This window comes from Lissotriton helveticus, chromosome 2_1, assembly GCF_964261635.1.
Source record: "Lissotriton helveticus chromosome 2_1, aLisHel1.1, whole genome shotgun sequence".
NCBI classification, from domain to species: domain Eukaryota; kingdom Metazoa; phylum Chordata; class Amphibia; order Caudata; family Salamandridae; genus Lissotriton; species Lissotriton helveticus.
The window spans coordinates 1991592470-1991664558 of NC_136059.1; positions in this window are offsets into that span (position 1 = coordinate 1991592470).

Here is a 72089-nt window from a genome sequence, read left to right on the forward strand (position 1 = left end):
CAATGGTAAATGACTGGAAGTAGCTATTGTATCACGTGTCATGCAGAAGTGTATATTTAACCTCTTCGCTCGTAGGCACCCCCATGCTAAGTCTTTTTGGGCTATTTTGGGTAGTTTGAGCTTAGGCCCCTGTAACATTTTGTCCACATAAGGTATCCACGCCAAATCGGTGTCCTTTTATTCCAAAATCTTGATTCTCCTAGAGGGGAACAAGAAATTGGCCAAAATGCATAATTTGTTTTTTTTAGGAATGATTTGAAAAAAGTGCTGCCGAAGAAAGTGTCTGCAAAAGGTATCAACACGAGCTAGTGGTTCTAAAATCACCATCTTCCCAGCTTTCAGAAACAGGCAGACTTTTGTCAGAAAACCCAAATGTTTTACACAGTTTTGAAATTTTACCGGAGCCTAGACGATTTTTCCTATTTTGTGTGCTATCAACCTCCTTCCAGTTAGTGGTAGAATCGGGTGTAAAATCAATAATGGATCCCGGAGAACTATATATTTCTAAAAAGTAGAGAAAATTCTGAATTCTGAATTCAACAAGAGGTCATTTGTGTAGATTCTTTCAAGGTTTTTCTATAGAAAATAGCAATTGAAATAAAAAATTCTAAGTATGGCAGATTTTTAAAGGCAATATACTGTTACGTCTGCTTGACCCTTCTGGTTGCAGTGATATATAGGACTGGTAGGTTCAGCAAGAACCCGAGGTACCCAGAGTCAATAACTGAGCTGCGTCTTGAAATGTTTTTTCATTGTGTACCGGGTATATAGCAATTCATTTGGTAAAATATAAAAAGTGAAAAATATGTATCAAGGAAACCTATATATTTCTGAAATGGGAATAAAATATACAGTTTATAAGCAGTGGTTATTTGCACATTTCCAAAGTTGGGGGTACCCATACAAGCATGTGAAGCATTTGAATCAGAGTACATTTTTCAAAATGACAGATTTTTTACACATTGTCTTACATTTGGAAGGTACAAATGCACAGAAAGTCAATTGTTAATAATACTTATTCTACTATTCTGTGTTTTCGTAAGTCTCCCAATACAAATGGTACCTCACTTGTGTGGTTAGGCCTAGTGTCTGTGACAGGAAACTGCTAAACTGCCCAACATGCAACGTGGGCACCACTTTTTCCAGTGCAAACTGACCCTTTTTGCAATGTGCATAGCTGTACATTTTGCACCCTAGGTCAGCTGGCACCAAGGGAGACTATAAATTCTGAAAAACTAGACACCCAGGGAAATCCAGGATGGGGTCACTTGTCTGGCTCTCACTAGGTTATGTTACCCAGAATGCCTAGTAAACCTCAAACTTTGTAAAAAAAATACCCTAATTTTCCTAAACTTTCTGTGATGGAAATTTCTGGAATCTGCATGGAGCCACAAACTTATAGCCACCCAGCATTTCCCAAAGTCTACCGATAAAAATGGTACCTCACTTGTGAGGGTAGGCCTAGTACCTGCGACAGGAAATTTTCTACCCAGAATCCCCAGCAAACCTCAAATTTAGCTAAACAAAATCACATTTTCCTCACATTTCTTTGTAGGAACACCGTGCCAGCACACACTGCGTTCTGCCTGGTCTCCCAATAAAAATTATACCTCACTTGTGTGAGTGTCCAATGCCGAATCGCCTAAAAATGAATTTGGAAAAAATGTAGTGTTTAGAGCTAGATGTGTTGCGAGGTATCATTTCATTCAGAAGACTGTGGAAAATGCTGAGTGGTAGGACATTTGTGCCGGTGCGGTGATACAGACAGAAATGTAAGGAAAACGTGATTTTTTTAAGCTAAATTTGAGGTTTGCAGGTTATTCTGGGTAGGAAAACATTGGAGGATCCACACAAGTCACACCTCCCTAGACTCCCCTGGGTTTGGTAGGTTTCCCTAGATGGCCACCGAGCCTGGGACCAAAAATGCAAGTGCCCCCATGCAAAACCAGGTCATTTTGTGATAGATAATTTGATGTCTCCAAAATACATTTTGGGTACTTCCCTGCCAAGGGTACTTACCCCACCCACACAAGTGAGGTCCCATTTTTATCAGGAGACCTGGGGAAATGCTTGGCAGTAGGACATTTTTGTCAGCCCGGTGATACCACATCTATCCCACACAGAAATGAGATTTTTTTCAGCTAAATTTGAGATTTGCAGGGGATTCTGAGTAGGAAAACTTTGGGGAATACATGCAAGTCATACCTCCCTGGACTCCCCCGGATGTCTTGTTTTCAGAAATATGTGGGTTTGGTGGGTTTCCCTAGATGACCGCCGAGCCCGGGACCAAAAACTCAGGTGCCCCCTTGCAAAACCCGGTTGTTTTGTGATAGATAATTTTTATGTCTGCACAGTACGTTTTGGGCCCTTTACTGCTGTGGGTACTTGACCCACCCTCACAATTGAGGTACCATTTTTAGCCCGGTGATCCCATAACTTTCCCACACAGAAATGTGAGAAAAATCTGATTTATTTCAGCTAAATTTGTAGGGAAACTTTGGGGGATCCTCGCAATTCACACCTCACTGAACTCGTCTGGGTGCCTAGCTTTCAAAAAAGTGTGGGTTTGGAAGGTATCCCTATATGGCCGCCAAGCCTGGGACCAAAAACGCAAGGGCCCCCTGGCAAAATAAAGTCTTTTCGTGATAGATTAATTTTGATGTCTCCAAAATACATTTTGGGCACTTCCCTGCCACGGGTACTTAGCCCACCCACACAATTGAGGTCCCATTTTTATCAGGAGACCTGGGGAAACGCTTGGCAATAGGACATTTTTGTCAGCCCGGTGATCCCACATCTATCCCACACAGAAATGTGATTTTTTCCAGCTAAATTTGAGATTTGCAGGGGATTCTGGGTAGGAAAACTTTGGGGAATCCATGCAAGTCACACCTCTCTGGACTCCCCCGGATGTCTTGTTTTCAGAAATATGTGGGTTTGGTGGGTTTCCCTAGATGACCGCCGAGCCCGGGACCAAAAACTCAGGTGCCCCCTTGCAAAACCCGGTCGTTTTGTGATAGATAATTTTTATTTCTGCACAGTACATTTTGGGCCCTTTACTGCTGTGGATACTTGACCCACCCTCACAAGTGAGGTACCATTTTTATCAGGTGACCTGGAGAAACCTTGGGTGGTAGGAAATTTGTGTCAACCCGGTGATCCCATAACTTTCCCACACAGAAATGTGAGAAAAATTTGATTTGTTTCAGCTAAATTTGTAGGGAAACTTTGGGGGATCCTCGCAATTCACACCTCACTTGACTCGTCTGGATGCCTAGCTTTCAAAAAAGTCTGGGTTTGGAAGGTATCCCTAACTGGCCGCCAAGCCTGGGACCAAAAACGCAAGGGCCCCATGCAAAACAAAGTCTTTTTGTGATAGATTAATTATGATGTCTCCAAAATAAGTTTTGGGCCCTTCCCTTCCACGGGTACTTGGCCCACCAACTCAAATGAGGTATAATTTTTATCGTGGCACCTGGGGGAACGCTGGGTGGTTGGAAATTTGTGTCAGCCCAGTGATTCCACAACTTTCCAACACAGAAATGTGAGAAAAAAGTGACTTTTCAGATAAATTTGAGGATTGCAGGGAATCTGGGTAGGAAAACTTTGGGGGATCCATGCAAATCACACCTCCCTGGACTCCCCTATGTGTATAGTTTTCAGAAATGTGTGGGTTTAATAGGTTTCTCTAGATGGCTGCTGAGCCCGTGAACAAAAACACCAGTGCATCCTTGGCAAAATCAGGGTGTTTTTTGATAGATAACTTTGATGTCTCCACAGGATGTTTTGGGCCCTTCCCTGCTGCGGGTACTTTTCCCATCCACACAACTGAGGTGCCATCTCTATCAGGAGACATAGGGGAATGCTGAGTGGTAGGACATTTGTGCCAGACAGGTGATCCCACAACTTTCCCACACAGAAATGTGTGAAAAATTTGATTTTTTTATGCTAAGTTAGAAGTTTACAGGAGATTCTGTGTATGAAAACGTTGAGGGACAAACGCAAGTCACGCCTCGCTGGACTTCCCAGGTGTCTTGTTTTCAGTAATGTGTGGATTTGGTAGGTTTCCGTCAATGGCTCCCGATCCCGGTACCAAAAACTCAGGTGCCCCCCTTGGAAAACCAGGTTGTTTTGAGATAGATAATTTTGATGCCTTCAAAATATGTTTTGGACCCTTTCCTGCCACGGGTACTTGGCCCACCCGCACAAGTGAGGTGCCATTTTTATTGAAAGACCTGGGGAAATGCTGGGCAGGAGGAAATTTGTGTCAGCCCAGTGTTCCCACAACTTTCACACACAGAAATGTGAGAAAAAAGTGACTTTTCAGATAAATTTGAGGTTTGCAGGGAATCTGGGTAGGAATACTTTGGGGGATCCATGCAAATCCCACCTCCCTGGACTCCCCTATGTGTATAGTTTTCAGAAATTTGTGGGATTGATAGGTTTCCCTAGATGGTTGCCGAGCCTGAGACCAAAAACACCAGTGCCTCCCTTGCAAAATCAGGGTGTTTTGTGACAGATCACTTTAATGTCTCCACAGTACGTTTTGGGCCCTTCCCTGCTGCGGGTTATTTTCCCACCCACACAACTGAGGTGCCATCTCTATCAGGAGACATGAGGAAATGCTGAGTGGTAGGAGGTAGGAATATTGTGTCAGAGAGGTGATCCCACAACTTTCCCACCCAGAAATGTGAGAAAAATTAGATTTTTTTTCAGATAAATTTGAAGTTTTCAGGAGATTTTGGGTAGGAAAACGTTGGGGGACAAACGCAAGTTACGCCTCCCTGGACTTCCCAGGTGTCTAGTTTTCAGTTGTTTGTGGATTTGGTAGGTTTCCCTCAATGGCTCCCGATCCCGGTACCAAAAACTCAGGTGCCCCCCTTGCAAAATCAGATCCTTTTGTGATAGATAATTTTGATGCCTCCAGAATATGTTTTGGACCCTTTCCTGCCACGGGTACTTGGCCCACCAACACAAGTGAGGTTGCCATTTTTATCGAAAGACCTGTGGAGGAAATTTGTGTCAGCCCAGTGATCCCACAACTTTCACACACAGAAAGATGAGAAACATTTGATTTTGTCAGCTAAGTTTGAGGTTTGCAGAGGATTCAGGGTAGGAAAACTTTGGGGAATCCATGCAAGTCACACCTCTCTGGACTCCCCCGGATGTCTTGTTTTCAGAAATATGTGGGTTTGGTGGGTTTCCCTAGATGACCGCCGAGCCCGGGACCAAAAACTCAGGTGCCCCCTTGCAAAACCCGGTCGTTTTGTGATAGATAATTTTTATTTCTGCACAGTACATTTTGGGCCCTTTACTGCTGTGGATACTTGACCCACCCTCACAAGTGAGGTACCATTTTTATCAGGTGACCTGGAGAAACCTTGGGTGGTAGGAAATTTGTGTCAACCCGGTGATCCCATAACTTTCCCACACAGAAATGTGAGAAAAATTTGATTTGTTTCAGCTAAATTTGTAGGGAAACTTTGGGGGATCCTCGCAATTCACACCTCACTTGACTCGTCTGGATGCCTAGCTTTCAAAAAAGTCTGGGTTTGGAAGGTATCCCTAACTGGCCGCCAAGCCTGGGACCAAAAACGCAAGGGCCCCATGCAAAACAAAGTCTTTTTGTGATAGATTAATTATGATGTCTCCAAAATAAGTTTTGGGCCCTTCCCTTCCACGGGTACTTGGCCCACCAACTCAAATGAGGTATAATTTTTATCGTGGCACCTGGGGGAACGCTGGGTGGTTGGAAATTTGTGTCAGCCCAGTGATTCCACAACTTTCCAACACAGAAATGTGAGAAAAAAGTGACTTTTCAGATAAATTTGAGGATTGCAGGGAATCTGGGTAGGAAAACTTTGGGGGATCCATGCAAATCACACCTCCCTGGACTCCCCTATGTGTATAGTTTTCAGAAATGTGTGGGTTTAATAGGTTTCTCTAGATGGCTGCTGAGCCCGTGAACAAAAACACCAGTGCATCCTTGGCAAAATCAGGGTGTTTTTTGATAGATAACTTTGATGTCTCCACAGGATGTTTTGGGCCCTTCCCTGCTGCGGGTACTTTTCCCATCCACACAACTGAGGTGCCATCTCTATCAGGAGACATAGGGGAATGCTGAGTGGTAGGACATTTGTGCCAGACAGGTGATCCCACAACTTTCCCACACAGAAATGTGTGAAAAATTTGATTTTTTTATGCTAAGTTAGAAGTTTACAGGAGATTCTGTGTATGAAAACGTTGAGGGACAAACGCAAGTCACGCCTCGCTGGACTTCCCAGGTGTCTTGTTTTCAGTAATGTGTGGATTTGGTAGGTTTCCGTCAATGGCTCCCGATCCCGGTACCAAAAACTCAGGTGCCCCCCTTGGAAAACCAGGTTGTTTTGAGATAGATAATTTTGATGCCTTCAAAATATGTTTTGGACCCTTTCCTGCCACGGGTACTTGGCCCACCCGCACAAGTGAGGTGCCATTTTTATTGAAAGACCTGGGGAAATGCTGGGCAGGAGGAAATTTGTGTCAGCCCAGTGTTCCCACAACTTTCACACACAGAAATGTGAGAAAAAAGTGACTTTTCAGATAAATTTGAGGTTTGCAGGGAATCTGGGTAGGAATACTTTGGGGGATCCATGCAAATCCCACCTCCCTGGACTCCCCTATGTGTATAGTTTTCAGAAATTTGTGGGATTGATAGGTTTCCCTAGATGGTTGCCGAGCCTGAGACCAAAAACACCAGTGCCTCCCTTGCAAAATCAGGGTGTTTTGTGACAGATCACTTTGATGTCTCCACAGTACGTTTTGGGCCCTTCCCTGCTGCGGGTTATTTTCCCACCCACACAACTGAGGTGCCATCTCTATCAGGAGACATGAGGAAATGCTGAGTGGTAGGAGGTAGGAATATTGTGTCAGAGAGGTGATCCCACAACTTTCCCACCCAGAAATGTGAGAAAAATTAGATTTTTTTTCAGATAAATTTGAAGTTTTCAGGAGATTTTGGGTAGGAAAACGTTGGGGGACAAACGCAAGTTACGCCTCCCTGGACTTCCCAGGTGTCTAGTTTTCAGTTGTTTGTGGATTTGGTAGGTTTCCCTCAATGGCTCCCGATCCCGGTACCAAAAACTCAGGTGCCCCCCTTGCAAAATCAGATCCTTTTGTGATAGATAATTTTGATGCCTCCAGAATATGTTTTGGACCCTTTCCTGCCACGGGTACTTGGCCCACCAACACAAGTGAGGTTGCCATTTTTATCGAAAGACCTGTGGAGGAAATTTGTGTCAGCCCAGTGATCCCACAACTTTCACACACAGAAAGATGAGAAACATTTGATTTTGTCAGCTAAGTTTGAGGTTTGCAGAGGATTCAGAGTAGGAAAACTTTCGGGGATCCATGCAAGTCACACCTCCCTGGACTCCCCCAGGTATCTAGTTCTAGAAATATGTGGGTTTGGTAGGTTTCCCTAGATGGCCGGACAACCTGAGACCAAAACCACAGGTGCCCCCTTGCAAAAACAAATTGTTTTGTGACATAATTTGGATGTCTCAGTGATACATTTTGGGCCCTTCCCTGCTGCGGGTACTTGGCCCACCGACACAAGTGAGTGTTGTGAGACATGGAGGAATGCTGGGTGGTAGGAAACTTGTGTCACACCGGTGATCCCTCACATTTCTGTCTGGGATTACTGTGCCAGCACAAAATACCTAACACCCAGTGTTCCCCTCGGTCTCCGGAGTAAAATGATACCTTACTTGTGCGGGTGGGCCAAAGGCCAGCAACTGGGAAGGGCCAAAAACATAGGGATTGAGGGGATAGCACAATGGGCTCTAAGTGCTATATTTATTTATATGCATTTTTAGGCTGATTCAGTATTAGAAACCCACACAAGTGAGGTATTATTTTTATCGGGAGACCAAGGGGAACGCTGGGTGGTAGGACATTTGTGCCGGTGCGGTGATCCATGGCAGAAATGGAAGGAAAATGTGATGTTTTTCAGCTCATTTTGAGGTTTGAAGGGGATTCTGGGTAGGAAATCTTTGGGGAATCCACGCAAGCCACACCTCTCTGGACTCTTCAGGGTGTCTTGTAATTTTGAAGTCACCATAGTATGTTTTGGGCCATTTCCTGTCGCGGGCAACAGACCTAACCACACAAGTGAGGTACAATTGTTATCGGAAGACCTGGGGGAATTCTGGGTGTTTAGAAGTTTGTGGCTCCCCACAGATTCTAAAACTTTCCATCACAGAAATGTTAGGAAAATATGTTTCTTCTTACAAAGTTTGAGGTTTGCAAGGGATTCTGGGTAACAGAACCTGGTAAGAGCCACACACGTCACCTCATCCTGGCTTCCCCAGGGTGTCTAGTTTGCAAAAATGTACAGGTTTACTAAGTTTCCCTCAGTGCTGGGTGAGCTATGTCAGAAATCCACAGCTAGGCACATTGTGAAAAAAGGGCCAGTTGTCAGTGGAAAAATGTGATGCATCCATGTTGCGTTTTGGGATGTTTCCTGTCCCGGGCACCAGGCCTACCCAAAAAAGTGAGGTATCATTTTTATCGGGAGACTTGGGGACACACTGGGTGGTAGGAAGTTTGTGGCTCCCCAAAGAAAAATGTGTTTTTTTGGACAATGTTTGAGGTTTGAAAGGGATTCTGGGTAAGAGGCACACAAGTCACCCCATCCTGGATTTCCCTGGGTATCTAGTTTTTATAAATGTACAGGTTTGCTAGGTTTCCCTAGGTGCTGGCTGTTCTAGGGCCCAAATTCCACAGCTAGACACATTGCAAAAAAAGGTCAGTACCTAGTGGGCATTCTGCCATCCTGGGGAGGGCAGATCGGGGGCTGTTGCTGCATCTGCCACCCAGGGGAGGTGGAAAGGCTGTGGCAAAATTTCTTTGGGGCGGGGGCATTGGCATGCCTATTCTGGGCAACCCCCACCCCTATGTATAAGAAAAAATAGCATAATCCTTGGCGCCTAGTGGGCTCTCTGCCCCCCGGGCGGGCAAATCATGGGCTATTGCTACCATCTGCCACCCGGGGGAGGCAAAAAGACTGATTAAATATGTTAAGGGGTGGGGACATTGGCATGCCCATTCTGGGCAGTCCCCACCCCAGAACTATAAAAAATAATCTCTGGTGTCTAGGATGCTATCTGCGTATTCAGTCTTTCTGCCCCCATCTGCCACCCAGGGGGCAGAAAGACTGAATATGCCTATTAGAAATAGGGGGAGCAAAGACCCTTGGCCAAGAGGCAGCCCCCTTCCCTGGTGCATAGTGGGTGGATCCCTGCTTGTTGATCGCCCTCCTCGGGCAATCACCAACAGAGATCCAATAGTGAGGGGTACCATTGGATTTTCATTACATTGGAAAAAAAGTGCCTCAGGAAGGTTGGGAAGCCCCGCCTCCTGAGGCCCAAAAAATATATAAACAGCAGGAGGATTCAGTGCACTTATGCACATGCCGAAATGGTTCTGTCATGAGCATACAAGCACGGGTGCTCATGACTGATCCATTCCATCATGAGCACCAAAAGTGTTAACACTTGTGCAGTCAAAATATACACACATGCATCAACAAATGTGAAAAACAATTCCCCACTGTCCAGTGGTGACATCATAATATGTCAGATGGGAGAATGCTGCTCAGCGATCTTCTTGAGCCTGCCGCTGCTGTGGTCTTTTTGGGGCTGCCGCCACTTCGGTATGGCGGTTGGATCACCAAACTTATAATCAGGCCTTTAGTCATTAAGGTATCTACACACATTTACTCTCCATTATAAGCACGCATACAGTTAGTTATTCACCCACACAGCTTCTCACACTGCCAGGCACAGCGTTATACAGTCTATTAAACATCCATTTAGTCAGATATACCGCTATTTACAGAACCAGTAACTGACTTATACATACACTTACCTATCTACCCACTCATCCCTACAGCCACTAACCCACCAAGTCACTCACTTATACACACACTCACCCAACCAATCACTGACTCATACAAGCACTAACACACACAGTGTCAGTCACACAACAACTCTCTCAAACATTCAGGCGCTCATACTCATTCGCTCATTGATACAGCCACTCACACAGTGTGTCACTCCTCCCACAGGTGCTAATATATACACTATATAACTCTTACAGTGAGTTTCACCCCCCATGTTGACTAGAACAGCAACTGATACAGGTAGTTACTTACTCATGCAGCCACTCTCACATGCAGATACTCATTCAAAGAGCCACTCGCAGCCAGTCAGCTACCTGTAGAACTATAAACATACCCAGTTACTTACATATACAGGCACTCACCCATCTAATCACTCACTCATGCAAGCGCACAGGTACATGCCTAATCCCCTATGCAGCCACTTATACAATCACTCTCTTACCTTACCTATGCGGCCAGTCACTCACTCACTCATTCATAGAGGCACTCATGCATTCATTCACTTACTCATACATCCTCTCACTCACTCATACAAACACTCACTCACAGACTCACTCACTCACTCATACTGCCACTCACATGCCCAATATCTCATTCACGCAACAGGTCCTATATAGACTTGTTTCACTCATAAACCCACTGACATGCTCACTCACTCATTCTTAAATCACTCTCACACTAATACAGGCACTCACCTGCAGAGTCACTTGCTCACACAGTCACTTATTGATGCAGGAGTTTATACAGCCTCTCACATAACCAGTCACTCCTTCATACAGCCCCTTATATACCCAGTATTTAACCCATAGAGTGGGTCACACTCCCCCTTGTTGACTCAAACAGGAACTGAGAGAAACACATGCTCACTCATGCAACTACTTACGCAAACAGACACTCACCCAAAGAGCCACTCACACTCACCCCTAGAGGAGCACACATACCCAGTCACTAACTTATCCGAACACTCACCCACCTAATTGCCCACTCATGCAACCACTCAGACAGATATTCACTCTCCTAGACAGCCTCTTACAGCACCACTCACTCATGCATGCAGGCACTCACACAGTCACTCACTCACCCATAGAGGTAGTCATGCATTAATATACTCACTCACCAATAAAACCTACCACATACCCTGCACTCACTCATACAATAACTCACAAACTCACTCATACTGCTACTCACACACTCAGTATCTCACTCATACAAGAACTCATACTGTCACTCATTAACTCATAAACCCACTTATACACTCATTCACTCATACAGTCACTCACACACTAATACAGGCACTCATAAACCCACTCGCTCACTCATAGTACAAGTTACACACTTGTGTACCCAATCACTCATCCATGCAGCCACTAACACACTCAGTCACACACTTATAAAACAACTCCTCTTTATATATTCACACTCAGACATACAGTTTATCTTTTGTTAACCATGAACGGTGGTTCTGACAAGAACCTTATTTTTTTCTTTATTTCTGGAACTGTGTTTTTTTCCGTAACATGTTGTATTTTTTGGGATTTAAAACAAATTCCAACTGGTTGAAAAAGATTCTAATCAAAAACACAAAACAGTAGGAAAACTGGAGTAAATGATATAAAAAAAATTAACAGGTATGTTGCCTTGCTGTTTAAAAAATGACACTGACAGACTGCTCACCAGCTGTGAGGGGAGTGTTGTAGTGAAGGCAAACGTTTGGAATGCACCTTAATGCAGGAGAAACTTCTGGTCATCATCTCTCCACTTCTGCTGCAAAGTCTAGAGAAATTAGTCAGCAAAACCTTGTCTGGATATTTAGAGGATAATCTCCTATTAGACAAGGATCAATATGGCTTCCGCCCGGGCCACAGTACTGAGACTGCCTTGGTTACCATTATGGATAATCTACGGATGCGAGCCGATAAGGGAGAATCCTATGTCCTTTTATTACTAGATATGTTAGCCGCATTTGACATAATGAACCATACAGTACCGACTGAGAGATTAAAAACTACGGGGATAAAAGGACGAGCCCTGCAGTGGATACAATCCTATCTAACTGGGAGGCAACAGGTAGAGTCTTTGCTACCATTTGAGTCGAGTCAGTCCTTAGTACCTTATGGGGTTCCGCAGGGATCTGCGATAAGCCCCATTCTCTTTAATATCTACTTGAGCCCCTACTCTCTTTGATCAAGTCTTACGATATTGACCTGGTTAACTACGCGGATGACACCCAACTGGTGCTTTCCCTGAAAGGGAAACAGGCGGTGTCGATGAACACGTTTCAAAAGTATATGCACCAGGCAGTAGGCTGGCTCAGGCAAAATTATTTGCAATTTAATGGGGGGAAAACAACATTTTTGGCCCATCCTCCAGCTTGCATCAACATTTAATGCCAGAGTTTAAGCTCACTCCAGAGGATGACCCCCTGTTTCCTGCCAAAACTCTGCGCAACTTGGGAGTACTAATGGATGGCAGTCTCCAAATGGAATCCTAGGCAAATAAAACGGCTAATGTATGCTTCTTGCTGTTGCGGATGTTACGACAGATCCTCCCGCTTCTGCCTAAGGACACTCGCTCACTTTTGGTACAGAGTAGCAGACTGGACTACTGTAATACTCTATATTTGGGGGCACCGCAGTACATCGTAGAGAGATTACAAAGAGTCCAGTCTATGGCAGCAAAGTTGGCGCTGAATAAGCAACGTAAGGCCTCTACGACCGGAGCCCTGAAAGATCTACATTGGTTGCCCATTAAAGAGAGAATCTGTTTTAAATCTCTGTGTATTGTGTATAAAGGGGCACATGGCTTGGGCCCTATTCTCCTATGGGAGAGATAGACCTCGTATAATACGTACCGGCAGCTCCGTTCCTCTAACGTAAATTTGCTAAAGACTACTGGTTTTAAGAGAATTAGGATGGGGGCAGAGCCTTTGGCGTGGCCGCCACACGACTCTGGAATTACCTTCCCCAGACCATCAGACAGGCCAATTTGTTAACCTGTTTCAGAAAGCATGTGAAAACTTGGATATTCCCTAGGGGGGATATTTAGCCTTTTTATTGCCAATGTGAGTCTGTTCATATGTCATACTATCTGAAGTCCAAGTGCCAGGATACCCGTAGGGTGAAGTTTTGTGCTATATAAATATCTGATACAATATAATACAATACAATAGTGAAGAAATCCCAGTCAATACTTTGCCTTTTAGATGCTGGTTATTCATCATTAGGGCTCCCAGTTTTCCGTTTTTACAGATTTTTACAGATAAATACAGACAGAAAACTATTTTTTTCCTGTCTGTATTTATTTTTAAATACAGAAAAATATGGAAAATATGTCTTCTTTGGATGTTTTTTTCTGCTGTCAATCAAGAGTGCCAGGTTAGTATGTGTACAGATTGAGAGTTAGGGCAGATGGAAAAAAGGCAATAGATTTCCTAGTTAAGCTTAATTAAGTGCAGATTTACAGTTATTGATGCTATTCTACAATGCAAGTGTTTTCAGATAACGCTATTGCACGGTATACTGCTGAAACCTTTTGGGCATTCAAAGGTGAGTATACATTTATCAGTCAAATAAATGTTGAAAAATACCCATGGCAGCTTCATTTATACAGAAAACACAAAATAGAAATGGATAAATACAGAAAAAAGTTGCAAAAAATAAATATGGATAAATACAGACGGAAATGTAGAAAAAATAAATACCATAAAACCGGGAGCCCTATTCATCATCAGAGTCTTCCAGATGTTCCTGTGCCTTCTGCTATTCTGTTTTCTGTGGTACCGCCTGCTGCTCACTACCTCCTGTTTCCATTTTTGATGGGAAATAAATGACAAAAAATGCCATAAATAGAGTTATGCACAAGTAGTACAGTACACCTTCAAGAAAGAACCACAAAACAACTGGGACCTTCAAGAAGGAAGAAATAGGTGGGAAACTCCATTGGAGATTAATAAAAATTGCCTTTTCCAATCATATCTCTGTCATTTGAGATATCATCAGTGATGTCATCAGTGATTTCACTGACCATGTCATGAATGATGTGATATGTGACATCATCAGCAGTGCATTGAGGGGGCGCGAGTTATAGTAAGCTCAACTAACTATAACTGCTGAATTTCTCTGGTTTTGTTCGAGTTAAATGTCCAACTAACTATAACATTCCTGAAACCTGTATTTTTTTCAGTGAATTTCTAAGGTTTTTTAAATGAGATTTTTCAGTGAATTTCAAAGGTTTTTTTAAATGCTAATTTCTAACTATGCCTACAGAGGTAGGAAATGTGTAGAAAGAGGGAGAAAAGCGCTGAAAGAAGCAAGAGAAATGCAGAAAGAGGCAACAGAAAGACAAAGAAAGGTGCAGAAATAAGCAAGAGATATGCTGAAAGAACCAACACAGGTGCAAAAAGAGGCCTTGTTGCAAAGTCATCCTGTGCCCCCAACTTTTTGCTGACTGGTACTGGTGGTAACTGACTCTGACTAGGCCCAGAGCCAGTGCTATACTGAAAGACACTTAGAATACCGTGTAAACACCTACATACATGAGGGTATACTATAGGTTGGGGTACTCCTGTGATTGGTATGATCTCCCCTGTAAGGCCTTAGTACATAATAGGGCAGGGGGATTAAAACTACTTCTAAGTCCCTAGCATACAATAGGGCATGGCAGTTTAGAGGCCAGCAACCCTTTTCGACACTTGCATGTGTGTACTGGTGAGCCTGAGGTCAGCTTAAAAGTTGCCCTGTGTGTGCAGAAAGATGCAAGAGAAGTACAGAAAGGAGCAACAGAATTGCTGAAGGAGGCATGAAGGGTGTAGAAAGAAGGAAGAGAAGTGCAGAAAGAAGCAACAGGTACAGAAAGAGGCAAGAGTGGTGCAGAAAGAGGGGAGTTCGGTGCAGAAAGAAGCAACAGATGTGCTGAAAGAGGGACTAAGGGTACAGCAAGAGGCAAGAGAAGTTCAGAAAGATGCCGTCGAGGTACACAACGAGGCAAGAGTGGTGCAGACAGAGGAAAGTGAGGTGTAAAAACAGGCAAGAGAGTTGCACAAAGAGGGAAGACGGTTACAGAAAGAGGCAATGGGGTGCAGAAATAAGCAAGTGAGGTGCAGAAAGAGGTAAGAGAGGTACAGAAACAGGCAAGAGAAGTACAGAAACAGGCAAAAGAATTGCTGAAAGAAGCAACGGAGGTGTAGAAAGAAGCAAGAAAAGTGCAGAAAGAGGCAAGTGAGATGCAGAAACACGCAAGAAAGGTACAGAAAGAGGGAAGATGAGTGCAGAAAGAGACAACACAGGGGTGCAGAAAGATGCAAGACAGGTGCAGAAAGAAGCATGGAAAGTGCAGAATGAAGCAACAGGGGTGCAGAAGGAGACACGAGAAGGGCAGAAAGAAGCAACAGAGATGCAGAAGGAGGCAATAGAATTGTAGAAAGTAGCAAGAGAGTTGCAGAAACATGCAAAAGAGGTACAAAAAGAGGGAACAGAGGTACAGAAAGAGGGAAAAGAGGTGCAGACAGAGGCAAGAGAGGTGCAGAAAAAGGTAAAAGGGATGCAGAAAGAGGCAAGGGGGTTACAGAAGGGTGCAAGAGAACTGTAGAAAGAGGCAAGAGAGTTGCAGAAACAGGTAAAAGAGGTGAGGAAAGAGGTAACAGGTGGGCAGACTGAGGCAAGAGATGTGCAGAAAGAGGGATGCAGAAAAAAGCAAGAGGGATGCAGAAATTTGGAACAGAGGTGCAGGAGGAAGCCAGAGCAGTGCAGAAAGAACCAACAGAGGTACAGAAATAGGCTAGAGGGGTACAGAAACAGGCAAGTGAAGTGCAGAACGAAGCAAAAGAAGTGCAGAAAGAATCAACAGAGGTGGAAAAAGAGGCAAGTTGGGTGCAGAAAGGGGCAGGAGAGGTGCACAAAGAAGCAAGAGGGATACAGAAAGACACTGGAGGAGTGCAGAAAGAGGAAGAGAACTGCAGAAAGAAGCAACATAGGTGCTGAAAGAGGCACAAAGGGTGCAGAAAGAAACAAGACAAGTGAAGAAAGCAGGAACAAAGATAAAGAAAGAAGTAAGAGTGGTGCAGAAGGGAAGAGAGGAGCAGAAACAGGCAAGAGAGGTACAGCAAGAAGCAAATGTGGTGCAGAAAGAGGCAACAATGGTGTAGAAAGATGCATCAGAGGTGCACAAAGTAGAGGAGATTTGCAGAAACAGGCAAGATAAGTGCAGAAAAAAGAAATGTGCAGAAAGAAGCAACAGAAATGCAGAAAGAGTCAAAAGAGGTTGAGGCAAGATGGCGGATTGACACCGTCTGTGAGCAGTGGCACAGAGTGGAGCTTCTGAAGCTGAGAAATCAGAGGAACACGAAGAAAATAGATGAGGAATCAGTGAAGAAGAAGTAGCGGAGAAAGAAAAGAAAAACTTGTTTAAACACTTAAACATTTATCCCGGACACAAGCGCCGGGAGATAAAGATTGGAATACTGCCATAGACTGGGGACTTACTTTTATTTACCCGGAATTGCCTCCTGGAGTGGGCTCCGACGAACTTCTGCTGAATGCGGGTGATTGGACCGAGGTTCTTGCCGTCCACAAGAGTAACTGTGTGTTTGGCGGCTCGACGCTTATCGCTAAGGCTGGGATTGCATCTTCTGGCTGAACTGTGCTGGCAAACCTCTGAGGCACGTAACGGTTTGCAGGATATGGCTCCGCCGAAATGTACATCGAGGAGCACCAGAGCGACGAGCCGACTACCGGTAAGCACTGCTAGCGGTACAGAGGGGGTACAAGGCTCGGAAGTGCAGAAGGGTGAACTAATCGGCAACACCGGCGGGAAGCTTGGGAGGCCGGTATTGCGTCTTTTGAAGTCTGGGTGCTCAGCAGGGCTTTTTTCCCCCAAAGCAGGCCTGGAGGAAATCGACGGAAAACAATTAGCAGCAATTGTTACTCATGCGATAGAAGCGCAAAATTGTAACACTGCCAACACTGTTACAGACGGCAATAGCTTCAAGCCACATGATAACGCTATACTTAAGGCTGGGGACCAAATTATTGAAAATATTGAGCATGAATCAAATCTTTATCCCAAAGCTGGTCTCAGAGAGAAACAACAAAATATAACTCTGGATGCTAGTTTGCAGAGTCCGAGTGAGATGCTGTTTGGACTTAGAAAAAGCCAGCAGGAGGGACTTCTTGCCAGTGTGGATGCAACAGTGCTATTGCGAGGAGATGGCGAAAAGCTAATAAGCGATACAGTAGTGAAAGGCAGTGTGGATGAAGATGGTTTAAGGCAGAACTTTTCAGATGCAGCAGCGGATGGCAGCATGACAGAGGGCACTGTAAAGCAGAGTCCCTTAGAGGAGGATGGTATGTTTAGCAGAAGAGCTTATGGTAGCTCTGATGCGGTTCTGGTTGGTCAGGGCGCACAATCAGGGGGTCTGACTGAGATTCAAAGAAACAATGATGTGATGGATACTCCAGCACAGAGCTCAGTGGGCACAAAGCAAAAATTAAAGCAAAAGCAGAAGCAAACCCCACGATCAGACAAAAGGAAAGACCTTAGATCTATAACACCAAAGGAAGGACAAGAAAGTAGAAGAAAACCCACAATGAGCCACACGATTGGCAGGCTCAAATCGAAGCAGGGGAAGAATACAGAAGCTGTAAGCCCCATACGGAGGTGGATTCAGTCAAAAGGAGGGGTCAAACCCTGATATCCAGACTCTCAGATGTGGGATTAGTAGATGACATTTGTGGGGCACTAAGGCTATCATCCGGAGGAACTCCTGAGGGGTCATCGGGGGCGGCTTTTTGACAGCAAGATGTCGGCGCTGCATTCGTGGAAGAAGAAGAGGGAGAAGTGAACCCCCAAAAGAGCTTACCTGGCAGAGATGCTCCAATGGGAGAAGCATAATTGCTTTCACTTATATTACAGTCCCTCAAAGATCAAAGGGAGATAACAAGGGAGCTATTTTCTCAAGTTAGAGCTGACAATCAGGGTATTCAGCAGTCATTAAAAGAAGTCAACTCGAAGGCCGGGTCTATTACTAACGGCATGGTGGAACTCTAGACAAGGGTTGTTGGCACTGAGGAAGTAACTTCACAAACAGCTGTCTCTGTCAAACAACATCAGGGTTTGCTAACTTCAATGCAGCTGAAAATTGAAGACATGGAAAATCGCCAATGGCGGAACAATCTGAAATTGTTTGGAATCCCGGAGGAGCAGGAAGGGACTGACCCGAGGGGTTTTGTTGTACATTTAATGCAGAAGGCTTTTCTGGATTTAGTGGACTGGGACTGGGATTGCCAGATACAGAGGGCACACAGATTACCATTAGTACAGCGAAGGCAGGATGTTAAATACCCTCAACCCTTCATTATTAATTTTGGAAATGTTTTGCTTAGGCAAGCTGTGTCACTGAAAGCTAAACTTAAAGCACCTATTTCAGTAGAATCATAGTCTATTTTTTTAGGTCATATTTTTACAGAGAGACAATAGAAAGGCGCTGGCAGCTAAGACTATTGATTGATCCATTTAAAGCAACAGGTGTACAGACATACCTACAAGAACCGGCGCGTATGAAAGTAATATGAGAAGGACAGTCATATGTCTTTATGTCTGAGTTCGAGGCAAGGGAAGCACTGTGTAGATGGCAGAAAGGAGGCAACGGGGCAAGGAAAGGGGTTTAGGGCCAGATTTGCATTAGGGACTGTGTGTCACGGGGTCCGTTTCTGGGGGTATCAGTTCATGTAGAGGTGGACTATTTTTTTTTCTAACAGTATGTATAGTTTTGGATTTTTTTTTTCCCTAATAAGCTGTAAATATAATTTGGGTTCTATCTTTTGGCTTGAGATAAAAATGACGGACTGTCAGCTTTTCGGGGGCCACTGTGGAGACCGGAGTCTCACTTTTGCTGCCAAAACCAAGGGCAGCCTAAAGAAGAGGAAGATTCCTCCTTCTAGGAGCTGGGGGGTAGGATTTGTTTTAGTAGGGGTAATGGTGGTGGGAGGGGAAGGGAGAGGGCAAAAACAGGGAAAAAACAAAGGCAGGGTAATAAGGAACCAAAAGGTTAGCACAGTAATGGTATATAACGAAACAATAAAAATGGAGGGTTTGAGTGGTAGCACTGATAGTATTGGCTTTTTTATGGATCAACTTAAGTTTAAATGTTTAGCATGGAATGTGGCCGGATTGAACAGTAAGACCAAAAGGCAATTGGTGTCAGAGGAACTAAAAATGTATAACCCCCATGTTATGTTAACGGAAACACATCTTTCATATAAAGATCGCGGACTACTAAAGCAGTTAGGGTACGAAGTGGTAGTGTGTACTACGCAAAGTGCCTCTATACATGTGGTTGCTATTTTGAGACATAAAAGGGCAGAGGGGGTAATCGGTAATACAAAGGCAGATAAAGGTGGCAAGTGGGCAATGGCACAGATGAAGATAAAAGGAAGAAGTTATATATACTGTATAGTGTATGGCCCAAATACGGATGAACCTACTATTTTTGATGTGATTAATGCAGAAATGTTCAATTGGGGGGGGGGGGAGAGGGTTGTGATGGGTGATTTTAGTTGCATCATGGACTATAATATTTATACAACACGACGGGGGGCTTTTCAAAGAATGAGAAAGACAAGAGCCGCAATAAGGGAACTAGGGCAGGCTCAGGGTGTTAGGGATGTCTGGAGAACCTTATATCCGACTATATCAGGGTATACTTACTATTCAGCCCCACATAATCTATATTCTCGGATAGATATGGCTTGGGCCTCTGACTCTATTGTATGGTCTACTGACATGGAAATTTGCCCAAAGGTGACCCCTGACCATAACCCCATATTTCTTACATTTAAAATCTCAGAGAACAGGGTTATGAGACCTTTTTCATTTCCTATATATCTTCTGACTGATCAGGAGTATGCGGCTATGGTTAGGGGTCAACTAGAGAATTTCTTCAGGGAAAATGTAGGGACTGCTGCCCCTATAGTTGTGTGGGACACATGTAAAGCAGTTATTAGAGGATACACCCAGCAATATATCTGGCGACAAACCAAAAAAAGAGCAAACATAATTAATACAACTATATTAGAGATCCGAAAGGTGGAGGATCAGCATGCAGAGGCTTTTATAAAGGGCTCAGAGGACATCGAACGACTAGATTTTATGTTAATAGAACTACGCTCGGCTTTGAAGAAAACATGGAGAGAGAAAAGTGTGGCAAGATATAACAAATATCGTTTGTAACAGTATGAATTTGGGGAAAGTATAGGAAAAGTACTCGCATTTAAGGTGGCAGACGATCGGGCTAAGGCTCACATAAAAGAAATAAGGGGGGTAGATGGTTAAAAATATGAGCAGCCATTGCAGATATTAGAACAATTTGCTCTTTATTATAAAACACTTTATACTCCAACGATACAGTCCACACAAGAGGATATCCATAGGTATATCCAAAATAGTCCTGTTAGAAAGATGGGGAGTGAGGAAAATATTTCAGAAAGTGAGATAGAATTAGCGATGAGTGCATTACCTTCAGGGAAGGCTGCGGGAGAAGATGCTATTTCAATAGAATTCTATAAAGTATTCAAGGATATTATGATGGAGCCACTTAGTCAGGTGATAAAAGAAATTGGAATTAAAGGGAAAACTCCTGATTCATGGCACATGACAAAAATAATATTTTTTCTGAAGAAAGGTAAACCAGGAGAGGAATGTGGGTCACATAGACCAATTTCACTGATAAATGCAGACGCAAAAATATACGCAAAAATCTTAGCTAATCGTTTGGCCCCAAAAATGCCCAACTAAGTTTCCCCCACCAACATGGGTTTATTCAAGAGAGGGACACTACCTCGCATGTAAACACGGCAGTAAGTGCATTTGATCTTGCTAATATCAGCCCCACCCCACTTGGTATGCTCTTATTAGACGCAGAAAAGGCGTTTGACCGAGTGGGGTGGAAATTCTTGTGGACCATGTTGACAGTTTTTGGAATAAAGGGCCAATTTTTGCAACAGATACAAGCACTTTATGACAAGCCCTGTGCTAAATTGGCTTACTTGGGTCTGCAGTCATCTAACTTTCCGATATTGTGTGGTACCCGTCACGGATGCACTTTCTCACCCTTATTATTTGCTTTGTATATAGAGCCTTTTATCTCCGTTTTGCAAAATGACCTACCAATAAGGGATTTTAAATCAGGAACGAATTCCCTGAAGGTAGTCGCCCATGCAGACGACATAGCGGTTTTCTCAATAGAACCGGGAGAAGCGCTGAAAATAATAACGGAAACTGCGGAACAGTTTGGTTTAATATCTGGTTATAAATTAAATGTTAATAAGATTCAAGTTCTCCTCAATCATAAACCAGAGAGGCCACTGCCTGGTACCTGCCCAACCGTTACCTATCTAGGGGTTAGGATAACAACACAGACTGATCAAATACTATTATTAAATTATGATGTACTATTAAAAGAGACAAGCAGGTCTTTAAAAAAATGGCACCGTTACCGATTGGGATTATTGGTAGAGTTAATATTATTAAAATGAAAATTTTGCCTTAATTTTTCTACCTCTTCCGTGCCATTCCTCTTCGCGCTCCAAACCCATTTAAAAAAAACTGGATGGAATATTAAGTAGTTTTATATGGGGATATAGGAAGGCAAGGCGAGCGATAGATCGGCTAAAACTCCCTTTTATTCAAGGCGGTTTAGAGTTCCCAGACTTTAAAACATACTTTTGGTCAGCTTGTTTTATTCGATTACGTAGCCTTATTAATCCAGCCAACATTGCTTGGAGTCATAAGTTTATTTTGGGGGCAGAGAGCCATACGTTTTTATACAGACTCAATGATCCCAACTACTTTAAAAGAGTAAAATATAAGACCATACGAGATGATGTATATGCTTGGCGTTCAATCCTGCTATGTAAGAATATCTAATGATATCACAGGGAGCTGCCTCTTTGGCAGAATCCAGGATTGCCTGAGATATTCCACAATACGGTTGGCAGGAAATGGGTTAGTAGTGGAGTTAATTGTATGGGATATTTATATGATTATAACGGCTTTGTCTCATTCGAGAGCTTACAGAAAAAACATAAGCTACCAGGGTCTATGCTTTTTAAAAATCACCAGATTCAAGACTTTTTTTGAAAAATGTAAAATTGGAGAACACAAATGATTCAGAGATATGGGGTCTTCTCAATGCAGGGGAATCAAAATCTTTGATAAGCAGAGCACATAAATGGCTTAGCATTGGGAGACCCGACGATTGTGGTAGAATGGCGGAATGGTAAAGCGGTATATTGGGGTTTCCGGTAGTGGCTGGTACTATTTCACAGGCCTTAACACTATAGACAAAGCCGTACACGTGACTAATTTGAGACTGCAACAACACCGTATGATCTATCTTCTATATTATACTCCGGATAGAATTGTAAAATGGTCACTAGGTAACATTGCTAATAAACAGACAAAATGTCTAAAATGTGAGTTATTTGTGGCAGACATTAAGCATATGTTTTTGACATGCCCAAAACTAGCAACATTTTGGCAGAAAGTCAGGGATGTTCTTCATCAAAAACTAGGTATAGGAGTACCTTTGCTGATGTCCAAGCTGATGATGGGATATAGTTTTAGAAATGTAAACTGTGATAGCTTGGTTTCTATCTTACTTGTAGCAGCAAGATTAGCTATAGCAAGGGTGTGGGCATCCCCGAAACCTCCAACTGTGACGGATTGGTGGCTGTTAGCAAGACAGATCTATGATATGGAATTCTCATTGGCTGGGTTGAGAGGGACGCGTACTATGACCAAATGCACGGCAATATGGGGAAGCATTTTTTTAATAATTGTAAATTGCTAAAACTCCCCATTTATTCTTTATTTATTTATTTCTAGTTTTCTTTCCGAGGGATTATATCAGTTGATGTAACATGTATCTTATTGGTTCGTATTTTGATACCTTTATCAGGTCAATAAAAAAATAATAAAAAAAAGAGACAGGAAAGGCACAGAAGGAAGCAAGTGTGGCTTGCACACCATTAGTACCAATTTGACACCCACATTTAGCAATAAGTAACAGGTGATCATTCTAGGTGTGCAAAGGGCCTTCCACCATGCAGTAACACTTGTCACTGCATTTTTGGTAACGTTTGAGCCATTTGAGCTAGAACAAGGCTTTTTTTGTTCAAATCTGCAGATTAGGGAACAGATGATGAATTATGTGGCTTATGCGGAAAATATATAATTGGGCGAAAGTCGGAGTAGCCAAACAGCGCTTAATTCCAGTGGCCCTGCTCATACCTCTGACTAGGTCCACAAGTGCTCCTCAGTGATTGCTTCTTTTTTTGTCTCACAGAGTTCATAGTTGAGCTTCTATGGAAACGAGGAAGACTAAACCTGAGGTTACCACTCCAAAACACAGACCATGCCCCCTTTCGCTACCACACTGCAAATGCACCTCCTGGCACGCTCTTTGTTGGAGGATAAAGTCACTTTTCCTCATGAGGGTCCCTGGGGGCCAACTTATCCTCCTGTTACCTACAGTAACCCCCATACACCTAGATTGTTGAGAGTGCTCATAGGCATGTCCCTTTTTTACACCACTCTGCAAACGCTACTCCTGGCTCACTGCTGCTCGGGGGATGAAGTCCACTTTAGTCCTGAGGTCCTCAGGATGCAAGAGGACCTCATTGCCCCACCAGCAATGCGCCAAGAGGTGCTTTTGCAGAGTGTTGTAAAAAGGGGCATTGCCTTGGACCACCTCTCAGCAATCCCACTGTGTGGGGCTTACTGGAGGTATTTGGTGGGTTTGTTGGCCCCTAAGTACTAAGTAAGATTCTAGGGGACTTATTCCCCCATCCCAAAATGCACCAGGAGGTGCGTTTGCAGAGTGGTGCAGGGAGAAGGCGGGCCTCCAGAAAGATGCCGGCTTCTGCATCTTTTCTTCTCTTAGAAGGGGGCTCTGTGGCCCCCCCCTTCTCTTAAGAGTTTCTGGGACCTGGGGACCCATACCCCAGCGCCTGAGCATTTTTTTTATTAAAAACACACTAGAAAGGGGCTGTGTGGCTCCCCTACCCTGGGCCACTTCAGGCCCGGGGAATCCCATCCCCGAGACCTGACCTCGTTTTTTTTATTTTTTGCTGTGAAGTGAGCCTCGTGGCTTCCTCCTCTGGGCCACTTCTGGACTAGGGGGCCCCATGCCCCATGCCCGGGGCCTGGCCAGCCAGGGAGTGTTTGTGGAGGGAGGCCAATTTTGGCCCCGGGGAACCCATCCCTCGGGCCAGCCTTCTTTTTTTTGTTTTTTGCAAATAAAAAATAAAGCAAAGGTGAGAGGGGCTGGGTGGCCTCCCTCCTGAACCACTTCTGGCCCCGGTGACCCCACCCCCCAGGCCGGCCCTCAAGTTGGGGACCGTGGGGGAGCCCATATGCCACCATGGTCTCTGCCAGCTCCCCACCTCCTCCGGGAGCCGACACTGCTTTTGGGGAAGGGGAGCTGCTAACGTGGTGAGGTGGTGGTCCCTGGGGCAGCATGGGGGCAGGAGCCCCCCAAGCATTTTCATGCTACATAATTGGGCATTGCCCCCAGGACCTGGACCACTCGGGGGCTTAAGGAAAATGAAGCACGGGAGCCATTGCTTCATTAAAAAAAATATTTAATCCGCATTAGCGCAGTGTGAATTTGGCCAATTTAAAAAATAAAATGCTCTCGGGGTACTTGTGGGATCTCCTGAGCAGGCCTAGGGGGTCAGGGTGTTTCTACCCTGCCCCCTTTTCTGGTTTTTCATCTTTTTTTCTACTGATTTTTGTGACTGTTACAGAGTCACAAGATGGCTGCCAACTCTTCCTGGTTTGGAGAGTTGGCAGCCAATCAGGATGAAGTTCGTGCTCAGGGAGACGTCTCCTCTTCGATGCTCAGATATCAATATTTTGTTTTGTAGAATTTCTCAGGAACTACTGAATGTATTTACACCATTTTAAAAAAATTTTGCTTTCTGAACCAAGAGCTACCTTTTTGTCAAATTTGGTTTAATTTCATTCAGCAGTTTGGGCTGTAGCCTGTTCCAAAATTCCTATAGAAATTAACATGGGGAAAATGTATTTTGGGACCCTCCATTTTTCGCGGCCCCCGCTTGACAAATCACCCCGAAACTTTCAAGACAGGTGCTGACTTGAGTGAACCATTAGTTTTGAAAATTTCACGAAGGTTCGTCAAACAACGCCAAAGATATTGGAAAAAGAAAAAACTCTTTTTGAATAGAAAGAAGGTCCTAACTATAACTACCTACTGGCGACTGCCAGTAGGTAAGAGATAAACAATAGGTTTCAGGGCTGATATAGTTAGCTGGACATTTCGCTCATACAAAACCATTGAAATTCCTCCGTTATAGTTAGTTCTGCTAACTATAACTCGCATGCCCGCAATCCACTGCTGATGATGTTGCATATTACATCATTCATGACATGGTCACTGATGACATCACTGATGACATCTCTAATGTAATCACTGATGACATGTCAAATGACATCATCCAGTGAATGTGGTTTGGTTCATTATTTAAAAAATGTATTATATATATAGCAATCTGCATTGAAGAATGAGTGGATATGAATCCTCGGGAGGCTATGGCAGATCCCGCCAGCGCATAGCCAGCTGATCGCGGCCCTGCCCCTTACCTGAAAGGACGAAAGAGGAGAGAGACGCGATGGCGGTGAGAAGCATGGTGTTTCAGCAAGCAAGCTGATACAGTGTTACCTCCTGTGGATTTGACTGCCCTGAGGGTTGTGGAGAAGACGGAGCCTCTGAAGCTACTCTGCCCAGCTGAAGTTCCAACGCCGGATACATTGTTTCAGTCCTGTCCTGTCCTGTTTCTGACTTGGAAACTACAAGAGCTGCAATGGCGGGAGGTTCTGCACGGCGTCTTCAGCTGAGTCAAGGCTGATACTTGGATACATTGTTGCCATTTAGCTGCTGTGCCTTCCTGAGGCTCGTGGTGAGACGGAGTTGCTAAACTCCTGGTATGATAAGCCGGTCGCTTCAAAGCTTGGAGCGCTGGAATTTTGCATAGTGATATTTTGGTGCTACCTGGCACTTTAACCCCAAAACTCCCTAAAAGCTGGTTTTCTTCTGGTTTTTTTTCATTTTAGATACCAGCAATATTGGAAGCAGGGAGAGTTGGGAAAGGGGAAGAACAATTCTCTTTAAAGTTAAGGGAAAAGATACACAGGGGGTGCTCTTCAGTAAAAGTACTGCTCCAGCTTTAATACAATGGGGAGGCATACTAAAAACCCCACTACCCCGACTCAGTCAGATTCAAGTATACCCCCTAAATCAAAAAATCGCAATGTGCAAATGAAAACGGCTCAGGGCTCGTCAAAAGCGGAAAGGGAGCTATTCCCAAAAAATCGCAGAGGCTCTACTCCCATAGCTAATTCCTCAAGTTCAGAGTAGGATTGCCCAGATCAAAGCGAAGGTGGTCATGGGGGTCCACAGGATAGATCAGACAATGCTTGTCAAGCAGCGACGAATTCAACCATTCTGGGCATAGAAAGCAACAGTGCTGGCACATCCTTGGGGATAGCAAATTGGGATAAAATGCCACCAATGGAAAATCCAGATGGTATACAAATAAACCCCCTCCCTGCTTGATGCCAGGCAAGAATAAGGAGTATGGAATTTTCAAGGAAACAAAGCCCTCTCAATCTTTAATGCAGCCTCCTCTCTCTCCTCTGCAGCAGCCTTCTAAGCAGGATACTGAAGGCGTGAAAGCTGATCAACTCAAGCCCTCCTCTACAACTTTTACTAGCGAGGCTCCTCTATTCTTCCACCCAATAAGGCAGTCTTCTCCTCCCAATAAGGCAGTTATCCACAGAAACATCTAAAGGCACTAAGGAAGTGGCTTTTGAAGCTATTAAAATATCTGCAACAGGATCTGCATCGGGCTCTGCATTGGGTTTTGCAGCCAGCTCTGGACTCAGTTTTTTAGTGCGATATAAAAAGTATGCTTAATCTTATATTAGAGGAGATCAGGGAGATGAAAGCTACTCAGGCAGCCACAATCGCAGCACTACATACACGATTATCAAAAATTGAAGAGGCAATGGGGGCTATACCATCTCGTCTGTAGGAGGCCGAGTCGACAATCTCTCAGTTGGAGGACCAGATGACCTCAATTCAGCTGCAGGTTTCAAAGGATAAGAAGCAAAAGTACTCACTGGAATTGAATTTGGAAGAGTTGGAAAATCACTCACGCCGGACTAATCTTCGTCTGGTGGGTGTTCTAGAGGGGTGTGAAGGATCACCACCGGCTCAATGGGTAGAGTCCTTTATAAAAGACACAGTCCTTCCTGAATTCTCTGGGGACCTTACAATCACCCGGGCCCATAGAGTTCCAGCACAGCCATTTCCTAATTCCAAACTTCCCAGAACTATTTTTAGGGAATTTTGCAGAGGGTAAGGCGGGCAATTCCCCTTCTGCTAAGGGTTTGGGTCACCGGGTTCTCGGGGAGGGCTGGATTTGGGTTGCGGCACAGGGTAAGGGTGGTGGTGTAAAAAAAAATTTGCAGAATAGTTTATATATAAAAAGTAAGCTAAAAGAGAAAGGGAAAAGCGATAACCAGAATTTTGTAAAACTGTATAATTTGAAAAAGAGTATGTTTACTGATGTAATTTTGAACAATAAGGCAAAAAATGGGTACTAATGCTCGTATTATTTCCATTAATGTAAATGGTATTTCGAATAAGAAAAAGTATAGAGGCTTGATAAGATGGTTGGCAGCCTTTTCTCCCCAAATTTTATTTTTGCAACAGACCCATCTCAAAACTAATCAACCTAAACTGTTTATTCCAAAATATTTTTCTAAGGCCTATTTTCCTTCAGCTCAGGCAACAATTCGAGGGGTTACTATCTATCTTGAACAAGGTTTAAATTGTGAAATTGTTCAAGTTGATAGAGGTCCTTATGGTAGATGGATCTAGATGTAGGTAAAGATGGCGGGTAATTTTGTGAATTTGGTCAATTACTATGCACCCGTTGTGAAGGATTAATGATAGAGCAAGAACGGTGCTAGGCCCAATCATTTTAGGAGGAGATTTTAATTTTATTCAGGATCTGCAATTAGATACATCTAATAAGACAAAATGTCAGATGAAACCTGGGACTAAGAAGTTGATAGATCTTATTAAACAGGATCATCAATTGGTGGATCCTTGGAGAAGGGCTCATGGTGTAGCAAAAGAGATTACTTAATATTCCAGCCAATTGAGGTCAGCTTCCCATATTGATTTATTTCTAGTATCACGCTCTCTGAGCTTCTCAAATACGGAGATCATGGCTAATTCTTTCTCAGACCATTCTTTAATAAAAATAGAAATTGATTTTGGATTGGGGGGAGAGAAATCCAGGTGGCAGATGGATCGACTTCTCTTAATCATCCAACAGTGGGTAAGGTATATGAAGGAATGGATTGGGTACATTTTGTTAATTAATAGAGGAACAGCAAAAAAAAAATTCAGTTTGGGGGCATATAAAGTAGCAATTAGAGGACAAATGATAGCTTTTATGGCATCGCAAGTTAGAGAGTGTAAAGCTCGAATTGGAGAACTCCAGAAAGCAGTGGAGATTGCTTTGACAAATAAAGGGAGAGGCTGCTCTATCAGGGGCAGGTAACTGGAGAGGAACTTAACAGGGCCAAATGGGAATTGAGGGAATGTTTCATCATGGAAGATATATGCAGTACAATAGCATATCAGCAAAAACTTATGAAGAAAGCCAGATGGTGGGGAAATTACTGGCATAGTCAACTAGGGTTAAACAAGAAGCGTCAGTAATTAATGAAGTGCTAATTCCTGGAACCCAGAATCTAGTTTCGGGACAAGATAATATCTCTAAATTCTTTATAGGTCATTATAAAGACCTTTACTCAACTGACTACCAGGTAGCTAATCATGCTATATAGTCTTATTTTGAAGATCTAGCTCTCCCTCAACTTTCAACAGGTCAAAAAGAGGCCTTAGTGGACAACTTTTCAGTAGAAGAAATCTCCTGGGCTCTAACTTCGATGCCTGGAGGTAAGGCTTGCGGGAATGATGGTCTGCCAACCGAATTTTATAAAGTTTTCTTGGCTGAGTTATGCTTGAGCTTCTTCATTTTGTTAGTGCAGGCGGGGTAAGTCCAACAGCCTATAAGGAATCCTCAATAGTTAGCTTCGTTAAAAAAGGAAAAAATCCTAGGGATGTTGGCTCTTATAGGCCAATTAGTCTCCTAAATGTAGATTACAAAATTTGGATGAAAATGTGGGCAAATCGATTTACATCTATGGCTCAGCATGCAATTCACAAGGACCAAGCAGGCTTTATGGCAGGCACATCAATGTCATCAAATACAAGTTTTCTTATTCAAGCAATTGACTATTTTAATTCTCATCGAACTCCTGCAATAATAATGATGGTTGACGCCGAAAAGGCATTTGACCCTGTGAATTGGGGAGCACTATTTTATGGTCTTGAAAAATGTGGTTTTCCAGATCGAATAATTACCATGCTTCGGAATATCTATCAAGGAGACCAGGCCCAGATTAGGATAAATTCTAAATCTATAGGTTTAATAGATATAAAAAGCAGGACCCAACAGGGGTGTCCCCTATCGCCCGTTTTGTTTACTTTCTTCATAGAGCCTTTAGCAGTAAAGATTAGGGAGAACATAGATATAAAAACTCCTATAGGGGGGATGTCTGAAATTAAATTATTTGCTGATAATGTTGATTAAATCTTGAAGGAGTTCGCTCAGTTTGAAGCAATTGTAGGATGCAAAATTAATCACAAAAAACGGAAGCATTGGCACTTAATGTTTGTTGTAATTTTCTTCTGGATATTTTGAAACAACAAGCATGCTCCCCTGAACTGATCCGCTATTTAGGAATCTATGTATCAAACCGATATGCGGATCTTTATAAGCTAAACTATGAAGCTACATTGAGTAAGATCAAAGCTTTATTGGGTAAATGTGGCTTCCTCCCTCTTTCTTTGATAGGACGGGTTACCCTGATCAAGATATCAGTATTACCCTTATTAATTTTTCTTTTTTCCAATGTCCCGATTAAAGTTACCGCAGCATATTTTAGAGAATTGGATAAACTTTTTCGACAGTTTAGTTGGAATAAAAAAGCTTCAAGAGTAAAACTATCAATTTTGTAGCTAGATGCAAGTTGGGGGGGGGGGTTGGCACTTCCCCATATTCAAACCTATTATGAGGCAGCATTTATGGATATTCTAGTTAGTTTGCTTGATAATAGGGGGTCTTTGGATGTTTTTTTTATGAGGAAAATGGCTGATGCAGCAGGGTCTGCCTAAAAAAAGTAAGATATAAGACTCTACAAGAATTCTTTTCTAGACTTCATTTTTTTTCTCTGCAAAAAGCAAAATCGACGGGATTTGAATATTTGGGGTTGTCAGAGGCTAGAAGCTTGGGCCTTTTTATTCATAGTAGTCATATTAAACTTTAGGAGTTAAAAGGTTTTAAAGAGTTAGGTCACTTTCTGTTAGGAGGCAGATGTATGACCTGGGAGGAGGTGCAGCCCAGATGTGGCATTCAGAATAGGCTCCTTTTTTTTGTTTCATGCAGGTTAGATCCTGGATAAATAAATATGCACCCTTAGGTAACACAGGCACCCCTTCAGTTCTTGTATCCGTGTTTAGAATTAAATTGAGAGGCATAGGGAATTGGTATAGAGTATTTCAAAATGAAGGGGAGCCTTTGATTGGTACTAATTTCTTAGAAAAAACAAAAAATGAATTGGCTTGCAATTTCTCAGTTAGAGAATGGCAAGCGTTTTTGCAGAATGGCAATAAGCAACTCAGGGCTGCCAATTTTAATAGGATGGCTTTTTTGTCCCGATGGTCGGCTTATTATACACCACAGGCCATGCATAAAATCTATCCGGAGGTAGAAAATACCTGTTTTAGATGTCAGCAAGCCAGTGAGGGCGGTTGGGTACATATTGCCTGTACATGCCCTAGTTTGAGGCAGTTTTGGCTGGAATTATGTGCTGGGCTCAGCCACACTATCGGAACCATTGTACAACTAGAACAGGAGGTGGCATTATTTGGTTTATTAAAACAAGGAGCAAATCAGGTGTTAACAAAAGGGGGTGAAATGTTTATATCAATTTCCTGCTTGGTGGCACGTTCATTGATCTTGCAGAATTGGAAAACAACTAAGACCCCAACTCTTATTGAATGGTTTAAAAAAATGAAACGTGTGAGAACCTTTAAAGAAGCATATGCTAAAAGGGTGGGAGCGATTAAGAAATTTGTGTCAATCTGGAAACTTTTTCATCAAATGGAAAGGCATCTTCAGGGACAATCTGGTGTTGAATAATTATCTGGATTATGTTTATAATTAGTAAGAAGGTTCAGCGGTAAGGATTATTTCAGATTTTCTTTAATGAATCATTCTCCCGGGTCATCAATGGTATTTCCATTTCCCTATTTATGAGAATGGGAGTATATATCTGCACTTGCATTTGCACTTTACTTGATCATGTAAATTACACTGTCAAATGACATTTCTTTGACCTGAATTCTTTTTTTTTGCACTTTAGTACTAGAGAAAGCTTGCACTTTAGTTTAGCTTCCTGTGGTAGCATATATTTGCACTAGCACTGGCACTTTATCTAATTGTCTAAATTATGCTGCTCAATGATATTCTCAGGATTCTAAGTTTAACTGCATTTGCACTTTAGTACAAGAGAAGGTTTTTTTCCATAAACATGTACTACTCCGGTGTTACCTATTTTTCATGTAAACAAGCTAGCTGGGTTGGTAGGATTTTTGCCAGACATATTCCAGCTGTTTGATATGATTACTAATCTATAATTAAAAATGATGTATTAAATGTATTATAATGTATATCGATGTTAAGGGATGCTGGCTTCAATGTATGTTGTTTTATTCTGCTCAATAAAAAAAATAAAAAAAATGAATGAGTGGATATATAAATATAAATATCTGGATTGAGGATTTAGTAACATTGTGATTGACTGTTTACTTGACTAATTTATAGTGTCTCACTAAATATATTGGATAGTGACTAAACTGTCTGAATATCTGTATCACTTTGTCAGTTGTTGTGTAAACTGCTGCACCAGTTGGTTACTAGCTATGTGAAAGTCTACAAGAAAAATGACAAAAGAAGGAGCGTCTAAATTCCGAAATTATTAAGACAAAAGTTAAAGTTCATATAAATTCCTTTTATTCTTAATATTCTTCTTTCTTTCTTTTTCTTCAGTCTTTAACAGATCCAACACAAAGAAGTATCGGGATTTCCAAATTAAAATTTCAAACAAAAGAATGTTCTAAATCAATGTAGCAAATATTACAATCAAATCATTTTTGTCCAAAGAAATGTACAGCTTTGAATTGTGCGCAGCCTGCGCGTTTCGTCCCCCCATGGGGCATCATCAGGGCTCAAATAATTGAAATTTCTAAAGCATTGGTGTAGTTTCCTGTTTCATTGATCCTCTGTGTTTCAACGTCACCAACAATTGATTTCCGTACTTGGACAGGAAATTCTTCCAACCCCAAAGTCCTTCTCCTTCCAAAGTCTGAACCTTTTATATCCTGAGTAAAATCCTCTCAAGTGGCCATAATTATGTATAGGGCTAGCCGTTTTATCACGACCCGCCGACAGAGACGGTTGGAGCCCGAGTGAGCTAACGGATTCAGACTATAAGACAGCAAATCTTGCTACAAAGGATTGCAACATATGGAATCTGGGTAGAGCAATGTCTCATTTTTTGAAGCTAGCCCTATACATAATTATGGCCACTAGAGAGGATTTTACATCACAGTCTGCTGTCTGTTATTTGCCTGGGGAGCGCTCTTCTCATATGTTAACTTTTTATCACATCTCAAACTACTCAGTTGTCTCCTTCATTTTTAGCACTGAGTAATAAGAATCTGCGGTACCTTCTTCTCGCATGGTCTCCTTTGTGTGCTACACTAGTCAACTCAATCTTTGTCAACAGATTGAAGATCAATTTTTTATTTCTATACATTGTTCACTACTCTGACTTTCAGCCCACATTTAATTTAATTCACGTCTATGGGAAAACTGCGAAACTGAAATTTGTTTTTGTGCCTTCCAACTCTGCCCGAGTGTCATCCTCCTCAATCCCAAATTCTCCTACTGTTGAAATTCAAATGGCTGGCATAACACCTAACCGCTCTTCCTCTACTCAATCTACGTCTGCCAAATCCTCTCCTCCTAATACATCGACCAAGCGCTTGAAACATGATCCTCCTTCTCCTGATAAATCATCCTCTACTATCTCTATAGAGTTAATTTTGGAGGAAATTCGCGCTTTACGTCCATTTGTAGAGGAGACTAGTAGTGATATGCAGCTCTTGAAATAAAAATGGTCGTCCATGGACAGTAGACTTACCTCTGTGGAACAACAAGTTATGGAAATTCAAACCAATTCTCAACGTATCTCTGCTTTGTAAAAGTCTGTCCTGAGTCTCCAGCAACATACGGAGGATTTAGAAAACAGGAACAGGAGAAACAACCTTCGTATTTATGGACTACCTGAATCCTTGGAGAGTGATGATTCCGTGACTTTTTTCACTTCTTTTCTTCCGAAATTACTGGATATGCCTCCCACTACTTCTCTCAGTATTCAGAGAGCTCACAGGCTTGGTCCTCGTTCATCTACTTCATCAAAACCGCATGGAGTCATTATTCTCTTCTTGAAATTTATGGATCTACTTTCCGTCCTTTCTATAGCAAGAGCCAAGCGTCAAGTTTCCTGGCTTGCTCAGAGAGTGTTTATTTCTCAAGATGTCTCCAATGTCACCGCAACTCGACAAAAGGAATTCCTGTGTCTTCGCGCTCCTTTGAGATCTCTTGGTGCTAGATATGGCTGGACCTTCAAGGTTACTCATCAGAATCGTACTTGGACTTTTTGGGATCCTGGCGAACTTAAGAACTTCATTCATATTCAATCTAACAGCGGCATGGATACTTCTACTCCTCCTACTGGCTAAATGACTTGGCATTTACATTTGTTTGTTTTCTTGTTTCTTCTTACAGATTTCCTGTTGGTATTTCTCTTCAAATTTAATACGAGAAATTTTTGAATATTCCGTTATACATGTTTATTTGTTGATTCCATTGTATTGCTCTCTCCTAATGTTGTTTTCTTCTTATTATTTGTCTTCAGATATTCCAACGCAAGTTCGTGTCCCTTGATCCCTTAATCTGTTTGGCTCCTGTCCTTTGGTTTCCTATTTGTTTCCTGGTGCGGTTGGATTCCTGTTCTTCAGGTGGTTCGTCTTGTTGAGTATCACCATTACCCCATTTCTCCTTTTGTTTTCCCCTTCTGGTATGTTCACTTCAGTCATCCTTTTGGATATGTACTGTCTCTTTTATTCCTTCATCGTTTTCTCCTTTGCTCTTTCCCTTTCCTTTGCTTTCCTTCAACCTTATCCTTCTCCTGATGTTGCTTGCATTCCTCTTTTATCCATCTCAAATCGCCTTTCTTCTTTTCTTGATTGTTTCATCTTTTTACAATTTTTTTGCTTCTCTTGTTCATATTCATATTACAATAATGTATATTTAGAGTTGTTACATGGAATGTAAAAGGTTTTATTAATCCCATTAAACGACAGAGAGTACTTTCCCATTTAGCATCTTATAATCCTGATATAGTTCTTTTACAAGAAACCCATCTTACTGAGCTTGAATCCCTTAAATTAGAAAGGAATTGGGTGGGTACTGTTTTATTTTCCCCTTCTACCAATAAGAAAAATGGAGTTGTCATCGTAATTCATAACAAATTGAAATGTAAGGTTTTATCTCAAGAACATGATGTTGATGGTAGATGGATATTAGCTAAATTGCTTATTAACTCTATAGCTCTAACTGTTTTTAATGTCTATGGTACCACGCAGCCTGATACATCGTTTTGGCCTCTAATTATGAACAAATGTATTCAATATAGAGATGAATTGTTTATTCTGGGTGGTGATTGTAATCAGGTTGTTGACCCCTTTCTTGATCGTAAGCCTGCAGTTCGTCTTCTTCCTCATATACCCCATAAACAGTTTCTGGACACTATCTTACAAGCACATCTCACTGACTCTTGGAGGCTCCTTCACCCTGACACTTTGGACTATTCTTTTTTTTCTCCTCCTCATGCGTCCTTCTCTCGTTTGGACTATATCTTTTTGTCTCAATCTCTATCACAATCTCTCTTATCCTCTTCTCTTGAACCCATAGTTATATCGGATCATACCCCTGTTGTGACAGACCTTGATTTACTCCCTCCTCGTCCGGAACCTTACCGTTGGCGCTTCAACAGCACACTCCTCACCGACATAAACTTTTCCTCCTCTTTTCGATCTTTTACTAATGACTTTTTTCTCTTTAATTCTAACCCTAACACCTCCCCTCACATTCTTTGGGATTCCTTTAAAGCTACTGCAAGAGGATTTATCATTGATTTTGTTTCTAAGAAAAAGAAACAATTTCTTCAGAAACGTAAATTATCCCTAGCTCATATAAAATCCTTAGAACATAGGTTTTATACCTCTTCTGATAAATTTATGTCCCCAGATCTTGTGCGTGCAAAGCTAGAATTTAACAAGATTACTACTAACAATGCATCTTCCATTCTACTCTGTAGCAGCGCTCGTTATTATGGTGGTCGCAAAAAATCAGGAAAACTCTTAGCCAATTATCTTAAATCTTGTAAAGATCGCACCCTTATAGATTCTATTTATTCTCCCGATAATACTCTTTTATATAAAGATAAAGAGATACTTGACCAATTTCAACTATTTTATCAACAACTTTATACTCCAGAGTCTCCCCCCACTTCTTCTCTTATTCAGAATTATTTTGAGAAGTTGCCCAGCCCTTCTAATTCTCATCTCAATTTTCTAGATCTTGAACTTGATCTTTCATTACATGAATTATCGGAGGCTTTGACATCTCTCACGAAAGGTAAATCGCCTGGCCCCGATGGTTTTCCTGTTGAATTTTATTTAAATTTTTCGGATCTTCTTTTACCCAGACTTTTAACTCTCTTCCAATCATTCATTTCCTCTGGTAAAGCAGAAGGTTCCTTTCAAGACGCCACCATTTGTCTTATTCCAAAGGAGGGTCGGGATCCTAAATTTTGCAAAAATTATCGTCCAATCTCTTTAGTTAATGTTGACTACAAATTATTTGCTCAATTGACTGCTTTACGTCTAGATCCCTATATGCCTCATCTTATTAGTAAAGAGCTATGTGGTTTCGTTAAGGGTAGACTTACCTCTGATAATTCCCGTCTCTTTCTCAATGTTTTGAATAAGGCCTCATTCCTTTCCATTCCCCTAGCTGCTATCTCTGTTGATGCAGAAAAGGCCTTTGATAGAGTGGATTGGTCTTTTTTGTTTTCTTCTTTACATTGGCATGGTTTTGGGCCCAAAGTCATATCCCTTATATCCTTGTTATATTCTACACCCAAAGCTTCAGTGCTTGTAAACGGTCAACTCTCCCCATCCTTTACCCTTCACCGGGGTGTTCGTGAGGGTTGCCCATTATCCCCACTTCTATTTGTCCTAGCTCTTGAACCATTTCTCTCTTCCATTCGTACCAATGATTCTATTTCTGGTTTTCCCTATGGTAACAATCACTTAAAACTTTCAGCATACACTGATGATATCCCCTTATTTATTTCGAACCCAGAAGTCTCTCTTCCCCCTTTATCATCTGAATTAGACTCCTTCTCCCTAGTTTCTGGATATAAAATTAATTCTCATAAGACTGAAATCCTTCCATTGACCAAACATTGTCTTCCACATCTTTTTTCTTCGACTGGTTTTGCTTGGAATAGTACAAAGAATAAATATCTTGGTATTTGGTTTTCCAATTCCATTCCTTCTTCAATTAAGTTAAATATGTCTGCAGTTCTATCCTGAATTGATCAATTGTTCTCTTCCTGCAATCCTCTTTTTCTTTCCTGCTGGGGCCAATTAGATTCAATTAAAATGATGATTACCCCTATTTTGATTTATATTCTTTCTATGTTACCGGTTCATGTCCCTAACATATTTTTCAAATGCATAGATTGCTCCCTTTCAAAATTTCTTTGGAAGAATAAAAAACCTAGAGTATCTCTTGCAACCCTCTGTAAATCTAAACCTAATGGTGGAGTTAAATTTCCGGATTTTCGTCTTACCACAGACCCTTTTCTTTATGTCAGGCATCACAATGGCTTTCATCAAATTCTTCCCCTTTCACTCCTCTCTGGCTCCTCATTGAACAAACTTTGTTGTTCTCTTTCTCTTTTGATGAAGTGTTACGTTTCTCTTCTAAATCCCCTTATACTTCATTTCCTTTATTTAAGTTCACTTCTCCACTTTTAAAACCTTTGCTTCTTCCGTCTATTATCACACGTGAAACATTCTTAAATACTCCCATTTGGTATAACTCACTCATACTAAGAGGTATCATATGGGTCAATCAGCTTTTTGATGGTCTTATACCACCCTCTTTCCCTCAATTTCAACTCTTATTTCCTTGTCCTCGTTCTTTTCTACAGAAATGTACCATTCTTATGGCTCTAATTCTTGACCGTTATTACTCTCTTCCTTCTTCAGTCATTCCCACTCCTCCTTCTCCTCTTCATACACTCCTCTCCGCTCTCCCCAAAGCATCTCTTATTTACAAATGTTTCACTTCTCCTAACCCAGATCGTGTCAAAACCAAATTAGAACTTGCTTGGGAGGCGGACTTTGACTGTTCTTGGTCTGCTGCTATCTGGGACAAACTATGGTCCAGGTCTTTAAAAATCTCTCATTCCGCCTTTTTAACTCAATCTTTATTCTATCTATACCACAGGCTTTATCTTTCTCCTCTTTCCCTTTCCCGCTTCATACCCTCTTCTGACTCTAAATGTTGGACTTGTGGCTCTTTACATGCTGATCTTCTACATCTACTCTTCTCCTGCCCCCCTGTCTCTGCTTTTTGGGACAAAGTTTGGTCATACCATTCCCGCATTTTCACCCTTTCTGTTCCTTTTTCATTCACTATTCTTTTTCTGGGTAGCCTTTCTGACTCCTTAGACCTTCCTGTCCACACACACGGTCTCTTTGATCTCATGATATCCCTTGCATTCCAACACATTTCTTCCAACTGGAAGTCCCTTACGAAAGTCTCCATAAAAGGTTGGTGGAACACTTTGTGTCATTTTCACAGTCTTGACATTGCATTTGCCTCTGCCTGTAAACCATTATGTAACACTGACCTTTATTGGCTACCCCTTACTACATATTTAGATCATCTTGTTCTAAAGCAACCTGTACCTATTCGTTCAGAAAATGTTAAACCTCCTTGAATGGCTTGTACTCTCTCCTTCTTATTTACTTATTTGTTATTTTTTGCAGACTCCTTTGTTATAGAACTTTGTAATCTGTTTATTTTGTATGTTCAATTGCATCATTCGCCTATATGACGTATTTTCCAGTGTCAATATTTTGCAACATCATTCTATCCTTCCCTTTAATTCTCTCCTCCCCTTTCCCTCCCTTCCTTCCCCATATCCTTAAAATCCTTATAAAATGCTTTTTGTTTTTTTATGTTCATTGATATTAGCAATGTTCACGCTCAAATATTCTTATCTTTTCTTTACCGCTTTTTGCTGATGTCTTTTGTTTTATCATGATTTTCTTCAATAAAGCTTTCATACATAAAAAAACATCTCCATTAAATAACATTGAGCGCCGATGGCTCAAAAGCACCCTGCACCCAGCCGCCCAAGTGCCCCTGGCAGTGCAACCTTTGTCCTATCCTACTTCCCCATTTGCCCTGAGCTAGTGACCAGGAGCTGAGCTCCCACAGCCACATGGCCTGCTAGTCAGCAGCCACCAACCGAAGGCCCCTGCCTCTCATTGGATAACATTGGGCCTAACTACATATGCACCCCGCTGCCCCTGTGCCGCTGAGGGTGTACCAACTATACGTACCTGACCCTGAAAGACCCCTGAGTCTATGCCCAGAATCTTAACTCTGCCAGTCGAGTAGTTACCTAAAAGCCGATAACTCCCTTTTCTTCCATAAGCTAACATTGACTGGTTTCACTTGGAAATTCTAAGTGTGGAGTTTTGGAACTTTAAAATATTCATCTAAAATCAGCCGAACTACGAATTCTGATTTACTCACCTGTTATCAGGAGAGACCTCAGTGCCTCATATTTGAGCCCAGTGCTGATCCTGAAAAAAAATTCTAACCGTACTTACCAGTAACTTTAATTTCTTTCCATAGGATACCATTGCCTGCTTTTTGCTGAGAAAGTTTCTAAGTGTCGATTTACGAAACTTAAAAATATTCCTCTAAAATCAGCCGAACTATGAATTCCGATTTACTCACCTTTTATCAGGAGAGACCTCAGTGCTGCATCTTTGAGCACAGTACTGATCCTGAAAAGTAATTCTAACCGTACTTACCAGTAACTTGAATTTCCTTCCATAGGCTAACATTAACTGGTTTCACTTGGAAATTCGTCTAAGTGTGGAGTTTTGAAACTTACAAATATTCCGCTAAAATCAGCCGAACTACGAATTCCGATTTACTCACCTGTTATCAGGAGAGACGTCAGTGCTGCATCTTTGAGCCCAGGACTGATCCTGAAGAGTAATTCTAACCGTACTTCCCAGTAACTTCAATTTCCTTCCATAGGCTAACATTGATTGGTTTCACTTGGAAATTCTTCTAAGTGTGGAGTTTTGAAACTTACAAATATTCCTCTAAGTCATCCGAACTACAAATTCTGATTTACTCATCTGTTATCAGGAGAGACCTCCCTGCTGCATCTTTGAGCCCAGTACTGATCCTGAAAAGTAATTCTAACCGTACTGACCAGTAACTTGAATTTCCTTCCATAGGCTAACATTGACTGGTTTCACTTGGAAATTCGTCTAAGTGTGGAGTTTTGAAACTTACAAATATTCCTCTAAAATCAGCCGAACTACGAATTCCGATTTACACACCTGTTATATCAGGAGAGACGTCAGTGCTGCATCTTTGAGCCCATGACTGATCCTGAAGAGTAATTCTAACCGTACTTACCAGTAACTTGAATTTCCTTCCATAGGCTAACATTGATTGGTTTCACTTGGAAATTCTTCTAAGTGAGGAGTTTTGAAACTTACAAATATTCCTCTAAAATCAGCCGAACTATGAATTTCGATTTACTCACCTTTTACCAGGAGAGACCTCAGTGCTGCATCTCTGAGCCCAATACTGATCCTGAAAAGTAATTCTAACCATACTTACCAGTAACTTGAATTTCCTTCCATAGGCTAACATTGACTGGTTTCACTTGGAAATTCTTTTAAGTGTGGAGTTTTGAAACTTAAGAATATTCCTCTAAAATCAGCCGAACTACGAATTCCGATTTACTCACCTGTTATCATGAGATACCTCAGTGCAGCATCTTTGAGCCCAGTCCTGATCCTGAAGAGTAATTCTAACGGTACTTACCAGTAACTTGAATTTCCTTCCATATGCTAACATTGTCTGTTTTCCCTTGGAATTTCTTCTAAGTGTGGAGTTTTGGAAGTTTAAAATATTCCTCTAAAATCAGCTGAACCACAAATTCCAATTTACTCACCTGTTATCAGGAGATACCTCAGTGCAGCATCTTTGAGCCCAGTACTGATCCTGAAAAGTGATTCTAACCGTACTTACCAGTAACTTGAATTTCCTTCCATAGGATATCATTGCCTGCTTTTTGCTGAAAAAGTTTCTAAGTGTCGATTTTTGAAATTTACAAATATTCTCTAAAAATCGTGCCAATGATAAAAACGTAATTACTTGCCTGTTTTAGATAGAGGCCCCAGTGCTGAACCTAGGGGTCCAGCACTGGATTACAAAAGTAACGTGAACATAGTTTACCTGCAAATTGAATTTCCTTTCATAGGATAACATTGGAATTCCAACTGAAAAAGTTTCTAAGTGTAAACTTATAAAATACAATAAGATTCCTTAAAAATCACTACTGTAACCAAAACGCTTTTACTTAACTGTTTACAGCTCATGTCCCGGGAATAAATCTAGGATCCAGTCCTGTGGTTAGAAAAGCAATCTACAAAGTAACTAATTGCATTCAAGCAGAAATTCCCATTGAGCTCAATGTTGCATTGTGTTTGACATTGTGTTGCCTATTGCAACAAACTGTTACTATTGCATTCAAAAAGTCTATTGCCTATTTGAAAAGTATTTAACAAAAGTAACTCATCCTGAGAAAGTATATTTTGATACCTTGTTGGTTCTAAAATAAAACAACTATGGGGCCATATGTAGATAGCTAAATACCGGCTGAGATTCGGTAAATTAGCTGTTACCGACCGGTATTCAGGCCTTTGAGATGTAGGAGGCCAAAAATAAGGATTCGGTAAATATGAATCAGTAAATACCAAATACCGAACCAGAAATACCGAATCGGTAATTACAGAATTCTTCTTTACCGATTCGGTAAATAAGAAACGGAAAAGATGAGATTTGATATGTAGGTAACTTCTAAAATACCGAATTGCATGAAAATCGGTATTTAAGAGTCAGTAATTACCATGGATTGAAAGCAGGTGGTAACCAGGTGCAGGCCATACAATAGACCTTAAAATGCAACAGTGTGACCAGAATGGCGGCATTCTATGTGATAGCAAGGCGGCTACGGCTACAGGCAGCAGGAGAGAGCATCTGGAGATGGGAGGAGCAAGTCTACAGACAGCGGATCACACTCTTTCAACTTACTGAGGCAGACATCCATGAAAGGTACAGGCTACACCCCCACACCATCCTAGACTTGATAAGGGACCTGCACCCACTCCTGGAGCACCCAACACCAAGGGCGCACGCCATAGCACCACATGTTCAGGTGCTCTGTAGCCTACACCTGCTTGCATCTGGCAGTTACCAGGGGGTGATAGCTGCGATAGGTGTTGTGTCCCAGAGCTGCCTGTCCCGTTTCTTCAGGAATTTCCTGGAGGCCATGATGCAGAGAATGCATCATTACATCATCTTCCCTGATACACATGCCGAACTGTTAAAGACCAAGACTGACTTCTACCAAATGGCAAACTACCCACATGTCATCGGGTGCATTGATGGCGCACACATCCCAATCTGCCCACCTGCAGCCACAGAGTACATTTACTGGAACAGAAAGTCCACCCCCTCAATAAATGTGCAGGTAATCTGTGATGCCAACAACATAATCACAGACATTGTGGCCAAATTCCCAGGAAGCACCCATGACTCCTACATCTTTCAGTGGGATCTACACACGCCTGACAGCGGGGGAATTCGGAGAAGGATACCTGCTAGGTAAAACACTGTGACACATCCTGATAGATATTGCAGATGTAGGTGTTGTTGCGCATGTGATTAATGGCTCTCTCATTTCTACATAGGTGATAGCGCATATGCCGTCCGCTTGTTCATCTTGACACCCTACCTGAACCCATCAACCCCGAGTGAGAGATGATACAACGTGGTACATAAATCTACTCGGAATGTTGTGGAGCGCACCTTTGGGCTGTTAAAAAGCAGGTTCTGCTGCCTCCACAAAAGTGGAGGCACACATCAGTACTCACCCCTCATCTGCTGTAAGATCATTGCAACTTGCGCAATGTTGCACAACCATGCTACAAAGAAAGGTACAGAAGTGGAATTAAGTGATTATGAGGACCACAATGATGAATGTGCAAAGCCTGAGCCCAACACAGCAGGAGTGGCACCAGCAACAGATGGGAGACAGAGATGGGCAGAGATCACACACAACTATTTCTAAGTAAGTAAGGAGACACAGCCAGGTGTACTATGTACACAACGTAGTTTAACCTTTTGGCACTACGCCAGTACACAAAGGCACAAATGTGCAAGACTAATTGTAGACATCCATTCTGGAAGTCCTGGGTTACTTCACCCATTCCAGGTCAGGGAGTGTGGGCACTATCAGTTTTTGTGGCCACGCCTACCAGTGCTGGATGACATTGGCTGGCTGGCCTCACTGGGTGTGTGGGCAGTGGCAGCCCCATGGAGCCTGCTGCTCCTCCGTGTGTCAGTAACAGGGGAGGTTGTCATGCTGCTCCTTACCCACATCCGGAGCAACAGTATGTGCCAACTGCGCAGTCAGCAGCACCTCAACAGCACTTGTCACCTTCACAAGGCCCCTGGAGACTTCACTGCTGCTGTGTGCAAGTCCCTCCTGCATGTTTACGCATCGCTTGCAAAGCAGGGAAGTGGCAGTGGCCAGGCAGTTGACTGCCCTTGTAAGTTGTTCTGCCCGCTGCCTCTCCTTCCGCCTTGTTGCCCTGTCCTGGTCAAGCTTGCTGCACAAGAGCAGCACAGACTGGGACATGTCCCGCATGCCCGCAGCCATCTCTCTCATGCCCGCAGCCATCTCTTTACTTCCATCTGCCATTGAGCTGATGCCATTTTCAATGTTTGTCATATTCTCATTCAGGTGCCTCCTCTGGCCTTGTATCGACTAGATAGCCTTCCCCTGCATGCGCTGTCCTTTGACCATGCCATCCTCCAGTCCACAGAAGACACTGGGACCCTCACCATGTTGCAATTCACTGCTGTCTCTGGCCCTGCAGCGTCTGGCACCTGTGCGGGACCCCTCGGCACTGGACTGCTGATTGGCATTGCTGTCCTCACCGGCCACGGTTAATGTATCACCCCCACCGTGTCTCCTGCTGTTGACTCCATTTCAATTAGTGTGGCAACTACATGCCTCTTGCTTTTTTGGACTGCAGGTATTGTGACAGCCGGTGACGCAAGCAGTTCAGGTGAGGACAGGAGTAGAGGGGAGCCAAAACGCTCTGGGGAGGCCTGCAGCTGTGGTGACACTGGAAGGTCTTGGGAGGCTGGCTGTGCTGGTGGTGCAGCAGTTTCCTGTGTGGTATTCCCTGCACTTGTGCTCCCCTCCTTTGTGTCTTCCCTCTGTGGTGCACTGCCTTCCTTCTCCTTGATACGCCTTCGAGATGTCTCGCCTGTGGACAGAAATTCGTACATTAGCTCTGTGGTCCTGCAGCCCTGCTTATACAATTAAATTCTGATCTCTGAAACACTGTTGCTATTGCCTCAGCTTGCTTATCACTGATGTGTGTCGCATGCCTTGTTGTTTGGTGTGCTGTCTGACATGGTAGGTGTTTCAATGACTACATCTCCCATAATGCATTGCTGGTGTATGTTGCTACCTGTACTGGAGTGGGGTTAATACTACCATATAGGGGAAGGGGAAAGGGAAGGAGAAGGGGAAAGGGAAGGGGGAGGGGTGGGGGTGATTGCTGTGCATGCTTCTTACCTTTTCTGGTGGCAGCTCGGGCTGAGCTGTCTGCATCTCCAACGCGACAGACGCTGTCTGGTTCGATGGTGGACTCCACCTCGAGCTCAGTCAGGGCAGGTGCCCTGTTCCTCCCTCCTACAGTCAGGTTTGCCTGTTTGTGGAGCTCAGCCATCTTTCGCTTTGTCAAGCTCCAGAGGTCGTACCCCCTCTTCTTCAGGTGGTCAATCTCCCGTGGGGTCACTCCGATGGCATTAACCTTTGACTGTATTGCCAGCCAAATCTTCCTTTTGGCAGATTCTGCCACCAGCAGGGACTGCTTCCCAAACAATTTGTGGTGTTCCTTGACTACCTCCTCCACGAGGACCTGCAGCTCAATGGTGCTGAATTTACTCTTCCTCTTCCTCTTCCTCTCTGCACCTTCCCTCTCAGTGTCTTTGCTTACCATTTTTTCACTTTCCCAGGAGTAAAGTTTTCTAGTGGCTCAAGGGCTCTGCTCTGCTCTCACAGCCTCTCCAGCAGCTTCAGATTGCTTGCACCTGCATGGGTGTGGCCACTTCCTCGTTGGGAGGAGGGGTGGTTGCACCTGATTGGCTGTATCCTGGGTTTTTTCTGATTTGGAATAACCGATTCGGTATTTACTGATTCGGTATTTACCGATTCAGATTTTACCGATTCGTTATTTACCAATTTGGATTTTACCGATCGGTGTTGGGGATTTGGTATTTATTTACTGAATTGTACTGATTCGGTAATTGTTACCGAATTATTACCTACATCCCAAATACCGATTTCTTATTACCGATTCGGTAAAATTCGATAAAAATCGGTATTTAAGAAACGGTATTTGGGATTTACCTACATATGGCCCTATATCTTTTGATACAAAACAATTGGCATAGAGTTCAGTTCTTGAGTGTGTGAGACCATTTGCTGACTGAGTGTGTACAATAGATGCTTTACACTGTCCTATGATACTGCCTTACTGCTCGACAAAGCTACCACTTTAGAGAGTAAGGTTATATCTAACTTTAACCTCTGCCAAACCTCTGGGGACTGGGGACTCTATACACACTGTACCTTACTTTGGTCCAGTATATATAGAGCCACTTTTCTACACCATCCCCTCCCTTCACCACTGTGTAAACGCGCCCTGTGTCCGTTTTAATTTGGGAGATTAAGTCCCCTTGAATCCTGATTGTCCCTAGGGTCCAAGTAGCCCACTAGGTACCTCCAGTAAGAGCCACAGAGCAGCGTTGCAGAGAGGTGTAAAGAGGGGCACGGCCAAGGCCACCTCTCTGAAACACAGCGCAGTGGTGCTTACTGGAAGCACATGGTGGGCTACTTAGCCCCCAGGGGCCCTGAGGATTGAAGGGGATTTATTTCCCAACTTAAAACGCGCCACAAGGCGTATTTTCACACGTCACCTCAGGCCCCATCCCCTCCCTTCACCTCTGTGTAAACGCGCCCTGTGGCCGTTTTAATTTGGGAGATTAAGTCCTATTGAATCCTGAGTGTCCCTTGGGTCCAAATAGCAAACTAGCCCACTATGTACCTCCAGTAAGCACCACAGAGCTGCGTTGCAGAGAGGTGAAAAAAGGGGCTTGGCCTGGGCCACCTCTCTGAAACACAGCGCAGTGGCGCTTACTGGATGCACCTGGTGGACTAGTTGGCCCCCTAGGGCTCTCAAGATTGAGGGGAATTATTTCCCCAATTTAAAAGGTGCCACACCGTGTGTTTTCACACGTCACCTCAAGCCCCATTCCCTCCCTTCACCACTGGGTAAACGCGCCCTGTGTCCGTTTTAATTTGGGAGATTAAGTTCCCTTGACTCCTAAGTGTCCCTAGTGTCCAAGTAGCCCACTAGGTACCTCAAGCAAACTCTACATACAGAGCTGTGTTGCAGAGAGGTGTAAAAAGGGGAGTGTCCTGGACCACCTCTCTGAAACACAGCCCAGCAGTGTCCCAGGGGTGGGCACCCCGGAACACTGCAGCAGCCGGCCCTGGGGGCTGGCGGTCTCCAGGGCCATGACAAGGCTCCAGGAGGGGGGCCGCGCGGGGCCCCCTCCCATCATCTTCAAAGCCGCGGGGAGGTGGTGGTCCCCGGGGCTTGGGGGGCCATACCCCCACATTTTAATATTTAGAGCCCCATGAAGGTGGCGGTCCCCGGGGTGTGTGGTGGGATTCAAGCCTCTGCACACAGGGTTTTTTTGTTTTATTTATGAAAAAGAAGCCCCGGTGGTGGCGGTCCCCGGGCTTGGGGGGGGCCTTTGAGCTCACCCACCCATGATTTTTGATGCCCCGGGGGTGGCGGTCCCCGAGGCTGGGGGGGCTGAGAGCCCCCACATATTTCAGAAAAGCCCCCGGCGTTGTAGCGGTCCCCAGGGCTGGGGGGCCCCTCTGGGCCTCCCATAAAAATATGCATATTGCCCTTGGGACTTGGCCTCCCCGGGGGCTAATTAAAAAGAAGCGCGGGAACCCGCGCTTCGTTTTTTTCCCCGCTGAGGGATGCGTGAGTCCTCAGCGTACCCCGCAATTCCAATTTTTTTTTTATTTGGGCCTTGTGGGACCCCCTGAGCAGGCCTAGGGGGTCAGGGTGTTTCTACCCTGCCCCTTTTGCGTGTTTTTCGGGGGTTTTTCACTGCTTTCTTGTGCCGGGTTTTGGTTGTACAACACAACCTTGTTCACGACATAGAAGCATCATCATTTCCTCCATATCTCATGTGATTGTAAAGAAATATAGAAACTGACAAAGGCTTTTCACAGTAAGCATCACCCCCATCTTAAAGTGGTTATATATCCATTGGGATATGGTATTACTCTACAATGTTCTGTCCAAACAGCACTCAACAATTATCAGTTTTAGCCTTGTTGCATATTACATTTTGAGATATACTGTTTGATTATGGTGGTACCTAAATAATGTACATTGGTAATTAACATAAATACATTGAAAATTCATTATCATAACTTTAGTACCATGCAAGTGCAATAATTTTGGTTCATTTACCCTAATAAGGTACGGTAAATGACAAGGTACCTCATATGTATCCTCAACAGTAAAGTGCAAGTGCTTAACTAATCCTATTATGTGAATACATGTAGAGTGCATATAGTCCAGAGGCAAGTGCTAAAACAGGTAAAAAATCATCCTAGTCCTATTATTTCATTAATGGATATAGCATAAAACATTCATGATCTGAAAAAAGAAAGAAGAAGAAAAACATGAGATTACTGTATTACTACCTAGTCAGATTTGTGTGAATAGCTCAAAAACCCATATAAGAAAAGATGTACACACAGGTAACTGTGCAGCAATGGTTTAGGTTATCCTAGACAGGTAAATAATTCTTCATGAATATTGAAACCATGAGGCTCCATACTATCTAATTCCAATATGAAACGAGTCTCCAGTCTACGAAATTACAATTTTTTGCTCTATCCCCTCTTCTTTTCTTTGTGGGCACATGTGCTAAACAGGTGTATGTAAATTGAGTTGGGTCACTTTGATATGCTTTCTCAAAGTGACTCGCTACAGGGTAACTTCTATGGTTATTGGCAACAGCCCTAAGGTGTTGTAGTTTGCGCTTATGAACTGGAAGCGTGGTGCTTCCCACATATTGTTTGAGACAAGGGCGTTCCAACACGTATACAGCAAAAGAAGTTCTGCATTTTAAATGTATTTTGATTTAAATTGTTTTCTTGAACAGGGTCAGTATTTTTGTTCTATTTTTGGCATTTTAACAAGCTTTACACTTAGAGCACTTTGAAAAGCCTTATTTTCATATTAACCATGTCCCCTTGGGTTGCATTGGTTTGAGATCACTTTTTACCAGATGGTCTCTTATAGATTTTGTTTTCCTGAATGTCATTTGGGGGCATTCATTACCATAGACCCAAGTATAGAGTCGTTTTTAATCAAATACCAGTGTTTAGATAGAATGTTGCTTACTTTGCGATGTTCAGTATTATAAGTGGTGATGAACCTGTAAGGCACCAATTCTGAATTCGAAATATTGGTGTAGGTGGGGGCAAGCAGAACTGTTTCTCTTTTCTGTGCACATGCTCTGTTGGATGCTACCCACAGGGTCTCATCTGAATATCCTCTTAGTTGGAAGCAATTAATCATTTGCTGCTCTGTGATCTTATATTCTATATCAGTACTACAGATCCTTCTCCATCTATATAGTTGGCCATCAGGAATGCTATTAACAAGAGGGATAGGATGGAATCTTTTTACGTACAGTATTGTTTTCCATGCTGCAGGTTTGCGATATAATGTTGTTTCTAATTTCTCATTACCTGCCTCTGGACTATACGCACACTACATGTATTCACATAATAGGATTATTTAAGCACTTGCGCTTTACTGTTGAGGATACATATGAGGTACCTTGTCATTTACCGTACCTTAGTAGGGTAAATGAAACAATATTATTGCACTTGCATGGTACCAAAGTTATGATAATTACTTTTCAATCAAACAGCTATACATGGACAAAGGATCTGTGCAAATCTAGAGCCTGAGGTCCACTAAAACAGAAGAATCCGACAGCTGGGTGTAATTTCCTACTATCAGAGGGTAAGGGAGAAATCTGGAGGGGTGCTGGCATGGAATGTCCAGTGCAAAAACTGGGAAAACAAAGGTGCTGCTTTGTGAGTATTCACTTATATTTGTAATACATTTTTACCATAACTGAACACAAAAACGCATTTATAATGGAAGTGTAAGTTGAGCAGATATGTCATGAAAGGGCACAGAACTAACCGGGTATTTTTCTTTTTAGAACTTTTATTTATATATCTTTGTAAATGCAAACCAAAGAACATGAACTTTCCGATTGTTTTTACAGGTGTTTAAAGGAAGGTGTTTGTACACCTAGGGCCAGATGTAGGAGCCAAAATACCGGTCGGTAACGGCCGATTTCGGCCGTTACCGACCGGTATTTAAGATTTGGCATGTAGGAGGCATATTTTACCGATTTGGTAAATTTACCGAATTGGTAAATTTACCGAATCAGTAAAATACCGAATCGGTATTTTTACCGATTCAGAATCTTTCATATGTAGGTGGGACTCTTCAGAGTCCCAAAGCCATTACAGATTCGGTATTTTACCACCCAATCCAATTGGGTGGTAAAATACTGAATCCAGGTGTGCATGCACATGTGTGCATGCACACCTGTGCCATTTGACAGACAGACATGCCCTTAGGGCATGTCTGTCTGCCACATGGCACACATGACAGTATTTGGGGTGCTAGAGGGTGTCAAAGTGACACCCCCTGCACCCTTGAAAAAATCGGTATTTACCTATTCGGTAATTACCGAATCGGTATTTCCCATTGATTCCTATGGGCTTCACAGCCCATATGAATCAATAGGAAATACCGATTCTGTAATTACAGATTCGGTAAATACCGAATCTTAACGATTCGGTATTTACAGAATCTGTAATACCTACATCTCCCCCCTTCATATTTACTGACTCTTAAATACCGAATCGGTAAAATTTGGTATTTAAGAGTCGGTAAATATGAATTACCTACATCTGGCCCTAAGAAACATATATTCCATGAGGAACAGAAAGGGAAACACAAATACATATGCAGGCGCACATCTGTGGTCCTCCTAAAAGTGCAGGGTTTCTTTTGCATCTGAAGAGTTGACAGTTATTGTGTTAGGGCTTAAGGCATGCCGTGCAGTTTCACAGGTCTACCTACACCTGTCATGTCTCTGAATTCGAAAAATGTAATTCTACCTAAATCGCACACCTACGTCTAGAACAAGCGGATTTGCAAATATTTGAAGAACGGTATCATCTACCTTAAAATATCCACATGAGTAAATGGATGCTATAGTGAAAGTGACCATCTCCTAATACTTTTTTAATAGCTTAACACCAGTGCAGTCGCCTTGTGTGATTCCAGGACTTCCCAGAGAGTTTCTTTATGAATTGGTAAGTCTTTGAAGTCGTTTTGTTTTCTAATGATGCTGTTAAATATTATCACCCTTTTCACCTGAATGGAAAGAATGAACAGAAATATATAATTGTTTTAGCAGACTACAACTCATTTGAGAGAGAAATGTATAATCTAGAGGCATTTTGAATAAAACAAATGTATATTGGTCTATGACCCTTCTCTAGCCAGACCCTTTTGTATTTCTGGCAAAATTATGTATTTCTGGCAGAATTTGAACAGTTCCTTTAAGAAACAAATTATGTATTTTTGTATCCTACTCACCTTAAACGAACAGTGTCTGGCGATGCTGTTTATTCGAGTTGTGAAAAATTAAACGTGGATATAAAATATAATTATTAGATGGCAACTTACCATCTTTTATTTGCTTTTGCTGTTTGTCAGCTTTTAAGGGGTAGGAGGCATGAGAAAAAGCATTATTGTGTTCGCCAAAACCGATGAAAATGTTGAAGGACATCTGACTGGGTTCACTTGAATGGAACAACTGCGGAGCAACTGTTCTAGTCCTGGGATACTCAGCAATCCATGTCATTAACGGATAACATCCACAGTTCCACCAGCTGATGTGAGATGTATTGTGCTGTTGGTCAAGCTGTGACTGTAGCGCTTTAAATACATGGGGGCAGATTTACAATAAACTAACGCAGCACGGTGCAGCAAGTCATTTTGCTGCGCCGTGCTGCATTAGTTTAGGAAGCACAGGGATATGACATAGTTATAACAATATGTTGCATCTCTGTGTTTCCCTCTGCGCTGGCGCACAAACTGCAGCCATGCGCCGATGCAGGCACCTTTGCACTATGGTGCAAGGATGCCTGCGTCGTGGGGAGTTTGTTTTTGTTCAGGAAGGGAATCAACCCTTCCTGAGCAAAAACAATCAATAGAGGTGATTTCCTCTTTCTATGCGTCCTGCAGAATTTAGCACGCATAGAAACAGGAAACAAAAACGAGGAGAAAAGAATACATTTCTCCTCATTGTGTCTCCCTACGCCTCCCCTGGGGAGGCGTAGGGAGACGCGTAGTAGGCGTAGGAAGACGCGTAGTACTAAGACTCTGGGGCCCGATGTACAACCGTTTTTTGCTGTCGCAATGGGCCTGTTTGCGACCGCAAATTTGGTCTGCCCCATCAAAAAACCCTATTTTGCGAGTCAGTAACCTATTACCGACTAACAAGATAGGGTTTGCGACTCGCTGTTAGGAAGGGGCATCCCGTTTCGCTGCAATAAAAATAACCTGTTTATTTAAAAGCAGTCACAGACATGGTGATCTGCTGACCCCAGCAGGACACCATCCCTGAGAGTGCTAGCCATTCCCAATGGGATCCCAAATTGCAACTGTCTCATGAATATTAATGAGGCATGCAATTTGCGACCCCTTTAGGAATCGCCAACAGTGTCTGAGACACTGTTGTAAATTACATTTGGCGAGTAGCAAATTGCGATTCACAAAACAACGCAAGTTGCAACTTGTAAATTGTAAGAGTCATACATCTGGCCCTTTGTGTGATGAATGTCTAAGTGCATGGATCAGTGGGATGCATTTTGCATGATATCACGGAGAGTAGATACAGCTTTCCTACACAATGGACGTATAGTGACTGCATCCCCGTGGATGGAGGGAGTGGACCCAGAACTGAAGTGAAGGAGAATGGAGAAATGTCTCGATAGTGGATTTAAATCTCCTGACAGGAATATGAGTATTAAAGTGAAATTGTAAAATGATCGCTTCATAGATCGCAAGAATAGAGGTAACAAAATATTTATGTTTATTCAGTGTCCTATTTCTTACAAGATTTGTAATAAAGTGAATGAATAAAAATCTTGGTGAGTTTCTTTTCTTCTGTGTTTTTGATGCCTAAACACCTTTTTATGATTTACTGGGAAAATTAATTCATATTCCAATGCCATTCAGTTTGATTAATTATAGTCCCATTCCTTTGCTTGTGGCTCCTCTACAATATACTTCCTCTGATGGCCCGACATAATAAAGGCCACTGAAGGAAGGACTTTATACTGTCTTCCCTATTTAGAGTAAAACCTCTCTGCAAGGGATATGAACAATTAATGATCCTGTCACCCTGGGAGAAAACTCCCTGCCTGTGGGGCTATTAGCTTTTTTGGGTTTTCAAATAAACTGCTACTTTGGGAGTTTATTGTTAAAAACTTTACATATTTGAAAGGTTTGCTGGCCCGCCATCATGTCTGACAGTACTGTTGATCAAACATTTCATGCATAGACAGGAACCACCATGAAAGCAGTTCCTGTCAATGTAGAAAGTTGTGTACATGGCAATAGGACAACTCTAAATTTGGCGTGTGACAGTTGCTCAGGATGGCAGAGGTATTGTTCTCTCCCATCTGGAGTTAACAGCGACTTCAAAACGCTAAATCAGGCCCATAGTTTGTCTTCCTTCTATGATGAGAGTGGAATTAAGCTTTTTAATTATACTGTGCTGGTCACTTCATAAGAAGCCATCTGCAATTGTTTCTATTTTGATCAAATCACCCCAAATATTGGATGCCTCTATGTCACTGGGAGGCAACATTTCCAGTTCTGGTTTTTGCTTTTACAAATCATTGTTTTCAGGTGTTTTAGTCAAACTTGTTTAATTGAACTGAACCAAAATGAATAATTCCAGAATGCACTGATTTGCTGCAGAAATTGAGATGTTCTGATAATATGGAACCGTTTTGTAATCCTATATCTGATCCTAGTGCATGCTTTGGGAGTAAGAGAGGGTAAATAGCTTTAGAAGGGTGAACAGCTTTAACTAGTCTTGCAAACATTTCAATCATGTTCATCATTAGTCACCTCTGCATTATCATTAGTCACTTCTGCAGGTAAACGTAAAGAAGTAGGAGCATTAGTGGAGCACAAGACAGCTCCACAATGGTCCTTCCAAGTCGCTATGTCTTGGCCTATTGTGTAATGGAGTGGCATACTGTGCCAAGTTTGCCAAAATAACTTGAAAACATTAAAATATTGGGACTTTTGGAGTTATAAGTCAGTGCATGCAACTAAGCAAGCTTTAGCACTAAGGACACCATGTTGCAAAATCCCATGGTTTGAGACCACACAAGTGCTTATCTTTATGCCCAAAACCCTTTTTAAGAGATAGAAATTCTTTCGACTTATAAAAAAAAGTGTGCAATAGTTTCTGAATTGCAAATGGAAGAATTCATGAAAGTGGTTTCCTCCCTCCTCATTCAAATTAGTAAAGGAATGTATTGATATTTTGTGACAGTAATTGCTGTCACAAACAATTGATGAGTTAAACTAATTTTCAAAGGGGCAGGGGTCCCCTTAGGACACTTTTGCCTTTGGGAATCGTGTTGGCAACCTCAGGGGGGGGGGGGGTGTTTTCCAAAAATGAAACCTTTTTTTTCTTTAACAAGCACTGGTTTTTTTGTGGTCCATGAACTGCTTAGAAAAAAAAACATTTTACATTTTTTAAATGCAGACATAGAGATGATGGTGTGCTGTCATTTGCAGGCCACTCTGAGTTTACAACCAATTACAGAGGGTTGCAAACTGGCACCTGCCTAATGAATATTGATCAGGCTGGTCATTCTGCAACCACTTGTGATTCAGTATTTTTTGAACTGATGAAACAGTGCATATGTCCGTTTTCAAAATGCGCTTCCATTCTCCAACCGCATATGCAGAATTTGCAGCCAATTTTTTGCGAATGAAATATTAATACATCAGGACCCTCATTTTCATTAGGTGATTGATGCCAATTGTGTTCACTTCTTGTTCAAAGTTCTACCTGGTGTAAATACCTGTTAAAATCTGCATAAGGCATAATAAAACAAAATGTAAACTGTTTAGACAGAAGCCGGGTAAATAATAAAACTCCTATGCTATTTGCATTGCTACTGGCCAAGCTGTGCACATTGTCTACCATGTAGCCAACCATCAGGTAAAAATGTACGTTTCCTTTCAAGTTATTTTCATGGCCACGGGCAATGGAGTACATCATGAGCTGTATTATGCATTTTTATTGTTTGTGCCCTGCACGTTTATTAAAAGCTGCGCACCGTGAAAACAATGAAAGTGCGCCCTATTACTGTGAATGCGCTGCCACGAATTTGCATGCCCTAGGGGCAGCACATTCATGTGAAAACACGGACTGGCTGCTCCTTTTTCATGGTGCAGGCGGCACCCGCCGGTCATTTTACAGGGAATTAGAGACCCCTTGCAGGTGGGTGCAGTCAGTGGCTGCACCCTCCTGCAAGGAAATGCCTGGGGTATCCATAGGACCACCTTTACTAACTCCAGAGGGCTGCTCTCAGAGGGCTCACTCACAGTGTGTCACCTAGAAGGTGGTGCATTGTGCGTGTGCCCCATGAGAGCTTCTTTGCGTCTGCGCCTGCATCTGTAATATGGCGTGGGCACAGACGCAAAGGAATGCCCTAATTTGCATAGGGCATGCCCCTATGCAAATGAGGGAACGCCCCTGAAGGTAGCGCTGGAGCTTTAAGTGCACCAGCGTTGTCGGTAATACTGAGGGGGTTGCACAAGCATCTATGCCCCCTTCTGTAATACCAAAGTTCCCCCAGGGCACGTAAAGCGGGCGCAAACACCAGTTGCACCACCAGGGCACTTACTGTAATATGGCCCCATGCCTGCTAGTTAGCCAGCTGCCACCTAAATATTGAGATTTCTTTGATACTTGCAATGCTACTAGTCAAATAATATAACATTTCTGATATTTAACCAGCGGTCACATAAATAATTAAGTTTATTTGCATGGCTGCTGGCCTAATTGTCAGCCGCGGCCGGCAGTGGGAGTAAATGCAGGGCGGTGACGTGGGGAGGGGGAGGGGCAGGGTGGGGGGTCGTAATGTATGGATAACAGAGTTTTACAGGTAAGTAAACATTTAAATAAATAAAACGAATTTCGTTGAGTACACTGCATCCCAAAATGCAATGCAGTGCGAGCAACGAAATTCGTTTTATTTATTTAAATGTTTACTTACCTGTAAAACTCCATAATCCATACATTACTGCCCCCCACCCTGCCCCTCCCCCTCCCCACGTCACCGCCCTGCATTTACTCCCATTGCCGGCCCGCGGCTGATAATTGTACATGTCTGCTGTTTTGCCAGTGGCTGGGTAATGAGTGAAGTTTTTTTGTCTGCTTGACTGCTGCCCAAATAGTACAACACATCTTCTATTTAGCCAGTGGCCAGGTAATTAGTGAAGTTTCCTTATTATTTGTACGGCTGCTGGCCAAACAGTTCAGAATCTCTACTATTTAGCCAGTGTACAGGTAAATAGTGAGGTTTTTCTGCAATTTGCAATGCTGCTAGCTGAACAGTCAGACCCCCCAGGATATAGCGGCATGGATTGGCAAATTTAGCGGCACAAAAATGAAAATTTAGCGGCACAAAAATGGAAATTTAGCGGCATTTAGCGGCATTTTATTTTGGGGTTTTTGCAACACCAAACACAGATATCTTACTGTTTGACCTTGCCCACGTAACGCTTGTTCCTGTGCCTGTGTCTAGCACTTATTGCAGTACTATACCTCAAATTATACTCTGTTTTCTCTTATAACTGCACACTTGTCACTTTCATCTCCTCTTGTGCACTTTTGACTACCTCATGCATTTTTGGTTGCTCACAATTTTTACTAAAGTATTTTGTTTGCTCACGATTGTCACTATTACCTTTACTACCTCATGTATTTTTGGTTGCTCACAGTTTTTACTACCTCATGTATTTTGTTTGCTCACAAATGTCACTATTACCTTATGTAAGTAACGTATGTTTTTGCAATCTGTCCTTTTGTAATGTTTCTCATTATGTTTCATCTCTGTTCCTAATGTGAAGCGCTCTGACGCCTTCAGGTAAAGTCCGCGCTATATAAAAATGCATAAATAAATAAGTAATACAAACTTTACCCAAGGCCGGGCGAGGCCTGCAATAAAAGATTTTCCCTCTCTCCTCTTCCACATCTCCCCTGCCCCCCTCCCACCCGGGCAGCGCTTCTTAACGCAGCTGCTTTTAAACTTGCCTACGGACGGTACCTGTCAGTGTTCTGTTCGCCGCCGGCCGGCTTTCCTCCTGCTGCGAGTCTCTGAGGAATGAGGAAGAGTCTTCCTGTGTGTCGCTGCCGCTTCGTGCTCTCTCCCCCTCTTGCTGGTGTGGTGCTGGTCTTCTCCCTCTCTCGGCCGCCGTGGTCTTCTCCCTCTCTCGGCCGCCGTGGTCTTCTCCCTCTCTCGGCCGCCGTGGTCTTCTCCCTCTCTCGGCCGCCGTGGTCTTCTCCCTCGCGCGTCCTCGACCTCCTGGCTCCTTCTCTTCTCGCCGCGCAAGCCGCAAATCAAATGGAAAATGGGTGCGGAAACGGGAAACGGCAAATTTCGCGGGCTTTATGCCAAATATCGCGGCATTTGCAGAGATCGCGCGATTTCGCGATTTTTTTGCAAATCGCGAAATCGCGATAAGCTGGAGGGTCTGAACAGTGCAGAATCGCTACTATTTAGCCAGCAGCCAGCCGGGTAAATAGTTATGTTTTTCTGCTATTTGCACGGCCACCAGTCGAGCAATGCAGAATCTCCAGTATTTATCCAGATGCTGGGTAAACAGTTACGTTTTTCTGCTATTTGCGGGGCCTCCTGCCAAACAGTGCAGAATCTCTATCATCTAGTCACTGGCCAGGTAAATAGTGAAGTTTCTCTGCTATTTTCAAAGCTGCCAGCAAAATAGTTAATAATTTCAACTATTTAGCCAGTGCTGGTAAATAGCAGAGAAAATTCAATATTTATCCCGCATCCAGTTAAAAAGCTGCTACCTTTAATTTTATCTAGTCCATAGTGAAGACCCCTGACATAGGAAACATTAGCTGAATATAATGATTTAATCTGTAGAATTTATTGTTTTCCAGTGGTTTTCTTCCAACAGCGAATGTTAAATAATGAAAAACACCTGTATAGAACTACTGAACTCTAGGAAAATGTCACAAAATTGCTAAATATTTTTTCTGTTATGTAGTAGATGCTAGCTACAGACTATCTGCAAATCTATTATGGGGCCAATTATTTAAGAAAAGTTCGCAATTGAAATGATTGATGAAAGGAAATGGGAAATGGATACTCATCAGGAATCTGAGGCTTGCTTTTGAACACATTGTCATCATTGTGCTGATCACTTATCATTGAGCAATTTATGATATATGTATATTGAAAGATGCCATAAAAACTATTGCCCAGATTTATTAGCATTCAGCAAGATAACTTGTTCAGCTGCGTCAAATGGAGAGAGCAGGAATTTGCCATATTTATATCTATGGCGCACAGGTACCTCGGTTACAGGCAGGACTTTTTTTATACAGGAAGAGAACCTTTCCTGTACAAAAGCAATCCTTAAAGGCATTTTCCGTTTTCTATGTGCGCTGCAGAATCCAAGAAATAAACATATTTCTCCTCATTACAGCTCACCTGGTTAAGGAGTCGTATTTTGATGCATTCCTACGTTTACTAGTCTTAGTAAATATGGGAATGCGCTAAAAGCATGGGTGGATGCTTGGGATTACCCACACTCCACCCATGGCATGCCTTCCCAACAAAGAGTATTGCAAGGCAGTGATTTGCTCTGCCTTGTGTTAGTCCAGATTTACTAAGCCAAGCATATAGAAGGAAGTATAATTTTCAAATTCTGATTTTGCAAAGAGTTTCACAAAAAAGCTGATACCTTGAGTCATTTCAAATGTTTTGTTATATTTTATTGTATTCATCTTGAAGCAGTTAAAGTAGCCCACTGTGATTCAGATTCCTTGCCAGAGTGGCTCATTAAGTCATGTGGCGAGGCACAGGCCCCATCGATCGCAAACTGCTAAATAGTTCCTTATGAGAACATATTTCACCAAGTTGTTTGAAAAAAAAAAGAACAGTACTGAAAACCGCCAACTGGACACAGAGGTATTGGCTAACTAGCAATCCATATACAGCATCCTTTTCCTAGCCAATATCCTCAAGGGAGTCGTGTCTATGTTTCCAGACCTATTACAGCTGCTGGTAACATCTGTCAGGCTTCTTATTCAAACAAAAGACTTACATTTCCAAGATTCTCCATCTGGGGTGCTGTGTAATGGGCTTGGTCAATGGCGGGTACACCGTGAGCATTCATCAGGACCTTCACGGGGATGGAATACGCTAGGGATACAGTGGCAGAGGGGATCCACTCATTCCTGATGCAATGAGAGCAAAAAGGTTCTGATGCATTTTGGACTAGCCCAATATGTGTCCCACTCTGACATGTTTACATGTCTGCATCCATCAAAGACATGGCGTCTACAATGCCACTGGTCTTCAGTGTGCATTATACGTGCTGGCGTTTCCTACTTTTATCCTTCTCTTTACTTTGCCTTACATCGCATGGGTGAAGCTCATGAAATAAAAGCCAGGAAACGCAGGTGGTGCTCTTGATCTTCAGACTGTGTATTAAATCTAGTTAAATAATCAAAAGAAAATGCCCCACTACTCTTGAAGCTCAAACTAAGCTTTAGTCTCTCCATTCATGCATTCACAATCACCAAGAACAGACACTGTAAACCGCTCTTGCCTCTGCACCATGCTTTTTCCACATGAAATATTCCGCAAATGCATTTAATAAATTTGTGGACACCATTAAGCCTACAACACACAGCAGAACCAGTTTTACATTATGTTGGGAAACAATAGGAAATTTGGGATTGGCAACCCTAAACCAGATTACGCAATCCCTCCATATACACTTCGTTCTACATGCACCTGTACATGCATACTTATAGGTGAGGGATTGGTAAGCTTTACATACCAAATCAGTGTGAAAACTAGTATTAGGAATGTTGTAGATACTAGAGGTTGTGAATGGCAATGAGCAAACTATACGGAAAAGATACATATAATTGGGAGTGGGGCACAACAATAAATTTTTACAAAATGAAGGAATATGACGGCTATGAACCCATGCAAGCACTGATGCTAGGTACATGGTAACGAAGGTTTACAAGTTATGTGTATGTAGAAACTGGTATGGGCACTGTTACTTTGACGCCAAACATATATGAGAAATAAACATGACATTGTGCTCTATACACTAGGGAAATATGGGTGGTAGCAATATTGAGAGTGGCATACTAATTGAGAAAAACAATATACTTACCACTGGCAGTCCCAGCTTCATTCTGATATCCTTCAATAATAAATTCCAAAGGTATCGTGACATTGATATTCCGGACCTGCACTGATCCCTTTCTACTCCAATATAGATATGATTATTAAGCACTTTTCCACAATCCCTCAATGAAAGCTCAATATGTAAATCTTAATTTCTACATTCTCTATATGTACTCCATTGTCATACCAGTTTTACAATGACCCAGCCTGCAAAGATTCATTGCGCTCAACTATGTGCAGTTCTACTATGGTAGTTTCCACAACACCCTACTATGTAATACTTTCTTACCACCCTATATGTGCAAGATTGCCTTGCTAGCTTACACAATGTTTCACTATGCGAACCCACATTGTGAGCACCACTGTTATGCCAGTTTCCACTGACCCTTGGTGAATAAGTCTCTTTTGGTCCCTTTGAATGTTTCCCATTGCTATTCTAGCTTGAATGTCCCTGTACTTAAGGCTGCATTTCCTGGCCACTATACATTGCAATACCATGGCAGTTTCTATGCCCCTCTATGTAAAACTCCACTGGTTAATATTTGACACAATCACCCACTATGTAAAGTTTAATTAAAATTCACCAAGTAAACAATGACATTAGTGCTGCCGGTATCATACAAATCTGGGAGCCGGCACGCAGTCAGAGGTTCACAAGGGTGATATTTTGTTGCTGCATGCCACTGCATTCCTTCTGCCTGCTACTCTCTTCTCACATCAGTCCAGTCCTGCTCTGTGTGCTTGTATAGCCCACAAATACCCATAAAACTGTACAGCGTTCCAATACATCAAGAGATTTGGGTACTCGGACCCTGCCCTTGAAGACACTGAACCGGCTGGGCTGAGGGTAGTGGATTATAGTTTGCTAGTCTGCTGCAACTGTTGGCAAATTGTGGGGACTTCCTAAGGGCGGCTCTCAGAGCTGAATGGGGTAAAGTTCTCTGAGTCCACATCCAACAATAAAGGCAACTGCTGGTCCACGAACTGCCACTGATTACAGTGAGAGAAGAACCAATTTGTATGGTGCTCTGTACAACTGAATTGTGTATGTGGTTGCTATGTAAACATATGGTGTGTATGGTGGCGTGCTGTCACATATGTACATGGAGGGTGAGCTATGTAAAGAACGCCATTTGTGCATCTCAAATAAAATGTAATTAAATGTTCCCTCATCATACATGTGGGCACTTTATGTTGTAGCAACACGCTTGAGATGTGCTTTGTTTCTGAAACATGCATTTAGGCACAATTGTTTTTGTCACATGTATGATAATGGAAAAATATATTGAGAGTTTATTTTCAATTTAGAAAAAAAGTGGATGTTAATAACAAAATAAATCAGCCTAAACTACGTAAAAATACCACCCACCCGGGTGGGGTGTTATATGTTTCCACCCATATGGCATGCCTTGACAGACTTATTATATGCCATATGGTTTCTTGAATATTGCAATTGGCAAAATGTGTCCTACAGAAGAATCCCAATGGGGCACAACTGTGAGCTGTTCACAAAAGGGCTTGCCGAGAAATTCGGTACTCCAATAAAAGCAGGAGATCAAATATGAAGAACAACCTGGTCGGTCGTTTCTTTTTTGTTGCATCATTAAAACTTTCTGACTAATCTATTGGTGTCAACCACTTAAATACAAATACAAGATATTTCTACCAGTATTTTATCCTCATTACGTGTGCCCTGGACTTTGTTCTCAATTACTGGGGTGGGTTGTAAGACCCACACATCCACAGGGGTTACAGGGTATTTCCCCTGACCTGGCAGCACCGTACTTACTCTACCCATCTCATACATCAAGCATATCAGCCTGAGCGCCAAGCTTCCTGTCTTACTAATAACCCTACATCGAGATATTGGATCAAATATGAAGTACCTGTCAACAGGGACTTTTCCCCTTTGTGCAAACTAAACAACTAAAAGGGTTAAAAAGGGATGAAGATAAGGTAGTAAGAGGCCTTCACCAAATTCCTGGGGATGTTACAAATAATGGTGAGAAAGCATAAAACATAATTCAGACCCCCCAGGATATAGCGGCATGGATTAGCAAATTTAGCGGCAGAAAAATGGAAATCTAGCGGCACAAATATGGAAATTTAGCTGCAATTTTGCGGCATTTTATTTGGACATTTTTCCTACGACAAACACAGATATCTTAGATTTTTTTAGTTATTTAACAACATGAAGCTATGTATATTTAATACAGATGTGTATATAGATGACTCTACAGGTGTACTATGCCATTAAACGAGTGCATGTTGTTCACCACTACAGCTCAGTCTCTGTTGATAGGGGGCAAACATTTGGGGGTAGCAACATAGGGAAAAATATTTGAATATGCAAATGTGGAATGTCGAGGGGCAAAAGAGAGTTGAAAACTTTCCATGAAGCTAACGCTGCCCAATGCTTCTTGTTCACCAAATAGTATTAACACTCACTGTATTTACAGGCATGCAGGCGGGACAGGCATTTTATTCCACCCGGGATTTCCCCGGTGAGGCCAGTTTTGAAAGTAGGTGACACTCCTGGTGCCTCTGCCACTTACCTCAGCTCCCTGGTAAACACTGTGAGGCTTCAAGAGAGAGAGAAAGAGAAGGCGGGAGAGAGAAGGTTGAGAAAAAACCATCAAGATAGGAGAAGAAAGAGAGAAAAAAAAGAGAGAGAGAGAATGAATGGACTGAAATAGATTGCTTGAGGAGATTAAGGAAGCGAGAGAAAGAGAAGGAAGGGGGTTGAGAGGAAACGATCAGAGAGGGAGAAGAGAGGGAGGGAAGAAGGAGAAAGAGAGAAAAAATGAATGGGCGGAAATAGATTGCTTGAGGAGATTAAGGGAGCGGGCTTACGGCCACATGCATCAACGGTTCCGTTTGCGATTCCTAAATTGCGAAAATTAAGGAATCGCAATTTAGAAATCGCAAACGGCAATGCATGAAAAAATTGCAACTTTTTTTGCAATTCGGTATTTTTCGTTAATTGCGATTCACATTTTGCAAATCGCAATTAAGGAAAACCCTTCCCATTGATTCCTATGGGCCAAAAGGCCCATAGGAATGAATGGGAAGGCATTCACATTTTGCGAATTTGAAATTGCGATTGGCAAAATGTAAATGCAATTTCAAGGGTGCAGGGAGGGTCCAAAGAACCCCTCCCTGCATCCCTGAAATGTGACTTTAAATGCAATTTACACACACACATGCCCCAAGGGCATGTGTGTGTGTAAATTTAAACTTTAAAAAATGCAATTTGTACATATTTGTACGTTTTCTGTAAGTTAGCATGAAGGTCAACTTCATGCTATTTTACCGCTTCCAAATTGCGAATTCGCGAATAAAAAATGATCATGCATTGCATTTAAGGAATCTGAAATTGCGATTTCTTAAATGCAACCGCAATTTTAGAAATCACAACATGGTTGCGATTCCTAAAATTGCGAAATGCATGAAGCATTACAAATTAGTCAATTGCATTCGCAAACGGCCGAACATTGCGATTCGCACCGTTTGCGAATGCAATTGACGTTGATGGATGTGGGTGTTAGTGGAGTAATTTTGCTAGGGCTTCTTATGGTTTCCCCAGTTGGCCCTACAGGCATAGGAAACAGATTTACTCACGTTCCATTATGTTTTTTCAAATGTACTTAACATTTCAGGCGCAGACACACCAGGAGAAGCAGCTTGATGCCTGAGATGAGGTTGTAGTGACTGGTCTAACATGGCTCTGTAAGGATGATATATGCCTTTGGATGTTGGAGCTGTATGAGAGGCTGTGACTGACAACTGAAGAGAGGATGCTCCTGACATCAATCAAGCATAAACGACATTTGGAAACATGCACCAAAGCTCATTTGTGACACTTTGCATATTCATGAGACTTCATGCTAAAGCCAGCCGGATGGCTCTGTGACTTCAGCACTTCGAATGGCATGTGGAGTGAGCTGCAGGTGTCAAGGTTCTATGCATGCAGGACTTTTGCACTGTCTCAAGCTTTTGAAGTTGACAGATTGATTTTTTTTAACTTGGATAATGGTATTGTTTTATTTTAAGTGCTTTGAAGCGGCAGAGCTGGGGTAGGAAGCTATGTATAAAAGTGAGGTATTAAAGTATATGTATATTTAGTGGTATAGAACCTGTGCTATATAGGACAGGATCAAAACCTGCCTCAACTCATTGTGGTCCATACAGTATCTACCCAAGGCTTTTGGGTGTGTTATTCTGGCATACACTGACCAGTTCTCTGTAGCTCTTTCACCCTCAGAATTCCAATACAGGAGGGTTTGTGTCTCATCTTCATCACTACATTTTGTGAAACCTTTGACGTTCCGTTACTCCTGTTGCGGAGTCGGCGGAGATGCATATATTACTTAATGTTTGGAAAATTGAACTCAAGTCATTTACAGCTTCACTGAGGCCTGAGCTGGAGACCTTTCATAGCAGGAGGACTGCTGTTACTTCTATGTATCCATCTCTCAGCTAGTGTCTGTCCGCCTATTTCTGACTGTCTGCCTGTCCTGTGTCAGCATGCATCCGTCTCATGTTCATTGTCTCAAAGCCTGTGTCTGTCTCTTGGCCTGTGTCTTTCTGTCTGTCTTCTAGCTTGTCCTGTGTCAATATGTGTCCGTCTCTCTGTCGCTATTTGTCTCAGGCTTAGCTATGTTCCTGTGGCCATTGTAAATACCACATAAAACTTCTTATGAGAAATTAGTGTTATTTACTGGGAAAGGTGCAATGGCTGCTGGAGTTGCTGAGAAAGAGTGAGGGGAATAGGGGGCGAGCGAGGCAGACCCAGCTCTGGTTAGAAGCCCAGGACGCTGCATCAGCTGCTGAACTGTACTCTGCCATTGATCCTTTAAGATTCTCGAGCCGGGCCTCATTAAGAGTCCTGCGGCAGTTTACTCTACTGCACCATTACATAAGCTCTAATGACCCCTCATAAACCTTTTCTCTGCATTCCTTCAGTTCAATTACATCGGCACTTTTGTAAAAATCGCGGACTTTTTACAAAAGTGCGGATTTCGTGGGTACTTTTGTAAAAATCGCAGCATTTTTACAAAAGTGCCGATTTCGCGGTTTGCCGCGAAATCGCGAAATCCTGGAGGGTCTGATTAAGGAAACTGAAATGGGCTATAGAGAGGCAGCAGGATGACTCACAATGGGCCAAAATACTTTGCGATGTTAAATGACAGCGTGCAATTTTGGGCAACAAACAATAAACTGCTTCAAACTGCCCAAGGAGGGATCAGCTCGCACCTGACAGAGGAAACTTGAGCAAATTGTTGACGGGACATTTCAATCAGCTGTCTCCTGGCAGAGCAACTGGTTACGGGGAATCAGAGCGAGGGTAGGCTCACAAGCAAGTTGCCACCACCCTTCCGAGTGGAGCAACACCGTGCTCCTGTACACCCCCGTCGGGCCGTAGCTCCTGCTTTCTGGGTTTGCACTATATCCAGTACAGGACTACTAGGTCCCCACACCAGGCTTTCTTCAACAATCATTGAACCTGTTGATAACTGTGCACTACACTCACATAGGTCTTGAAGAAGTGCCAACCGATTCCTTCGGAACAACCAGGCACGAAACATGTCGACCCCACCTCAGAGACTGCCCACCGGGAACATCACATTCCCATAGGGCGTCCAACCTTTTTTTAATTAGGCAGAAACTACATTAACCGTTCAAGTTTTCTTGATTATAGGACTGACCCTGACCTATTTTAACTCACCTCTCACGTGCACACACAAATAACTCCCACTGCCCCCACACCCACACGCACCCAACGGCTTCCTTAAAAGATCTCCGACAGAGCCCTGGAAACGGTGAGCCCGTCGAGCATTGCAGTGCCGGCCCGACGAGGAGCAAGGCCCAATGATGAAGCATGACACCTTTCGAGGTGTGTGAGGGCAACATGACAAAAGTTTTGTCTTTCCCACCTTCCTTTCGATCCCCCCTCTAGGAACTAATAATAATAATCCACATTTGTAAAGCGCGAACAATCACCCGTAAGGGTCTCTAGGCGCTGGGGGCCGTCGGGAAGATTTAGCAAGCTATTGCCCAGAGTCGCATGGTGCTGGGCTAATCTGCTTCCGGAGCCGGGGATCGAAACGTGATCCCCAGAATTCGGAGTCAGTCACCCTGGCCGCGGGGCCACACCTATTCCACTCCTCTTGGTTAATACGTTCTCCTTGGAGACAAGTGTGCAGGACCTGCCTAAATATCTGGCTCCCCGTCCCAACCCCCTTTTCTCAAGAGCAACTGGTTAGGCATGCGATGAAACACTGACAGCAATCCCCGTCTGTTACGAACCAAGGGCAGCTTGTTCACCATTTGCCTTGCCTTTGCCAATAGAAGGTCCACTTAGCAATACATCTCTAGTACGTGTTGGAACAATCACAAGGCAAATATCCAAGGGCAGATGCGAGGGGGCTCCTGACCCAAACCATATTCCTCTAGGCCTCTTTAAGCTCGATGCAATCTATTAAGTGGAAAATATTGCACCCGTTATCAACCATGTCTGTACAGAAAGAACAATACTGGCCTCGTGGAAAGGGTCCATATTATCTCCTATCTTCAAGAGGGGAGATAAAACATCTTGCAAAAACAACCACCTTGTAGCACTCAGCGATAATGTAGCCAAATACTTTGCAGACACACTACTTGAGGAGCTATCAACCTAGGCTTCAGAGAATGCCATTATACCACTCAATCAGACAGGCCTTTCAAAATTAACTGGCACCACAACTAAATTACTGTTTATCACTTCTGATCGATGGACTAAAGAAAATAAGGCTGCCACTGCACCTGTTCTCTATCGATTACAGGTCAGCCTTTGAAAATGTTGATTGGGGTAAATTATTGCAAACATTGGCAAACTGGAACATTCCACCAACTCTTTTGAAACTACTAATTCTCCTACACACTGGTGCAGAATAAGCTGGGTACTGAATCTTTCCAGACATATTCCAATTCACAAAGGCTTGAAGTAGGGGTGCATGCTTGCACCCACACTGTTCAATATTCTTCTTACAGACTTAACACCGAAGTTAAACATCAGTGACCTGCATACCCCAAACTAGGTGGCATGGAACTGTCCAGCCTCCTGTAGGTGATTTTTTTTAGCTGAATATGAGGATTGCAGGGGATTCTGGGTAGAAAAACATTGGAGGATCTATGCAAGCCAGACCTCCCTGGACTCCCCCGGGTGTCTAGTTTTCATAACTGTCTGGGTTTTGTAGGTTTCCATAGATGGCCGCCGAGCCCGGAACACAAAACACTGGTGACCCCCTTGAAAAACCATGTCGCTTTGTGATAGATAGGTGGGCACCTGTGTTTTTGGTCCCAGGCTTGCAGACATCTAGGGGTACCTAAAAAACCCAGACATTTCTGAAAGTTAGACACATGTGGGAGTCCAGGGTGGTGTGGCTTGCATTGATCCCCAACATTTCCCTTCCCAGAATGCGCTGCAAACCTCAAATTTAGCTTACAAGTCACATTTTCCTCTAATATCTGTGTGTTAACATTATGGAATCACCACACGGCACACATTTCCAACCACTCAGCATTCCCCTAAGTCTCCAAATAAAAATGATACCGTAATTGTGTGGATGGGCCAAGTGCATGTGACATGGATGGGCCAAAAACGGGTAGAGATTGAGGCGGGCCTAAAGCAGGTCCAAAAGGGCAGTTTATTTATACATTTTTTAGGCTGATGCTACTTATGGCATCCACACAAGTGAGGAATCATTTTTCTCTGGAGACCAAGGGGAATGCTGGGAGGGAGGAGATTTGTGCCTGGGTGTTGATCCTACAACTTTCCCACATAGAAATGTGAGGAGAATATGACTTTGTGAGTAAATTTGAAGTTTGCAGGGGATTCTTGGTAAGAAAATGCTGAGTGATCCATTCAAGCCACACCGCCAGCCAAGAGTCAGTCCATGCACACCTCCATCCATGCACACCGCCAGCCAATAGCCATCCACGCACACCGCCAGCCAAGCGCCATCCATGAACACTGCCAGCCAAGTGCCATCCACGTACAGCACCTGCCAAACGCCATCCATGCACACATTCAGCCAAGCACTATCCATGCACACCGCCAGCCAAGTGCCGCCCAGGCACTAAACCAGCCAAGTGCCATCCCAGCACACCGCCAGCCAAGCACCATCCATGCACACTGTCAGCCAAGCGTCAGTCCACGTACACCACCAGCCAGGCGCTACTCCACCTACACCACCAGGCAAGCGCCAATCTTCACACACGGTCATCAAGCGCAAGTCCACACACGCCATTAGCCAAGTGCAACCCAGACACCCCGCCAGCAAAATGCCAACCAAAGGTCAGTACACGCAGACCGTCCGCCAAACTCCAGTTTACACACGCACACACACAAACTTTCCCTGGTTTCTAGTGGTTTTCTGTCTTCCCTTGGGGGCAGATGAGCCAAAAAATATCACTCAAACAGACAAAATGTGTGCCTAAAAAAAGGGAAGTGACCCTTGTCTATGGGGCTTCTCACTGGCATGCACTACTATAAGAACTCTCCCTCACGACCCATTTGTTTTAAAGATCCATATCTCAAATTCAACCAAGGGCACCAACAGATACAAAAACCATTTGCTATATTTACTTTCTTATTTCACTTTATTTCATTGTCTATATATAATCACTTTGATAATCTTTTCTTTCTTTTTTCTTTTACTTCTCTTTTTTTAAGGATTTTTAAAACAGACAAAATTTTTATCAAACAATTTTTACAAAATATTACAAGAATTATTCATTCCTAGTAAATTTTCTACATGCCTGGGTAGAGAAATCATGCAAACAACATCATACATACACACTTCATAGACATACTATTCATACAACACACTCCATCTCGACGAGTTAACACGTTTTTCAGTTGGTTGTCTAATATCACAGTTGGTTTCACTACATTCAGTAGAAAAATAATAGACTTGGCCAACGCGTTTCGGTGGGGTAAGCAATGATTGAAACCACCTTCTTCATGACCCGTCAGAGTATTGCATAGAAAGCTCTACACCCAGGAGTATCTACAAGAAAAATGTATATGTAAGCTCATTGATAGAGTGCCCATATTTTGACATTAAAATCAGTGACATCCGTCTGGACCAAAGTGACTCACATGACATGGAGACGTTTCATCGACGTCATCTTCTTTATTTGGAGAGGAAACAATGACTCCTTGCAGGAATATATGCTTTGGCTGAATGCAAGCGATCATAATCTTAAATTCACAGCAAAGAGCAGTGCCCATTGTGTTGAAATAATTGTGTCCACTCTCTCTGCAAAGTGACTTGATGTGCTGGCCTGCCTGCCTGTTGTTCCCCTTGTGCCCCCCAAGTGCTCTCCAATGGCTTGTTGTCTTGCCCCCATTTCTCTCAGAGCCTCAGGGCCGGAAAAGACCCTGCCTTACCATCTCCTTGCTGTGAAACTTTGAGTCCAGCAAGTTCAAGTGCCAAAATACAGCACGAGTCGAGCGATCCTTGCATTTAGAAACTGGCACATGTTTTCTCCTTCCGGAGCTAGGGTCACATGCTCCAGAAGGGGGTGTACAACTCCTGGGGGAAGAGGTGCAGGCGTGTGGCACCATCTCCCTGATTTCAGATAACAAAGCTGGCCATTTGGGACCCCCTGGTGAGGTCCCTCCTGTTTGGAAGCTGCCGTGTTGAAGAGAGGACATGCCCCAAAGACTGGGACGACCATCCTCTCACTTGTGGCAGCTTCCAGACCTGGAAGAGGTATGAGGCTGCTCCAGCTGCCCCACGCACTTGCCGGCAGCCGATCTCTGCACGAGTGAGGTGAGGACCGTGTGACGTCTCTTGCATGCACTGCACTCCGGAGTCTCCCTCTGCTTTGGGATGACCAATCAGTAATGTACTTTGACAGCTGCACCACGCGCTTGCGGGCAGCTGCATTTGGGTTCTCTGAATGCGGGGTGAAACCTCACCTGATGCCCCTGAGCACGGCAGAACTGCTGCTCAGAACTTGCCTGGATTACTGTATTAAAGGTGGTAGGCATGCATGTATTTCTGTGCCCTGTGTTTGGCGCCTGTTTACTACATAAAGTTTAATAGGAGTTAAGGTGCGCTGTGCCCTATGGTTTTATGGGGTAGACTGTGATTTGTGTGATTTTACCTTATCTAATGTGAATTACATGCTCTAATGGTATGCTGTATGTAGTTTTTGTCTTACTCTGATCAGGTTAATGAGTACCATCTGAGTAATTGCATATTGTGCACAATATTTATGATTCATGTCATTTGGTCTGATTTTATGTACAATAGAATATATATGTTGATATAATCCTGTGTGGGGTCTCATTTGTGGTGTATTCATTGTGTTGCTGTGTGAGTGTGTTGCACAAACTCTTTTCACATTGCCTCTGATGATAAGCATGCCTGCTTTGCGCCAAGCTACCAGAGGGTGTGAACAAATTATCTTTGGTGTGTAACTGACTTGCCCTGACTAGAGTGGTGGGTTCTGCCTCACTTAAGTGCATACACTACCCACCAGAAACCCAATTTCTAACATAATTCCACACTTTTGAGTAACTTTACATTCATAAATCGTGAACAGCCAAAAGTAGTAAAGTTGCTTAAAAGTATATGAGTAAACTTACAAGGTTTATTAACCTATAAATTTGCCGTTGTGAATAATCCCCTAGGTATTTTTCTCTAAAAAGGGCAAAAACCAATAGACCCATCCTATTAAAGGTTAGTTATCAATTATGACAGAAAGTGATGGTGGTACTTCTTGAAATAATATCAACCACTGGTTATTACTCTGGGTCACATTGTAGTCCATTATATTTTTGCTACACTCTGTGTATCATGATTGAGAGAGATTCCATAGTTGGCATGTTTATTATTCTCACATCAGATAATAGCATTTATAAGATTAAGTGGCCAATACACAAAGAAAAAAACAATATTTGTGAAGAAATTGAATGAGTAAAACAAGAAAAGAGGTCTCATATGCCTCAAAGTGCAGCACAGAAGAGAATGGAGGTGCAGAGCAAAGGAACTGTGTGAACTACATTGGCACAAAATATAGAGACAAGGGTCAAGATTGTCAAAACAGTTCTGACAGAAATTTAACATAGTCAAAACAGAACTGCAAGAGATGTTCAATTGAGTGCCCACAAAAGGTCATTTAAAATGCATTTTGTAAGTAAAGTACAAAATATATTCACACTGGTTAAATCAATAGGTACTTGAATGTCAGTAGAGATTGCAAAACATTATTGGACAAAATTAGAAGATGAGGGTACACAGATGGGAAGGCCAGGTCAGAAGACAGTAGTGAAGGGATCCAGACCATGCCAGGAGGTAATATATAGAATTACAGGAAGTTGTCCATGATGTCACTCATAACACCGAGATGAAAAACATACCCGTAATTCACATGTTACCAAACTATAATGTTATGCTATGCATGGCCCCCAAAATCATCTGTCCCAGTCTTCAACTACTGCGCAGGGGTAGAGGATAATGGGAGAGATATATATATAACAAGCCCTCTCCTCCCTTACTCAAATGAGAAAAATAAATATCTTACCTGCTATTCTTAACCAAAACCCACTACCTTCCCTGCCTTCCTTCCTACCTCTCTTGCATCCGTGCTTTCTGCTTTCAGACAAAGCAGACAAGCAGCACTGCGCTGACAGACTCTCAGAGAGACTTGCCACCTGGCCTGGAAGGCCTTCATGACATCCAACAGTTGATAACCAGTTTTGTTATCAACTGTTGTGATGCCATAGCTAGGCGTTATGACTTTCAGAACCTGAAATAAATGATAAAGGCTCTCAATGAGAGCCATACATAACAAATAAATAGTGGCTACTGTGGTTTGGGCATAGCTCCAAATCATTAGATAGTGGCCAGAATAGTGACATAAGGAGGGCATGATAGGTACTGTAGTGTCAACAGATTTGGTTTGATTATGGGTGGGTAGTTCATGGTTTGATGAGGGCCATACATGTGGTTTGAGAGACTCCAAGTAGGAGTTTTTTTACAGCCCATCAAGAAGGAGTCACATGATAGAGCCCCTCGGAGATCTTGTGGCATCCCCTATCTTACATCTATATAGTATTGTTAAGCTAGGTGGGTTTGCAGTGTACCCATGTTCTGTATTATTCCTATTGGATGTTGTGTGTTCTCTGTTGTAACACTATTGTTATGTTAAGGGTTCAATATCTGTTGACTATGCCTGGGCTCCATTGGAGTAACAGACTACTTCTTGTGATCAGTTAAAGAGTTGCCTGCAGATTTAGGGGCGCATGTACAAAGAAGTGGTGGAATGACGTGTTAGCTGTCATGGCTTAACGCCTCACTCCGCCACTTCAGAAATGCAAGGGTGCACCATATTTACAAGAATAGTGTGCAGCCTTGCGTTTTACCCTCCCCAGGCACTACACTTAGCTGCATATCACCAATGCATGCACTATTGCGCCATAGTGCCAGGGTGTCTGCGTGCAGGGGAAGACTGTTTATGTATAGGAAGGTGTCCCTTCCTGCACATAAACAATCTTTAAATACAGGTTAGTCACTTGTTTTTTTTTTATTATTATTTATTTATTTCCAAAGTCATGCCGGTAACAATACCAATTAATACAGTTGGAAATAATCTGACAGATATCAAAAATATCAAAAACATTGAA